This window comes from Myzus persicae, unplaced genomic scaffold, assembly GCF_001856785.1.
Source record: "Myzus persicae strain clone G006 unplaced genomic scaffold, MPER_G0061.0, whole genome shotgun sequence".
Classification (NCBI taxonomy): Eukaryota; Metazoa; Arthropoda; class Insecta; order Hemiptera; family Aphididae; genus Myzus; species Myzus persicae.
This window is the reverse complement of record NW_019102703.1, coordinates 166,835-237,678: the sequence shown is the minus strand read 5'-3', so window position 1 is coordinate 237,678 and position 70,844 is coordinate 166,835. Positions and strand designations below refer to the sequence as shown.

Below are 70,844 nucleotides of genomic sequence, written 5' to 3'. Positions count from 1 at the left end.
TCATAGGTCGTGATAAATTTTACGTTGTCAACCTCCCAACAGAAGAACGTGTAGCATGGATATGGTGTTTGCTGTTGGCATTCATCGTTCCAGAAATTGGAACTTTAATACGATCATTGAGAATTTGTTTCTTCAAGTCGTGTAAAAAACCTCCATTATTTGATTTTGTATTTGTGCTGATTATGGAAACACTTCACGTGTTTGGATTAGTTTTGCTTGTATATGTCGTTCTACCAAATTTAGACGTCGTCAAAGGTGCAATGCTTACTAATTGTCTTTGTTTCATGCCAGCTTTGCTCAGTAAGTTTAATATTTTTTAATCTATTTGTAGAGCGATCGATAAAGAGTGCTGAATTTTACAGATTTATTATCGAGGACAACAAAAGGTTGTAAAACTAATTCGGAAAAATCTGAAGTCTACGCAAAAGTCTTAATGGATCTAATTGCCGTAGGGTCACAAGCCACTGGCTTCTTTTTATGGCCTTTGCTACACCCGGAAAAACAGATGAATAACCTCGCCATCCCGATTTCAGTATTTTGTATTTCTTGTGGTTACTGGGAAAATTATACAACCAAAAATACATTTTTTGGTAGGTCATACTTGAAATAATGTCTATGCAATTTTTTGAGGAGAACGTTAGAGCAAATGTGTTTTGAATTTTTAGGATTTATGAAGTTTGCATATCATATAAAAGACCGAATGAGAAGAACGCGTTATTTCATATACATGCTAATGTCTGTTTGGAAAATGTTGTGTTTCATGTGTTTCATGTTAGTAGTTATGTTCTTTAAGGGAGAAAATGTTACACAAATCTTCTCATTAGTCAACGCTGGATTTTCACAACACAAGATACAAGTTCTCGAGGTAATTTATAATAGTTAAATTATTATTATTATTTTTTTTTTTTATTGTCACAACATCTACTACATGGTTATTAGCTTACAATGTATTATAGTTTAAGTTAAAATGATTATGTACAATCGAGAGATGTTAACAGTTTGCAAATTACAAAGAACTACAATGTATTAATATTATTGTAATTGAAGATTTATTATTATAACATTATTATTTGGTTTTACCCATTTCTCAGGTAAATCAAGTAACCCGAAGTGGAACTATTTTACCAGATCTTGCCGATATAGTTACAACTGGAGATTCGGTTGACATCGATGCAGAATATGTAACTGCAATACATGTACTTCTTTTACAAATTATTTCGGCATATCTTTGTTATATATTCGGTAAATATATTATTTATATTAATAAAATCGATAGTTCCTAACGAGTTCGCCATTAAATTAAATTTACACAATAGATTGTGTGGTACGTGGGGCTACCTTATTGTGAAATTTACTTATTTTTATTAATTTAAATGTATGATATTAAATATTGATAATTATAAATATTTATAATGCATTTTACAATTGATAACACATTAATAACTAACATAATTTGATTTCTTTCACAGGAAAATTTGCTTGCAAAATCATGATTCAAGGATTCAGTTATGCATTCCCAGTAAATCTAACAGTACCAGTCACCATGTCTGTATTGATAATCGCATGTGGTTTGCGTCACGATGATCCTTGTTTTTTCCATAACTCTATTCCAGATTATTTATTTTTCGATACACCCGATGTCAATTTCTTAAATAATTTTATCACTAAAGAAGTGAGTTGCTCGAATCAATATTAACAATGTTATTAGCTCATATTATAACTGTAACGTTTTTTAGCACGTATGGGTGTGGTTACTGTGGCTTCTATCTCAAACTTGGGTAACGTTACATATTTGGACACCTAAGTGTGAACGTCTGGCGACCACTGAAAAGCTTTTTGCTAGACCTATGTACGATTCTTTGCTGATAGATCAATCGCTAGGAATGAACAGGAGATGGGACGATGAAAAAGACGTAAAAACTGAAGTAAGAATTTTTAATTGATTTCAACTTAAAATAATAAAGTAGTTAATCTAACAATATTTATTCGTTAAGGACTTGGCTGATCGAGATAAAGAACCAGACGAATATTATGAAACAATATCTGTGCACACGGATGTTAGCAGTACAGCACCTAAAACTGTGAAGAAATCTGACAGTATTACTAGGATTTACGCTTGTGCGACTATGTGGCACGAAACTCACGAGGAAATGATGGAGATGTTAAAGTCAATCCTCCGAATGGATGAAGATCAATGTGCGCGTCGAGTAGCCCAGAAATATTTGCGAGTGGTTGATCCAGATTATTATGAATTTGAAAGTAAGTCACCGTTTCTGCATATTATGTAAACTGATCTAATTCTAAAATATAATTTATTCAGCTCACATATTCATGGACGACGGATTCGAAATAAGTGATGAAAACGATGATTGGAATCAAGTGAATCGATTCGTAAAGCTTTTAGTAAGTACAATCGACGAAGCAGCAACTCACGTGCACGAAACGAATATACGCATCAAACCACCGACTAAATATCCTTCTCCGTACGGTGGCCGTTTAGTGTGGACGTTACCTGGAAAAACTAAGCTCACTGTACACATCAAAGACAAATCCAAAATCCGACACAGAAAACGATGGAGTCAGGTCATGTACATGTACTACTTACTTGGTCACCGATTAATGGAACTACCGATTTCCGTTGAGCGGAAAGAAGTCATTGCTGAAAATACGTTTTTGTTGACGCTCGATGGTGATATTGATTTCCAGCCACATGCAGTCAGGCTTTTGATAGATTTAATGAAAAAGAATAAAAATTTGGGAGCCGCTTGTGGTAGAATCCATCCAATTGGAGGAGGTAATCCTTGCATATTAAATTTATTATGAACCTGATTTAATGATATTGTATTTATTTATTGTTTAGGTCCATTGGCGTGGTATCAAGTTTTTGAATACGCCATTGGTCATTGGCTCCAAAAAGCTACCGAACACATGATCGGTTGCGTTCTTTGTAGTCCTGGATGTTTCTCACTGTTCAGAGGTAAAGCTCTTATGGACGATAACGTAATGAAAAGATATACATTGAAATCTGACGAAGCCAGACATTACGTACAATATGATCAAGGTAAATAACAATTCCCATTAAAACAATAAAAACAATTTCTCATGAAATTACTTAAAAATCAAGGCGAAGACAGATGGTTGTGTACATTGTTATTACAAAGAGGATATCGAGTAGAATATTCAGCCGCTAGCGACGCGTATACTCACTGTCCGGAAAGCTTTAATGAGTTTTATAATCAGCGAAGAAGATGGGTACCGTCGACAATGGCTAACATCATGGACTTGCTTATGGACTACAAGAAAACGATTAAAATAAACGATAACATTTCAATGCCCTACATCAGCTATCATGTAAATATTTCCGTTGGAAATAGTAGAGTACACCCATCTAATGAGTAATTGTTTTTTGTTACTATAACCTGACATTTGATTACTTTCAGATCATGTTAATGGGAGGTACCATTTTAGGACCCGGAACTATATTCCTTATGTTGGTGGGAGCCTTTGTGGCTGTATTTCATATTGACAATTGGACCAGTTTCTATTACAATATCATACCGATAGTATTGTTTGTTTTCGTATGCTTCACTTGCAAATCAAATATACAGGTAAATTATAATTAGTAGCTTTATATGTATTTTGATAAAACCAACTCATAATTAAATATCAGTATTATTTAAAAATATATACTCGTATAATCGTATGCATTCGAATGATTTATTTTTTGTCCGCAGCTACTATTGGCGCAAATTCTATCGGCTCTATACGCATTGGTTATGATGGCCGTTATTGTCGGTACAGCTCTACAACTGGGGGAGGACGGTATCGGATCGCCATCTGCAATATTTTTAATCGCCATGATGAGTTCGTTTATTATAGCGGCACTTCTCCATCCACAAGAGTTCTCTTGTATTATATACTTCGGTATATATTGGCTGTCTATTCCGTCTATGTATTTGCTTTTAATATTGTACTCCATTATCAATCTAAACATTGTCACGTGGGGTACGAGAGAGGTTCAAGTCAAAAGGACTAAAAAGGAAATGGAAGCGGAAAAGAAAGCCGCCGAAGAGTCGGAAAAAAAGAACAAACAAAAGTCAATGCTAGGGTTCTTGCAAAACTGGGACCCAAACGAGGACAACGAAGAGGGTTCGTTTGAATTGTCATTCGCTGGACTTTTCAAATGTATGTTTTGCACTTACCAGAAACCCGTTAACGAAGGTCAACAGCTGGTGAGGATAGCCGATTCGTTAGAAGGTCTAGGTAAACGGATGGATCACATCGAAAAGTGAGCACTACAGTTTAAAATACAAAATTAAGGAATTTAGATTAATTTGGGAACTTTTATAATAGGACTATTATGGATCCGACATCGGTGAACCGTAAGAGGAATGCTTCGACAAGTAGTGTTCCTCATCAGATAGCTCTGGATCCAGTCCAAGAAGAAAACTCCGAAAACGAGCATTCGGACACAGAGACTGATGATGAATCTTTAGGTAAGCGTTGTTACTCGTTCAATATTATGTACTGTATTATTATATTTGTCTTGATTTTATAAACGTTGAAACCCCAAAAAAAATTCGATTGCAGAACCCAAAGTGGAACGTAACGATGACATAAATCCTTTCTGGATCGAAGACAAATCTCTGCGTAAAGGTCCGGTGGCGTTTTTATCTGCTGCTGAACAACAGTTCTGGCGAGATCTGATCGACAAATACTTATATCCCATCGACGAAGATAAAGACGAAAAGGCTCGAATTGCGTCAGACTTAATCGAATTAAGAAACAAGTCAGTGTTCTCGTTTTTCATGATCAACGCTCTGTTCGTGCTCATTGTTTTCTTGCTCCAATTAAACAAGGATAAGCTTCATCTGGACTGGCCCATAGGTGTCAAGACGAACATCACGACTATAGCAGAGACGTCTGAGGTATAAATTATAATACATTCTTAGATTTTGTATTACGCGCAATATGATTGTATTATATAACGAAACGATTACAGATCATTATTAGCAAAGAGTACTTACACTTGGAACCCATCGGTTTGGTGTTCGTGTTCTTTTTTGCGTTCATCATAGTAGTTCAATTCACCGCCATGTTGTTCCATCGGTTTGGAACGCTGTCTCACATACTTGCCTCGACGGACCTAAACTTGTGTTGGAACAAAAAGGTAATTGCGGGTGACGAGAAAGAGTTTTTTTGTAAAATTATAAACAACCACCGTTTCATGGTTTCAGACTGAAGATTTGACCCACGATGGTCTATTAGACAAACAAGCGGTCGTCATCGTCAAGCACCTCCAACGTTTGAGGGGCATCAATGGCGATTACGACAACGAGTCGGGTTCTAGTGGCGATAACGCCGTGGGCCGCCGGCGAACCATTTACAATCTTGAAAAACAACGGCAAAAGACCAGAACAATTGGCACGCTGGACGTGGCTTTCCGTAAAAGATTTTTGCAGATGAAAATGGGAGAGGACGAAGACGAACCACAAAGTACGATAAAAACTCTCATAATAAGTAAAATATTTTTACGGGCACCATAATGTAACAAATATTTGCGCTGTATCAAAATATTGTAGGCAAATATTAAAGTCAGTGGTGCAACTGCCGAGATGATCCAGTTGTTTAGAGGGACTGCAGTTGTTTTAATATTGTCTAATCGTTTTATCGAATATCCTAAATTAAATTATTTTCCTCAAAAAATTTCTCATTTCTGAAAATGTACATGGAAAATAAACACTTAAGTGAAAAAGTAAATCATCATGAAAAACATTTAAATTATGATTAATCTGCCGTTTGATTGTCTAAGAAATAGAATCAATATAGATTTAAACTACATGTATAGTTGAGTTTCAAGAAATATTTTTAAATTCTGTAATAATGTTACATAACAATAGTATGTTAAATGGATATGGATCGACGTTGGCGAATATACCTATTACGTCCATATGGAAAACACAATTGATAATATATGGTATATAGCTATATCGTGTATATTATTCCTTTAGGCTTTATAGTTACGTCCTACTCGTTAATAAAAAATCATACATTATAGATAATAAGCTATTTAAATCATCCAGTTATATTGTACTGATGTAATTATCAACTCGATTTTTAACTCGAAACCGTTAGGCGCCTATTTTTTTAAACTCGCATTTCTCGCGTGTAAAATATGAAGTAACTACTCACAATTAAATGCAGCACAACATTCGCCGACACTCCGCATATAACGGCCGTTGTTCATTACAGGTGGCACGCCAGTGTTGGGCCGGAAACTGACGATGGGCAAGGAAGTGCGGCAGGCACTCGAGGTGAGGAGAAGATCCATGCAGGCGGAGAGGCGCAAGTCTCAGATGCAGACGCTGGGCGCCAGCCACGCGTTCAACCAGACGCAGCGACAGTCGAACGCGGGCATCAGCGTCAAGGACATATTCAAGGGCAGCCAAAATTTGGCTTACGAGCGCGACGATGGCGACGGAGACGACCGGCTGCCCATGCACGCCATAAACTGAATCGTAAAGCGATCCGAAACAACGGGCGGACGAGAGGGAGAACTAGCTCGACAGACGGGCAAAAAAACGATCCCCCCGACGGAGCGTTTCTAGTCAAAAAAAAAAAAAAAAATCAATTAATCTCAGCACGAAGCTCTGTGTATCGTATACAAAACAATATAATATCCTTTTTTATTATTCCTTTTACCCGTTTGCGGTGTCTCCTATCTCTCCCTCAGTCTCGTTTTCGCTGCAGCCGCTCGAGAGTCGAGACCCACACAGGACGGAAAACCGAAGCCGAAAACGAATTGCGACACCGAACTGTGACTCTAACCTATAATACGTGTTGGCTCTTACACGGCCCGGGCGAGTTTCTCACGAGTACCTACCCACTCGTCGACGTGATGACACACTCACTCGAATACTTATTTTTTCTGTTTTATATAAACTCGTTTTTAGAATACATAAATACTTTACCATGACATGAAAAATATGTACACAATAAACTATTGCTCATTTTGTACGACAGTTTACTTATTGCTTTATTGATACAAATAATATTATCATATGTCACATCGCAGATGAGGAGATCGTAATAATACATTGTGATACATAAGATTTAACCGCTTATTATTTGGTTATTACTTATTCCCAGTGCCGGAATGTCCGGGTGCAAAATAATTTGTGGTAGCCTGTTACGCTGTTGTATAAGAATTAAGAGTACACAGTTTTAGAAATCAACAAAAGTGTCAAGTGATGTAGCATACTACTAAATTAGAGACAATCTTTCAGATATCTACTACACAGTTCTGTTAATCGCAAGTCCACGAATAGATATTTCAGTAGGTAAGCATATTGAATTAATATTATTAATTATAATGTACAGATAACTTACTGAACTGGTACCCAAAAATTAATTATATGCTCTCAAATATTGTCTGCACATATTTACAAAACTTACCAGTATGGTACCCGCAGTTTTTCTCGGATGGTATTTTAACCGAAAATCCAAAAACCCGAAACCTTTTTTCCCGAACGCCTTTATCCCGACGGTTATTGTTCCCAAAATTTAAAATTTAAAACATTTAATTAAATTAAATTTATGAGGAGCTATACTATATGGGCGTCACAGCCAACATTTATAAGCCCACAAACTGAATTCCATATCCAGCATATTAAAAGTTTATGGTGTAGGTATTACAAAACAAAAAAGTTTCAAATCGCGGCATTTACACCTAGGTACCCGTCGACCTATGCTATCCAAATCAATACAATATTAAGAATGGATATTTTACAAGTTAGAAATAAATACCTGACATACGTGTTCTGGTGTTCAGATCAGCTATACATTTAACAAAAAGTAGGTAAAGATAACATTATTAATATTGTGTTAGAGTCACAATAATGTGGAGAACAGGTTTGAGTTCTTGCAGTCTTAAAGTTTTTATTTATTGATTCCAATCAAATCAGTTAACCTAACCTAGGTACCTACCAAGTACCAATAAAATAAAATCTTTTGTCCTAACTATTAATAATATATTTGATGTCGACCTTTGAAACGTTCTACAAAATCTCAAAGTCATCAAATATAGGCGGGTAATTAGGTATATTGGTTTGTGATGTGAGCCGTGAGTTGTCAAAACTCCATATTCTGCATGTGGTAAATGACCATTTACCACAAAATAAATCATTATACCTATTAGCTATATGCAATTTTTTAATTAAGCTCAAGTAATGAGTTGGTACATAAATTGTCTCAAGAAAACACTTATAGAATTAAACGTATTCATTTCTGATGAATTCAGGACAACATTTAGAATGAAACAATTATTTTTATAATGGGTGTGTGATTGTTCAACAATATCAAACAAAGGCAGCATGTAAAAATATTCACTATACCTTCAATCATTTTGTACACAGGTAAATTTATTTGATATTTTTATGCCAAATAAATATAATATACCTACTTAAAAGTATAATAAATATAAATATAATATTACACAATTTTACGGTTACCGAGTATCGGATAATTTCTCTATACTTTGAAGCTAAATGTAACTATGCTCGAATACAATAATATTTTATATAGCAAATTGAATCGAATCAAAAGTCAAACGTGTAGTCCCATTATTGGTACTTATGTTTTCAGTTTTCACACACCACAGGTACCAATGTAAATAAATAAATAGGTATTTATTATTTTATTACTTACCTATACGATTAAGTACCTAAATTATTCAAAATATAAATGACTTATCAGAATATTAGAAGTTTTCTTGTGTTCTTTCCTCAGAATCATATTTTTTGACTGTTCTATTATTGAATTGAAATTTAACACTTCCGTTACTGTGATTTACTCAACGACAAGATACACGTGAAATATACAATACAGAAGAGCTAGTGGTCCTACAGTGTTTTAATTTATTAATATATTTTGAATGATCTACAAGGGTGAGATTATCAATTAAACGATATTCTATACAATCACTGTGAAATATATTCATTAAGATACAACTTATGAATTGATTTAATAATATTACCTAACCTAACTTAGGAAAGGTTATTTTATTTGACGCATACTTTTTTAATCAAAGCCACCAACTAGTTTTACTCATTCAAATATTTATTTGCTTATTAGTTATTATTTAAGTCTCCAATATCAATAATATCATGAACATTTTAGAACTGCCATTTAAATACCTCTTTATGTTTATACTTACTGTTGGAATACAAAAATCATAAACTCAATTGACAATAATAGGTATAATTTCGATAAAGAAAATAATTTGGACAGTGCATGTATTGTCTCCCATTTGAAAATATTACTATTATTTAACTTATTTTCATATAAATATAATATGAAAAATATAGACTATGAAACAATATTGAATATATATAATTTTAACTCACTAATTGTCGCCTTGAAGCACTACCTAAAGCATTCGGCATACGGTTTAAGATGGTATACTACATTATAGCTAAATTATTTAAATAAATAAATACACTTAGTTATGCTTTAATAAGTATATCAGAAATCTTAAACTGTAATTTGCCCAACAATATACACAATTTACATCTGGTGATAGCTCTAACTGACATAACAAAGGGTAATTGATAATAAATAATAACACATAGATATTGCCATTTTATAATTTAAAATATATAATATAATTGTTGTCAAATACATCATACATTTGTGTTGATTGAAATTAATACAAATAGCCAGTTTATTTTCAAAAATGATGTTATAAAAACATAAATATATATTGTACTAAAAAAAGTTCACTCTTTGGCTAATAAATTGACATTTAAAAGAATAAAAGATGACCAGTCATGGAGTTTACTATGGTTTTCTTTTTGTACATAATGAAATCAACAAAAAAGTAGCTATTAATTATAACTACAACAACAATAAACTTAAAAGTAATCAAAATCAACAATCAACTATTATCAGCTATCGCATACAATATAACAAACACAATAAAAAAATGTCCGAATATCATTGGTTATTTTTTTTTTAAAAAATATGAAAACAATATACTTAAGTAAGCTACCTAATGAACACGTCGAAAATTAAAGTTAAAACATTATACAATTATATCAAATATTTTAAAAACAAAACATTGTATATTTCGAGAAAATGATACAATTTTTAAAAGCTTAATATCATATAAATATCATACAAATGAGTAATAAAACAATCAATGTAAAAACTAGTATGGAACAATATTAAAAAAAATTTAAAAAAACCAATATACATCAAATTTTAAGATTCAAGTTAATTAATTTAACTAAATTAGGAAGACCAAATGACTAGAGTTGCATTCCATCCACATATACAAATCAAACTTATGCAACTACTTATATATATTTTTTTGTCATATACATAATGGACTAATTTTACAAATATTAATCTAAATTATACAACTTCATGAAATGTTGGTTCTTCATATATACATATTTTAAACTTCTAGTGGTACTGTAATATTAATAGATAGTAAATTCAATTTTTAATAAAGTGGTATTTAAAAATGGAATTTATAATATCAATTATTAAATATTACAATCAATAATTTATAAAATCAAGTTGGATATTCAGTCATTTAAATTGCTAAAATAATTTGATTTTAAACTTAAAAGATCTTATGGTATATTGCTGCATCAATTACAATTATCACTGTCAATAGGTACTTTCTGATATCAATTAACTTTGAAGTTACAAATTGAATAGAAATTATCAGTCTAATAAGTCCCAAAAGGTTAATAAATCTCAAGTAATCTCTCAAAGATAACCCATTCAAACCTTAATAATTTACTAAAAACTTTATCATAGTAATATTCGTTTTAACAATACTATTGAGGACCTTCCTCAATTACCGTGGAACTACCTTCCTTGATCAGAATGAGGAAAACTTTCATTATTAGATTCTACTTTGACACCATCAGATGCAGAAGTTCTTTGCCGCTTGGCATGCTTATGTTGTCCATTAACCAAATATGGTTTGGTTTTAAGTTCTTCACCAATTCGTTCAGTCTTAATAACATTTATTAACTGATCGCTATTCTTCGAGTATTTAGTAGTTTTAAGATTACTACTTGAAGTATCAGATGAGATACTCACCCTACTATTGTTTATTAAACTACTACTTTTGAAACCATTATTTGGAGATATATCGTCAGATGGCAAAGTTTTAATATTTTTTTTGTTAAGATTCAATTTACGTCTTAGAACATAATTTTTAATAGCCTTATTATTGGTTGATTTTATTAAGCCTGGGGACACTTTATTACCATTGCAAAGTTTTTGTTTTTCAGTAGTTTCTACTGATGTTTTTTTTCCAGTCAATAATGTTTTTTTGCTAATTGATAGACATGAGTTTCCATTTGACAATTTGTCACCCAAACCTTTTTTTAATACAACTTGTTTTAGTTTGTCTTGTATTAATTTTGAACCAATCATTTTTGATGCGCGTTTATCAGTTACCTTTAACAACTGGTCCGATTCACTTGTGGGAGGTTCTTTGTTTTTCACAATACTATCTAAACAAATAGTTTTAGTTTTCCCAAGTAGTTCATTTTTAGGTATGGAAATCATATTTGCCTCTTTGGAATCATTTTTTTGAAGACTGCATACAGTCACTGATGAACATTCACTACTACTGGATGGACTTGAACAGTCAGTGTTTAGTTGTAATGAATTTTTTGCTACAGATAATCTAGTTCTTTGTCGCAACGAGTTACGAACTGTCTTACTGGTCCCATGCACTTCTTGAGTTAACAGTTTATCATCAGGAAGTTTATTTTTTTCTGTTTTACTTTGTTCAGGATTTCCATCTAGCTCTGTCTCTTCATTATCTGAATCATCAATACTAAGGCTTTTAATGGTTTCATCAGAAAAACTACAGTTAGGTGTACCACATTTACATGTGAACAAGCCACCCTTCACTTTCCAGAAAGTTTTACCATAGTCGTAACTAGAATTGTAAAATTCATAATAATATATACATTAATGGTCTATACTAATACATTAAAAAAGAATAAACATTATTTTAAAGCAGTACCTTAGTTGTTCATTTTCTTTTATGTCTTGGACAGCAAAAAATGCTATTCTAGGAAACCTTTTATCGTGGTGGTTGATAAATGATCGAACAGACATAAGATTTGGATCACATGAATGGTTAATGAAACGTGACACATTGCTATAGTTATAGGCATCAATACAATATAATTCAGTTGCTCCCTGAAATAAATTTAAAAAAATATATTTTTTTTAAGGATCCAAAAACTGAGTCAAGTTTTAACTGTTAGGTTAATTTCATCATTTTAACTTACGGGGTTTTCCAAATTAAACAAATAAGAATCTTCTTTTAAATCGTTTGCTTTTTGATCTGTTATTATTTCACCAACATACCTTAAAACATAAGTTATAATTTAAAACTGAAATACATTTGCAATTGCTAATTATATATAGTCAAATAATTAGAATACATACTCGCACACAAATGTCCCTCGAGATATTGGTTGCAGTGCTCTTACCCCCCAACCCATATCTTTATGCTTGAACAGTTCCAATCCTACTTTTATACCTTTTTGTATAACTCTATTGGCACACCGTTGTTTGTGGCATCTACAACGCCAATTGCACTCATATAATATAACACTTGGATCTGATAACAAAAATGTTCTAAGTTAATATGATGTTGACAAACATATTTAGATAATCAGTTGAAATTTATTTCTTGATATTTCTAATAAATAGTATTAAATACTTACTGAAATAATCAAAATCTGAATTCAAGCATCCATTTTCATCGTACAAACAGTCACCGTTAGCTTGTACACATTTACAATCACTTGTGTTACAAGCACCATCACAACTACAGCTCTAAAATAAGATTAATTTTGATTACATGTAATTTCATACATTTTTAACTGTAATACAAATAATAACTCACAGCTATATGGGACATGGCGGAATCAACATAATTTCCTACATCATAACAGTTTTCTTTGATGTACGTGAAATCAACAGGCACTTCATCATCAATTTCATTCACACATCTGATTGGAGTATCTTCACAGCCATGAGTTATATCTCTTTATAAATATAAAGTAGGTATACAGTAAATAATTACATGAGTATTAACAAATAATAAAATAGGTAATAGTTTACTTACTCAGACATAAGAACTGGAGTGGTCTTAACAAAAACAGGAATTTGGGGCTTCTGAAGTTCTGGTTCAGTAAATTCTAATTTAACAGAGGTTAAGGGTGGTATGACAGTAACTGGTTTACGTTGTTCTGGTGAAACATTTTTCAATATATTATAGCATTTTGAATTTGGAAGACAGAGGTCTATAGGTCTTTTTTTTGCTTTATTTTTATGCCAGGCCATAGCTCCTTTATCTAATAGAAAAGTTACTATATCTATAGCATTTTTACGAGCAGCAATATGTCTAAAAGTTATGAACAAAAACAAACAATGCAGTTAATTCAGACAAAATAAAAATTGTATTAATAGGGACTTACAATGCAGTTTCACCAGCCTCATTCAACATGTTTACTTCTGAATCATATTCCACCAAACTTTTAACAACTTCAAGACATCCAGAAATTGCTGCCCAATGCAATGCAACATTATTTTCATCATCTGATATCCTCGTATTTGGTTTATAAGTAATAAAAAACCTAGTTATGCATTACAATTAATATAAAATATAATAATTAAATTAAATTACAATATTTTGTTTATCATACTTCACGACATCGATATGACTATTTTCACAAGCCCACACGAGAGGAGTCCATCCCCCATTATCCTTCCAATTCACCATAGAAGGTTGTTTATTAAGTATAATTTTACAACATTCTAACTTTCCATTCTTAGCAGCCAAATGAAGTGCTGTCATACCCTGTATATCCTAGAACAAAATTTGATAACAAGTAATGATTAACTGCATGACAAAATATTACTATATATTTTATAAATATTTAATTATGTATTACTTTGATTTCAGGGCTACCATTGAAGTTTATAAGACATTGAAGAACTTCACTATGACCACTTTTAGCAGCCATTCTCACGGGAGATTTCATTTTGCTATCAACCACATTTGGATCAACACCAGCTCTTAGTAATATATAAACTATCATTAGGTTTCCTTGTCTACATGCAATATGCAATGCTGTTCGGTTATGGTTACTGGGAAATGTGAACATAAGATTGCATTTTGCCCCTATAATAATTTAATAATTTTTATTCATAAAACTTTACAAAAATAATAATTGCTTATATTAACGTGTAGAAATAAGTTTACCTAAAATTGATAAAACTTTTTTTATATTATTTGATTCACAAGCTTCATAGAGTCCTTGAACTGAATACCTATTTAATCAAATTACAAAAACTAGTTAAAATGTTAATTTCAAATAAAAATGGAAAACCACCGAGCATTAACTTAAATAGATTATTTGGGTAAACTTAATTATAAATTTTCATCATAGATACAAATACAATTATATTTAAGTATTTGACTCTCAATTAGCATACTGAACTATTAAATATTAATTTTTGTCTGTATAATGTTATATTGACATGCAAACCTAATCAGTGATGTATAACTAAGAATATTTATGGGTACACTTTTATTCATGTAGTTAAGTGACCATGGTAAAAATCATTTATCTTATCATAAAGTAAAGAAAAAATTGCTATAGCTTCGCACAAAATAATTATTTTCTTACAGTCCTTATTATAACTATCAGGTAGAACTTAATACTTTTGAAAATAGTCTTTTGTGGATATTTAATAATCATTATAGTACTTTTTCAAACCCACAATAAACCCACTAACAGTATAAAGTAGATAAGGTCATTGGTTCTCAAAATATTTTTTGATAAAATCAACTGATATCTACTAAATTGTAAACCCCATCTGAAAATTGAAAGTTACAAATAATTATAGAATATTTAGTTTTCATTAGTGAAAATTCTAACAGGTGTATTGGGCCATACTGCTGTATGGCAGTATATTATCATATATTTAGAGTAAACGTTTAAACAAAAACTATCAAAGTATATCTCTCTACCCCAACACACCACTGCACTATCTAATTAATAGCTTCCATTGTAAAAAATATTTTAATAACTTACTTAATACGTTTGGTATCAACAATCTCTTCCTTAAGTTCTTGCAAATATTTAGAAAATTCATGTATATCAATTTCTGGCGGACAATCGATAGTACTTAATTTTATATTCCCCACTTCCACAGTAACATGCTGTGTAAACTCTTCATTATGCTGGATTTGTTTCTTACATTTAACTACGATTCTTTTCAGTTCAAAATCATAAACATCAGGGTCACCACAGTGTAAACAGCCCCTATCATTTTGATGGCAACCAATGTGGAAAAAATGTTTATTTTTGCACATCATAAATATGCCCTAAAATAAGTAAAAAAACAACACAAATAATATAAATAAATCTCAATTCATGTTGTTAAAAGTAAATACCAACAGTGATATTTATACATAAATAATGTTATTTCAGGAAATTAATTATCAAAATTATGTTTTACCTCTGAACAAAACCGTCCACACCGTGGGCAACTATGGTGTAAAAAGAACCGCCTCATATGATGTTGACAGTATGTCACATAAGGTAGAACAACATTTGCTCTTAACATGGGCATGTTGCCATATTCATCTAAATGAGAAGCTAAATTCTGACACGCATACACTTTTCCATCTATGCAATCATGCGCTTTACAAGAAATTTTTCCTTCGTCAACCATAACTACTTGAATACGTTCTTGACACAAACATAAATTAATTTCTTGTACATCAAGACTACTGTAATTTATTTTATCTGTAAAAATAAAGTAAAATTCAGGATCTAAAATATAAATAACATTAGTACCACCTATCTACTGAAAATACAACATTTCTAAATATTTTTATTTATTTTTATATAATAGTTAAGAATCACAAAAGTCCCAAGTAGAACCTATCTTAAACTTATAAATGATGATATAATTAAATACCAATAAATAAAAAATCAAGATCATCTTAGACTGAGCTTAGTTCATGATTTATTTTAAGTACCCCATAGATTAAATATATTTATGACAGATAATTATAGTGTATTTATTGACAATATTATTTTATCAACTAAATATGCATAGATCCAGATTTAAAGAAAAATGAAGAATGAATTTGAAGATCTGCATACTATAAAATTGAAACAAATGAGCATCAAATTTCAGTTTAAACCATGATTAGGTAACTGATATATTTTCATCTATAGTTATAGGTATTCAATTGATTGTTAATTAAAATTAATTTATTATACCTTCTATATCAATAGTTGAGATACTCGTATCCATATCATCCTGGTCATTTCTTTCACTAGACATTAGAGTGCCTATATCGCTACAAACTGAAAATAATCATTTCAATGTGGTGGGTTTATCATATAAAATTTTAACTCAATTCAAATAGTATACCTGAGACGGAATGTCTTTCTGAATTAGTTTCTGACGAGTCCACATCAAAATTTACAAGATCAGAGTTTGATTGACTGCAAATAGTTTTCTTAATTTTTTGACGTTCTTTTGGTACAATTTTTTTCTTAAAAATATTATATCTTCCACCTCTAAAGAACTTTTTTTTCTTCTTTTTATTGTCTGTAATAATTTCTTCGTTTATTTCCTCTTTGATTTGTGCATCTTTAATATCCTCATTTTCATTCTCAATAGGGGGTTGTGTACTAACAGGAATAACATTAACTTTATTTGCAACTTCTTCTTGTTCTATTTTTATTTTCTTGGGTAATTTTTTCTTTGAATTTATATCAATACTGAACGTTCTTTCTTTTCGAGCAATAGCAGATTTCAACACTGATTGATTACTATTATTAGATCTCCTTGAAGACCTTTTGAGAGGAACAACTTCAGTGCTGACATCATTGATTTGTTTTTTTCTTTTCGGGCTATTAGAACTGTAATCTGTAAGATTGCTAGAACTCACATAAGAATCAGGCTTATTTTCATTCGGCCTCAATGTCAAGATGATTCTAGGTTTTTCCTGCTCGATTCCATCAGCATTATTAGTAGTTGAAGTACTATCAACTTCAGACTGGTTTTCATACATTTTCTTTCTAGATCTGATACTAGCTACTAATTCTTCGTCTACTTGTCCATTTAACTTGAGCATAAGCTCTGCAATCTCATCGTCAGGGCTTTTTGCTATGGAAAATTCTTCTTTTATAGTACTTTCAACCACACTTGTTGTCACCATATTTTCTTCATTTACTATGTCATCATCATCGGAATGTCCTTCATTACTAAATCGATTTTTCATTCTAGATAATATCTCCTGAATATCAGGCCTACTAGGCTTTTTATCTTTTAAGTGGTTCATAGTTTTGAATTCAGCGATACAACTATTACAAGAATCTCTGAAAAAAATACAAAAAGTTTTTAAGTGAACTATATGAATCGACTATAAACTAATAAACTAATAAACTATACAAATTAATAAGTGCACTAACTATCAGAAATAAAGAAAAAGATATGTTCAATACTATCTACTTTGAAAAACATTTTAACACACAATGACTTAATTAAATAAAATAGATGAGATAACAGTAAAACATTCGCTAAGACAATATGTTATCATTGGAATAGATAGGTACTGATTTGATTTGTTGAATTGGAAACATTTAAATACAGCCAAAATGTTTGTAAAAGTGATATTGTACTACAAGTAACCAATTAATACATAACACATTCTCGATTTTCCTAGCTGGTGTTTCCAGAAATGTACATGAAATGTATAAAACCATTATGTAAACACATAATTTATACTACCTGAATAGTATAACCTTTCATAAGAAACCAAATATGAATGGTAAAAAGATACATTATTGTTTTGTTCCAATTTTTTCAAACATACACCTATTTAAAGTATCAATTAAATACCTAAGGATGTTATTTTGAACTTTATGGCTCAATATGTAAAAAAAAACCAAGTATTCAAACATTTAAATTTTGTTAAAAATAAATTGATTGCTTATATTTTTCTGAAAATGATAAATATTACTGGGTAATTCAGTAATTACTTTTAGTATCAGTGAACTATTACACTTATCTGTTCCGTACCTAACCTTGTAAAATTTAATTGTTTCGGATGAAATCAAAATTGCAACTGAGCACTGAGATGACTAGGTAGGTATGTAAACGGTTGAGACAAAAAGTGAAATTAGACGACTATCAGCAGATCTTATTGTTGTCTTTGCTTACATGAGTTGAATAACGGATCAATAAAGGTTTAATTATTTCTATTGGGAAACCTACAAACAAAAACTGTACGCTGAGCACTGGTCATGCACAATGTATGAACACCAAGGCCAAACCGACCTGCAGATGTAGATCAGATCGAAGAAAGGGACGATTAATCAGTGCGTCATGAGTAACGACAAGAAATCAGAGGAGTGCTAGACAAGTGACGGTCATGTCAAAGATGTGTAAAAGACTGTATGACCAAACAAAGAAAAAATTTGGGCATCTACGGTGTGGTCAACGGCGATGAAAAAATCCATTTGACACTAGTAGGTACTCAGTACACAGTGGAGGGTGAACACAACATGACAACAAGAAGAACAAGAAGAACAATAAAAAAGAACAAGAAGAACACAACACTTACGGTTCTTCAGTGTTCTCAGGCTTCCATGGTTCCTAGACTTCCCGAGTGAATTGGCTGCAATGAGCCAGGGCGACTAAGCCTAGACGTGCCTCAGACATGGAAAACGGAAAAGGCAAAAGCTCGACGACAAGCAAAATCGGTCCGAAGAGCGACGGTGGCACGTACGGGACGGCGCGGCGGGGGCAGCGCTTTCGGCGGCGCTAAGACGTAACGACGCGAACGGCGGCGGCGGCGACTACGACGACGGCGAAGATGTTCTTCGGTGAACGAAAACACGCATGATCACCGATCGGTACATGTAGTATCGGGCCGCACTGTTGCCAACCTCGGCGGGCCTCGGTACCGTGTTTTCCGTATAATAAGTATAATAATATACCAGTACTGTAGCAGCCGGACTACGTCTATATACTTACCACCGTGAATTATTATTGCGGAGCTTTCGCTCGGCGGAACGGAACGGCCCGCGTGGCGGTATAACAAGTGGGCGCGCGCCCGCGGCCAACGTCGGCGGATCGCGGAGTACGGTCGCCGCGCGACGGCCCAGTCCCCACCCCACCCCTTCGGAGAACTTTCACCGGTCCTGCCGTGGCCGGCGATGTCTTCAGCGGATGCTGCTGAACGCTACCGCCTCGTCGATATTATCGAAACTTTATTTATTGTATCGTCATGCCGTGCCCGACAACTGGTGGGCCTATGACTTGCCCATCGATATCTATTGGGCAGGTTCCGTTGCGTTCGGTCGCGATATCCTCATCTGAGGGCCGCCGAAGAACACGCGGAGACTCCGAGCGCCGGTGGTGCGGCTGGTACCTCGACCGTTTTGGAACCACTGCAACTGCGACGTCTGCGTAAATTGTTATATGATAGCGTCATCCGACGCGCGCCGCTCATAATATTATATTATTAATTAACGCGTCGTCGTGAGTCTTAACTTGCACCGTACAATTTGAATGACGACAATACCGTAACGATTGACCGGCAGCAGCTGCCGCTCAGACGTCTATCGTGTCGTATACGGACGGCGTATACCGCGGGTCGGTTAACCTCATGGCTCATGCGATTCCCTTCGCTCGCCGCCTTTCCGTAGTTCGCTCGAGTGCGCATACCGCGATGGCGGCGTGCGCTGCACACAGCCGCCGCCGCCCGGTAAATGGTATGATCATCACAATATTATTTTATACCACAGCCGCCGGCGTCGACCGACACATGATTGCTCACCGCAAATGTTATATTATGTTATCAATTTATCATTGAGTAAACCTCTCAATACCGCAGAATAGATTAGAAATAAATGGTTAATATTAATAGGTAGGCGAGTCGTATCAGTTATGACAAAATAGAATCTATTTTGTCATGGTACCTATCCAATCACGTCTCCATAAGTTTTCAGGGGAGCATTAAATCTATTTAAATCGAACACGATTAAATTTTACTTTAATTCATGAAGTTGATTTTTGCCAAAAATGTAGATACTGCGTGTACCTCGTGTACACGACATGGTATTCGGTTTACCAAACGATATCGCCACGCCATTGTATTGGTACACTAGAAAATTAATGTTGGATTGCAGAATAGATTTGATCCATTCTTGGGTTAGATAATATCTCGATTCGCGGCGGCGTCGTTTTATCTCGTCGATGCAATAATGGATAAGGTCATCAGTTTCGGCTATCGCGATTTGCTGATTTGTTGATCAGTGATTGAAGTTTACGTAAGGGTGGTTACTATTGTTTGTGGATACTTACGACTGGTAACCGTAGGTACCTACCCATCGCAACAATCGTACAGCACATTTTTCTTGCACATTAGACATTACAATACAGTCAAGCTCAGGCCGATTGACCATTAGGCACTAATGCAGAAATGCACTATAGCCAGATAGTTTAGTCAGTTGTAACAATCAAAGCATCGAACTGTTTTTTTATTTTTTGGTTAACTGTAATTTTAACAATAACAATAATAAGACTTAAGTTGAGTGACATCAGTCATCAATTACCTATTTGTCTATGTGGCGTAACATAAAATGGTATTGCTGGTTTATAGGTAATTATAATTATACAATTTTGAAAACCTGCAGCAGTGCAGTTTCTACACTTATTGTCTTATAACTTTTTTATTCCATCATAGCTGATCAAATCATATCTAGTAGGTACCAAAATAAAAAATATATATGTAGGTATACGTATCTTTTACTCTGACAATGTTCGTAAGCAACTTGTAATTGATAAAAAATATAAAACGTATTCTTCAAATTTTTTTTCTACATTTATGAATAATTAATTTGTATCCTATGATACAACTAGACCCACTAAGTAGTGTAAACTGGTGCGTTATATGTCATTATATGCAACACTGGCACTGTGATAGGTGGGCGTTGTCTGGCGTTAATGAACACAAGTGGCCATGTTTAGTATGTGCACGTTTTAAAAAAAAATGTTATTGGCTCTTGGCGGGAATGTGCCACTATGTGGAGATGGTGGCTTCACCAAAAATTAGAGTATACCCAGTGGGTCGCCACTAAAACCAATGACCTTAGGCGTGCATCTCTCTTGATTCAGTCCTGGTAAAGCTATATATTATAGCATATGTGGGGACCAATTATTAAAAAACTGACATTTTTTTGAAAATTTGAACACATTAATACAAGCCGCACATTTTCACACATTAGACAAAGACATTATAGAGATTAAGTGATATGAATGGATGTATAATATTTTGTGGTATCTTTTCAGTGTTCACTACAAGACGTGGCCTTTAGAAGAAAGAATTACTCATTTTTTAATGTTGTACTGCTCTAACAGTTTAACCTATCCTGCACACTAAAATATAGGAGCTAGTGCACACGAATATCGTTCGAGAACAAATGTCCTACTCTGCCCCAAAAAACGTTTCAGACTCCATTTGAAAATCTTAAGTATGCAGTATGATTAGTGGTCGAAGTGGGGGGGGGGGATACGGAGGGATGACATCCCTCTACTTTTTTGTATTTACATTTTTCATCCCTCTATACTTATTTTGTCTAGAATAACGCATTCCTCCAAAGACTTGTGTTTTAAAATGAAATAATTATTATGATTTTTATATTTATACCTATGTATAAGAAAACTTTTTATTTTTCGAATAGGCCTAAATCTGAATTGTAAGGCATCCCTCCACTTATCTTGAGCCATTTCGACCACCGAGTATGATATATCACAAATACCGTTGTACCGATCGTAAGACGTCATCAAAAATCATAATATCGTGTGGTTACAAATAGGGTAGCTATATTTTACCTAGGATCGTCCCGTATTCGAATGTGTCCTGACATAATAGGTACAATTTAACACTTTTGTCCCGTATTTTGGATAATCCATTCCCATACCTACCTTATTTTATAATTGTTTACATTTTACATTTTTCTTATCATATAGAATTTTTAAATTTAAATTATGATTGATAAAGGCTAGATATTGCGTTTATTTTAAAGAAAGACGAAATGTTAATAATATATAATTTTAGTTACCAAATGTTTACTATAAGAGTATGTAAAAGAAATATCAAATATTTAATTTTTTAATATATATTAATTGTTAACCGATATTTCAATATTTTTTCAAGTACGAAAAAACCTGCTACAGTGCTATACCATGCTCTCACCACCTCGGTATAAATTAACATCCGTGTAAATTTATAGACGCATGATTTAAAATGTCTCGTATTTTTAAAAAAGAAATCTGGGATCCTTAAACTTTATACCTATTGGCTATTGCAATACCAATACGTGTGTATATAGTGGCGATTGGCGGTAATTCCATATGCACCATGGTCCATGGACCCAGTGATGTAGATTGTAGGTAATACTAATATCCCGTCATATATCTTCAAATTTGGCTGGTAGAACTGAGTATAGGCCTGCGGAATATATTACTTATATATTGTATAAACAAATAATATGGATTTGTTTTTTTTCACAACTTTTGCAGTTGAAGTGTGCATACAGTAAATAATATATATAATATGTAATTTTATATTTATAAGACACGTCAACACATCAGCTGTTACGGTAATTGAGTGGTTGTATTTTAAATTATAATGTTCATAAATTGTTGTTCAATTGATGTTTAGATATATCGGCCACTAGTCGTATGGATGCTGTAATATACAACCAGAAACTTAAATAATAATATTATATAATATAATTATTTAATAGTTATAGTTAATATATATGATTATAATAAAATTATCTAATTATTATGGTTAATATATTAATGTAATATAATTATTATGTTATAATAATAATTAATAATTAGTAACTAGGTAGACGATATGCGTTCCGGCGACCAACGAAATAACCTATCGCGACGTCGTATTCCGGGAAATTTATCGATTTGTGTACGTGGCGATGGTGTCCGTGAGTCGTGACCCGCGCGCAGGGACCACCGGCTGCGCGGCCAGAAGAATACAATAAAGGGTCCATATTTTTAAATTTCAAATAATTGAAAACGAATAATTGAAAATTGAAACCGTGGTTTCCGTCTAAGCGATTTTTTGAAAAAATTCCAATGTATTTGGGAAATTTAACACAATACGTTTGGGCAAATGACTTTAAAACATTGTAATGATGTGTTTGGGTGACCTTTTTTTTAATCTCCTGCTGATTTTCCATCTCATTTTGACCGACTTGGGACTGTTACTGATAACTTCTTATAACTGTTTACTTGTAACTGTCCGTAAAATCCACGGCTATGAATTATGATTAAAAATGAATAGTTATTTGGGTGTGTGATTAAAAATAGAAATGTCTTAAATAATAATTATAAATCAAGTTAAAATATTATTAAAATTAAAAATATTTATTTGTTTTTTAAACTTTTTTCTTGGACATTTTATCCCCTCGTATTCTGTATACGCAACTACTATATAGCTGGTGGCTGGTGGATTGATGGAAATACCCATTATTTCAAACACTAGTATTATATTACTTAAGGTATAATACCTATGTACTTACCAAGTGTTATCCATTCATAAATTCCTTTGACTTGTGGCACATTTTACATTTACCGAGAATTTCTAAAAAATGTACCAGTGACAAATAATTGTACAAGTAGACCGTTCCTGTCGTACCAGTCGTGGTCAAATTATTTTATCGTGGTGTGAGGGATGACGGGATAGACCGGCGAAGTTATTTTTTTTACATGCATTATAATCATTAAGAAAATGCTGTTAACACGGCAATGTATGCATAGGTATAATACTCTTATATCCACTACATCGACGTAAGCAGGTAAGCTCAATTTATTAGTTTAAATTTTTTAAATATTTAAACCAAAAAAAAGTAGAGTGAATGAAATGTGACTTGATTTAGCGCATGATGGTGACAAAATATATTTATTATACGCTTAATGTATTTTGTGATGGTTTAAGGTTTATCAGATCATCATTGCAAAGAATAGATGTTTTAATGTGATTAATGTGAATTAATTAACTAATGCGACCCCGAGTCCCAGTTTCTGCATTCTGTAAACGGCTGTTACCTAAGACAATGTTTTGTTTATATACGTGCAAGTCGGCGGCAATATGTTTAACTGCAGATATCACCCATATATCGAAGCTATGACTGATATTTGGTTGCACAGTTGTAATTTGTCATAGTCATTATTATTAATAATTAAGCCATATAACACTGCAAAACCTCTAGAATATAATATGAACTTATATTTTATTGATTTGATAAAATTATATTGAACATAATATTTTGAGTTTAATATGTTAATATGTAAAATCTAAAGATATTAGGTACACATTCTGACATTCACATCACATGTGATGAAAATTATATTTTAGCAGGTATAGGCTCGTAAAATTTGTTTTTCATAATTTGAATATTGTCGAAGCTCAGGACCAGCCTTGAGATGGACAACACTTTACCTCGTGACTCGTTCCATGTTTATCTATAAATCACTCGGCGGAATAGATAGATGTATATTAATATAATGTACTAAGGACCTTGATCTGATATTCCGTTATCACTTATCAGACTCCGATAGTCCGATACTATAAAAATGTCAAAAGCACGTATAGGTATGGGTATCTTATCGCACGTTTGAGTACGTGTTTGTGATTTTTCATTATTACTTGTATTATAATCGCGAGAAGCTAAGTTGCACACCAAAGAATTTGTTGTTTTTTTTACCAATCTACAACATTTATTTTTGTTTTCTTGGACCAATAATACTTACGATTTTATTTGTGATAATTAAACTTATTTAGGTATTAGGTACTATTGGCACCAATACTGGCTAGTTTCCGAGTGTCAATCATACCTATATCAGTGGCCCAATAATGGGGGGGGGGGGAAGGGCATTTAAATACTTTATTATTTTATTACCTATACAGGCTATAATCACGATTTAAACATCACCAATAAAAAATTCAAAGAGGGGCATCCACCCAACGCTTCATCAGCTACACCACTGACCTATATATATAGGACACAGACTACAGAATAGTACAGTCTACAACTGTTATTTAATGCATAGATATTAATACATAATTAGGAACCCAGGGACAATATATTGTAGAGCTTGTAATTATTTTTTAGACGTTTTTTAGACCTTGACACATTTTATTATAATTTTTATTTACAGTTTAAATGTAGAGCAAAATAGGCAACCGCTGAGCTGCGGTACAGTATAGATACAAATATTTACATTAAGACATTAATTAAGTTCACTGTAATGAATGTATTAAATTTCAATCAAATAAAAAATAATTCTGAGTGGAGACAGTCAAACTTTTCGGTAACCAAATAATTATTTTAATAAAGATAAATTTAAATTTATTTTTTTTTGGTTTCCCTAAATACTTTTAAAAATGTTTACTTTTTACCCACTTAAGAAGGTACAAACTATACAAGGTTAGGTATGCTGTAGCATTTTTTCCAATAGACGGTGACTATTAATACACAAAATAAAAAATAATATCTATTGTAAAATCAATAGCTCTTATCCATTCATAACTCTATTTAGGGTCTAAAATGTTAAACATAATATATTTTTTCATACAAACTTTAAACTAAAACTAAAGTTGAGGAATTGATGTTATTCCTATTAATATTATTCTACACACCCCGCGAAAAAATCCTGCGCACCGCGCACGTCAATGCGTATACACTATACATACTTGATCTATCTGAGCACGAGCGTTAAAATCTGTTTAATATATAAATTGTGTATTTTTATTATTATTATAAATCAAACGTCTGCGATTAAACCAAACAATAAAATGCATGCACTTTTTCGCTTTCAAATATAATATGTATCGATCATTTTCATATTTATAAAATAATTAACAAAATATGATAAATGTAAAGGGAAACCAATGTGGTGGACGCGAGCGCTGTATTATATAGAACATGGAAGTAATTCCACTGACGTTCCCAGATATTAGTATATTCGACAGAAATCATAATTAAATAACACTTTTTTATGATCATATTAAGTTTTATTTTTGACGTGTGAAGTTACAATTTCGTTCGGTTAAAAATTGTCGCCGTCGGTCGGTACGTGGCTCACTACTCACCAGTACCATAGCCAGGATTTTTTTCAAGGAGGGCTAAAATATTTTATTTCTAGGGCCAGGGTCTTACCGGGTATAGTAAGTCCGATATTTCAGAGGAGGGGGGCTCAAGACCTCATGCCCCTTAGGCCCTAGCTATGGCACTGTGGCTAACTGTTCAAGATTTCTGCACGAAAAGAAGTGGACGTTAGATATTAAGACGAGTTCCAGAAAAGGCGTGCGAACGGTGACGGACCGACTTAGAGTTAGATGTTGAGGCCTCGAGGGTCGAGGGTATCGACAAAAATTTAAAATTATTTATGAATATCAATGAATACTTTAATTTAAAGTAATTGGTATCTACCTGAGCGGAGTGACTGTAAGGGTTGAGAAGTCGAGACTCAGACCAAATGCATTAAAGCTTTAACGATAGACAAATAAGTTAAATACATTTCAAAGTGTTTGTTTAGAGCCGGCTAACTGTTCTACGTACCGCGTCCTACCATAGGTGGAAATCGGGGGGGGGGGGAGGGGAGGGAGGGCAAGCCCAAAATTCCAATAGTTATTGTGACGGGGAAAAGTCCCCAACAATTAAGGTTTATTAGAAAAATGGTAACCCCCAATGTTTTCAACGGATTTCTGCCCAAGTGTCCAAGGTTTATTGTTAATAGCTTGTTAAGATATCGGCCATGATTATAATCTATAAACGTTGAGCAACGCCAGCTTCGACCACGATTAAATATACATATTAGATATTTAAAGACTTGAGCCTAAGGTCTTAATCGTGGCTTTGACGATTCACTCTATCACCTGGCGTGACCAACGGTCCAACGTTCAACAGTAATTAGACTGACGAAGAAGGAATATTGAACAGGACAGGTGAATTAATATTACTACACAACAATTACATACCAATAATCAGTGGTTATGGTTTCAATTGTTTCGAAGTTTAAAAGATCATCAGAGACACGATGTTGAGAAGAATCTTCTGTATATATTCTTGAAGGAAGTTTTTGCTATGGAAGAAGCGAAAACGAAATGTTCGAAACATTCGGACGGATGATATTATAATTTATAACTTCAAATTTGCACTCGGAAGTCGGTACTTTTGTCCCGTGCTTTCGTGTACGTAATCGATGCGACATTGCCAATTATTTAAAATAATAATAAATTAGCTAAATCGCATAAAATATAACATTATATTTTGCTCCAGCTACTACAGCTCTAAAAGCATGTGCCGGTTCAGTTACGTTGGTACTCAGAGCGGGCGGACGATCCGTTATCTCGTGATATCCGAATATTATAGGCTGTTATCACTTATCCGAAACCGTGAGAAGACCAGACAAACGAATACACAGCGCACGTGTTGTTGAATTTTCTTGAAAATGGCGAAGAAAGGTTTGAAGAGGAAGCAAAAAACAGAAGTGGTAAAGAAAGAAGATGAATCGAAGGTGATTTTGCCTCTCGTCCGACGCTCGGACGAACCAGTCACTAAAAAGGTATGATTCTTTAAATTTTACACCTATTTATTCTCTGTTTACGTAGACGCGCAGACCTCTACGTACTGTTCGTGCTATGTTCGTACAGCAATAGTGCTTACAAAACGATCGAATTTGCGAAAGAACAACCTCCAACTCCCATCTTGTCTGTTTTGGTGGACAACCGTGTGTTGTGTCTTCCTCTTACAAAGTATGACAGCAAATTTTGTAATCAGTACCTAGTTCCAATTTTGTGTTGTAACCTTTAATAAAAGTGTGAATTTTACCTATTATCAAACTTAAAGGTAAAAATTGTATCAAGTGTTTCAACATAGGTTTTTCACAATATTTTAATTTTAAGCAAGTTTTGAGTACCTAAGTAATGTATTAAAATAAAAAATTCTCTTAACTTGCTTAAAATATAATAAAACCTGTATGAAAATGTTGGTAATTTTCATACTCTTAAGTTTGATTGTACATCAATTACTTCTCATTATGAAATTATGAACATTTTTAAAAATTGAAACTGCTGAAAACGAATTTAGTATGTTGAATATTTGGTCGTCTTACAAATATGCAGCTATGGTATTCTCTTCATATTTTTCTTTAGAGTGTGTATGAAAAATGCATAATAGGTATATAGTATGTGTCTAATGTGTTTAGTCTTACAAATTAGGGAGTCATAGTTGGCCGAAATGTATTCTTTATGAGGACACTTTCAGCGCAATATCATCATATACCTATTATAACAAAACCCCACTTTGTATTTTCCATTTTTTAGCCAAATTGTTCAAATAAGGGGAAGTAACTCACTGTGGTTTAATGCTAATAAGGGGAGTAATGCTTATGCAGTTCCCTCTCAGTTGCAATACCACATAAAAAAAAAGGCATTACAAAGTGCAAGTACCTAGTTTGAAAAATATATTTTTAACCAATTGAAGTTATTAATAACACTACATGTTTCTCACATAATTTAATTTTTAACCATTTAAGATATTGACATTTAACAGTATTTAAGAAGATATAATATGGTTAGTTAGGAGTTTTTGCACAAAATTAATCATTACTAATGAGTAATGGAGCGATTGGTTTTGCTAAAATGATAGAAGTAGGTATTAAAAAGTCAACTGACATCTTCCATTAATACTTATAAGTTTATTTTTATCATCATACTTCAGTGAAACCAGTAAATAACTAACCTCTCGGTCATTGAAATTTTGTCCCCTAATTGAAGGTACTTAAAGGGTCCAGTTAGTAGACATTTTTTAGTTTGTTACCAAAAAACATCCCCAATAAAAGGTGTCCACTATTGAAGATTTCACTGTATAAAAATATTAAGTACCTAGGTGCTTTATTATTTGATTTCTCAAATGGTCAGATGATAAATATTTCACCATCTGTGGCTGTGTTACGGCAAAACATTATCTAATACAAACAATTACGACTTATATATTTGGTACTATTTTAATTTTTTTTGATTTTAGGCCAAATGGATAAACAGAGAACGAATTTTGGTGTTTGGTACTCGTGGGATTAGTTTCCAACATCGCCATTTGATGAAAGATATTATCAAACTGTTGCCTCATGCAAAATCGGCAAACAAGATGGAGCGTAAAGAAAATTTGTTTGTGGTCAACGAAGTATGTTTAATAATTGAATTTTTTTTAACAATTCTTTGTTACTTTATATTTATGATTAGCGTTTTTTATTTATTAATGACATTTACTTTTTGATAGATGTGTAAAATGTCTCACTGTAACAAATGCATTTTATTTGATGGCAGACTTCAAAGAGATTTGTACATGTGGTTTTCAAATTCGCCAGATGGGCCTAGTATTAAGTTTAATGTGGAAAGTAGTAAGTACCTAAATTGAATATGGTACAAATTTTAACAACATTTATTAAACTAATTATTTGTAATTTTAGTATTTACAAGTGCTGAACTGAAACTAACTGGCAATTGCCTAAAAGGATCACGGCCACTGCTTTCTTTTGACAATTCATTTGATGAGCATCCACAATACTCTTTGTTACGAGAAATGTTCGTACAAATATTTGGTGTGCCAGACCACCATCCTAAAAGTCAACCGTTTGTTGACAATGTTTTGAACTTCTCTGTATTGGATAATAGAATATGGTTTAGGAACTATCAAATATTGGACGAAAATGGTGCAATAGCTGAAATTGGTATAGAAAATTTAAGTTTTTAAACAATCGATTTAAAGTTAAAATTCTAAACTTAAATTTATTTATTTTAACTTTGTTGTAGGACCAAGATTTGTTTTGCAACCGATCCGCATTTTTAAAGGGAGTTTCTGCGGTGAAACTCTTTGGGAAAATCCATTTTATGTTACTCCAGCAAAGGTATTTTTTAAAGATAAATTATAAATATCATTAATGGGTATAAAAACTATTTTTATATATTTTTATAGACAAGACGTTTATTGAAGGACAATAAGAAAGATAAGTATACCAATAATAAAATTCAACGTAAAGCAAAAAAGACAAAGGAACTACTTGCACCATTCCGCGTTAAACCAGAAAATGAAATATTCAGAGACGGAAATGTGAAGGAAAAGGCCAAACATTTAGTCGCCAAAAACAAAAAGGCTTTTTAATGTTAAATTTGTAATAAATATATTAAATTTGTTTTACACACACGTCAATAAAATTTGAAAATAAAAACATTTGAATACCTTATGCACATGACTTAAAAAAAAATATGTATGTATACATAAAAAATTATGTACAAAATTCTCCAACACAAAACAAACAATATAATTAAAATAATAAGCGAGCAATCATACACAAACTAAATTCAATTTAAAATTAAGGTAGACTATACATATATAATTTAAATAATTTTATTTGACTATAAAAAAGATTTTTCAGACGCCAAGTCCATGATTTTTACAAGACATTGTCCAAACTCTTCGATTATTATACGTTGGCATTCCTCAGCACCAGCGTTTAGCTTCTTAGCTTCCATGCCACGAGCTAAAAGGCACCGGCATGTTGCTTGTACTACGTCATTAGTAAAAAATTTGAATGGTTGACTGAAAAATAAGAAAATGGTTTCAAAGTGATGTCAAGTACCCAAAAATAATTAATTGCAACACTTCTAAATTAAATGTGTACATAGTGTATCAATAGTCGTATAACATTTTTTACCTTGGTATAGCATTTGCAGCTTGCATGCTACCAAATGATGTTACAAAATTAGCCGATTTTGCTCTAGATTTTAAATTTTCAACACTTAGAGATCCAGGATGGTCTCCAAATGAGGTATGAGAGTCGTCCTCCATATTACGACATCCAATACATTTACAGTTTTGTGAACATGCTATACGAGCTTCAAAGCATTCACAATAATTTTTCAAACATCCTGATCTCTTACAATTACATCCTTTGGTATGCTGTCGTTCGGCTTGACCAACAAAGCTTTTGATTTTTGGTCTAAATGCATTTGGATTTCTATCTAATACTGAGCGAATTGCCTGTGCTCGATCCTCTTCATGTTCCATGTTGTTGTAACATGAATTACAGTTACACTGGTAACAGAATTCACCATTGGCAAAGCAATCACAGTAACTATAATAATATACAATAATCTGTCAGTAACAATGCTAAAAAAATCTAAAGGAATTTAACATACAGTTTAAGGCATTGTGATCTAGTGCAGTTACAAGGCTTTTTTGTTTTATTCACATCACTCGTTGATTTAGGTTTTGCTTCGGATACCACAAGTGGGGTAGAAGTTGATGGTCTCCCAATCTTTGGTAAAGTTGGGGTAGTCAAGTTTGTTTCTTTTTTATCTTCTTTTCTTACAGGATAACTATCATCAATAAATTCTTCTTTAATGATGACTTTGGAGGGAGTCGAAACCTAAATTATTTAAAAACACAATGTTAGAAAAAGTCATAATAATATTATTTGTTTAAACATACTTGTTTAGAACTTGTTGAGTTTATTGATGGAATACTAGAACTACTAGGTTTTTTTGATTCTACTGATGCACTAGTACTAGGTTTACTCGCAGGTAATATTGGTCTTTGTTGACTAGATGTCACAGTCTATAGAAATTTAATATTATTAAAATGTAATAATTAAAAATAATAAATAATTGAATATCATACATGTGAGGAAGAAGTAAAAACTTTTATCTGATTTGTAACTGGCTGTTGATTGCTGGATGTGGAAGTCTTAGCAACAGTTGTAGTTTTAACGTTTGATTTTGGTGTAGAAGTTGATAATGTGACTATTTGAGGTTGCTTTGGAAGTGCTGTAGCTGTTGTTGTAGTTACAACAGATACAGTAGAAGAACCTAAACTACTTGTGGCTGTTGTGGGTACTAGTCTTATGTATTGAACCTAATACAATTAAAAATACAGTTTTATTATAATAACAATAAACTGTTGCTGATTGGTATTACTTGTTTATTGGGTAGCACTTGTTGTATTCCAGAGCTTACTACTGGCATTCTAACTTGTTGTAGACCTGCAACAGTTGAAGCATTAACTGTTGGTAGTCGTATATGTTGAATAGTTGATGCTGGTGATGATGACTGGCTAACAATAGATGGTAATCTTATAACCTGATTTGTACCATTGCTAGTTGACACTAGTGTGCCTTGCTTGAAAACACTACCCTAAAAGTATAAATAAATGTAAAATTATTAGAGTTGGGTAAGTATTGCTTTTTTAATTTGAATTAAGTTAAGTACTCGGAATTGTTAAAGTATTTTAAATTGTACGAGTACTAGAATGTTAAAATGTACATTAAAACACTTTTTTCAATACAAAAAATTCAACAATAAAAAATTTTTATCAACAGAACAGTAGAGTCAAGGTAAGTAATCAATAAAAAATATCTGCTCAAAATTTTTTTCAAAATCTAGTACTTTTTTAATTCTAAAAAATATATTGATGTATTAAAATAATTGTTAATTATTATTTTTTATTACTTGTCGTATATAAATCTTTTGCTGTTGCATCATTGGACTTTTAGTTGTTATTAGGGTTGGTGCTGGCAAGATTTTGGTTGGCCCAGATGACTTCAAGGTACTAGTTGACCCTTTCTTCATTGTCCCCGAAATTTTATTTACTACCATATTCTATATTTCATAATAAAAAATAAAATATATCTTAACTAAAGTGAAAAAAGAAACATGGTATGTGTGACTTCCTAGTATCTTGGAATGAATGCTGGTTTAGTAAGAAAATATTTTAAGAAATAACACAAATTCAAAGATAAAAATAAGAGAAATTGAGAATTGCGAATATCACCACAAATATCTCATCTAATATGAATTCAAATTAAAAATTAATTGTAACATACTTTATTTTGTGTTGTGCTTGAATTTGAAGTTACAGTTTGGAGTCGACAACCTGGAGTAAGTAAACCCATTTGACGAGCTTGTGTAAGTGTTATGGTCCTAGTTGAACCTAATTGTGGACGTTGTCCAATTGGAACGTTTAATAAAATCTGCTGAGTATTTCTTCCAGTACTTGTACTTGGTAATGTATTAACCATTACTTTTGTGAGCAACTAAAATAAAATAAAATAATGATCTAAATGTTTTTAAATATTTTTTAATTCAAGATCTATCATACAGGTTTTTTTGGTTGTTGATTTCCATGCATATTTTGTGGTGCACTTCTTTTTATGCCGCTTGAACTACCAACAGACAACATCTCCGACTGAGAATGTGATTGGGATTGTTTTAAAGTTACAATTTCATCTTCATCTAAATCTATAGTCTCTAACTTAATTTGTGATTCAGTTAACTGAGGTTGATTATTAGCTTCATTTATAAGATTTTCTAATGCTATTTCTTCTTTAATTCTTATCTCATCTTCGGTAAAACTACAAACTTCTTCTTCAATCAAATCTAGATGATTTTCAACAGCCATTTGTTCCACGACTTCTTCAGTCCTATTTGGATCATCAAATAAATCTAGTTCAGCCTGCAGTCGCTCAATAGCTTCATATTCACCCGACATTAACTTGTCGGACGAACTTAACATGGTTAAGTAATCACCATCCAACACACTTGGACCACTCAAGTCTTGACTATCAAAATCTAAAAAAAAAAGAAAACTTGTTATATAATTTAGTTACTTCCAAACAGATACTTTATAAAAAGTATAGAAATATATAAATATATTATAATTACAGGAGTAAGATATATTATGTAAGTGATGATAATTATAATAGGTTAAACCGAGGGTTAAACGCATTTTCAAAACTGTGATCTAAATTAAAAATAAATATCAGCATTATTCGCAAGGTATAAAATTGTTTCAAAGGATGATTATGTCTGTGGGAGGTAAAATGAATACATGAAACATAAGAATATTATATATTTATGCCTACTGTACCTAACTTTGGTTAACAAGACATGTATATAATACACTTCATAAATTATACAACAAAGTAACATTATTGATGACCTAAGTACCTATATTTAAGTTTAGATGAATTGTACAACTTTTTTAAATAAAATAGATGGGTACTTTGGATAGGTATATCCTTATTCTCATTAAATATTTGTTTTATCAACCATGTCTAAAGATTTTTAAATATTTGAATTTTGTGTACCTACTCATATATATATATTACTGATTAAGGTGAATGACCTCTGGATTCTAAAAAGGGAAATATGAATAATTTTGAGGTCGAAACAATTCAATACTGACATAAAAAAATTAATTTTGAAGTATACAAAATTAGGCATTTGATACAGTTAAATTTATGATAATTTAAAATGTATAAAAATAATATAGGTACTCTAATGATTTGAAATTCAGTAAATGGATTTTTAAATTGTTTTTGTTACAATATGTAGATTGTAGCCTTGTAGGTACACTGAAAAGATAGTGATTAGGTTAACACAATTTTAATCGAAAATCTAACATTAAAACAAGCATATATGTACTTAAGTATACAATCATGAAAACCAATTTTTAGACTGGTGAAAACTAGTATAAATATTGCTAAGTATTGTATAATAGAAAACTAGTTATTAGGTACAAATACAACTATTATCATTGTTTTTGTTGACTTTGTATTGTTATATTGATAATTTTAAAAATATCAGCATCCATTACATATTGCAGATATTATTGTCTAAATTGCATACACTACCAAGGGATATTTCTACTTTTTGCAAAAATGATTTTATGATTTAATTATATCAATTATTTTTAAAATCAGATTTAAAGATAAAATATAGAATATAAGGTAAATACAGTTGAAATACTTTAACAAAGATAAAAAAGGCACTGGGTTCAGTTAGGTTCACAGTTTACAAGCACCAGAATTTAAATGACGAACCACAACGTTCAAGACGTCTCAGTTGAAAGCTTGAGACGGGATGAAAACAACTTAAAAGAAAGAAAAAATGGTTCGGAGGAAAGTTAAAAGCATAAAAATGTCTGTCATTAGCGGTTCACACCGTTAGTACCCACCTGCGTTAGACATTGTCGAGCTGTGGTCGGAGAAACTGAACGGATCAGGAAAGCTCAGTCGATCTGTGCTGCCTCGAAGTCGCGTCCCGTAGGATCCTTTGGTCGTCGTCCGCGTCTTTCGGAGGACTCTATGATCGTCTGTCGGGAACGGATCGGGACTTCGTAGTTGGTCACGCCCCGGTCCAACTGATGCTGTCCGCTGGTCAGCAGCAAGTGGATGTCATACCAGGACACCCTAAAACAGTTCGCGGCGAGCGTAAAGTCCGTGTTCGACGGTCATCGATTGTGAAAAAGTGCGCGTTTTTGGAGCGTTGCAACACCATATTTGATTTTCAAAAAATTTTTACCACCGACCAATCGCGTTCGTCCGATACGTAGGCACATTCGATAACAACAACAATACGCGAAAATGGGCGCCCGATTCACTGTCTGTGAAATCACGGACCGTGGACACCGAACTAATTACTCGCGGCGGAAGCCAATTCCGCGGTAAGATGTTCGAAAACAAAAACCAGACGCACCTGAAAAGCTCCGAAATCTACGGTTTATGATAACCGTCGACAGCCCGTCGTAACTTGTAGGGCAAGCGGCAAGCGCGTTCAAAGTGGGCTTTATTTCAAAAATTCAAAAGTCAACTTGGCTTGCGGTTAATGGTCACTGGTTAAGTGATTGTACGGTATTTCACCTCCACCCAGGTTGTGGTTGCACTACAATAGAAACCACGCTGATTGCAGCAGCTGCAGCAGCTGCCGACACCGCCCTACGACAACCATGATAAGTTATCAGATGTCAATTGATAACCAAATTCATATTGACGTTCAGTATTATAGTACCCATCGTCCACCAACCATAATATAAATATATATATAATTCATAATTGCGATGGGCGATACAAATGATTTTCATTCCACTTAATCGTTTTAGTTGAACTTTTAAGTTTTAACTTCTACCTTTTGTATTCTTTCTGACTTGTAGTTGCTCTAGTTGTTATGTTATGATTATTATAATATATTTTGATATTTGTATCAATCATATTAAGTCCTTCCAAGTCTAAATTTTCGTCTGATATTTTTCCTAATGCTCAAGTAAAAAAAATCATCATGTCTTTTTTAGAAGTGAGTTTAAATTTTTTTGTTTTGAATTTGATATCCATGGTGCTTTTTATTAAAATAAATAAACCAAAATACATTATCTGATCAGTGGTCAGGACTGCAATAATGCCATTCCAAAAAATGTATTCACCCCTTTTATTTTTTGTTATTATGTTCTAGTGGCGAAAATTCAATTTCTTCGACATCATTCACAATGCAGATTCAAAAAAAATATCCCAGACTATTGGCGTACGTAATTTTGTTAATGTCTTACTGTATTTCTCCATCAAATTTTATGAAAAAATAAAATCTTATAATTTTGAACTATAGTTTTTGCAGGGCTTTTAAATAATACTCTTTTTATTTTATTATGGCATTAAAATTATTTTTAAATTGTTAATAACAGCTGATACTGGAATTTGTTCACTCTTGAAGAAAGTATAATATTTGCATTTATCTCATAGATCATAGAATTCTATTATATCTATTATTAATCTAAACTCAGAATTCAATAATCTTAATAATTCATTGAAATGATTCTGTGGATAGCTCAATTTCTCAAAATGTGAATATCAAAATTTAGTTAGCTTTTTTTTTGTTTAAATGTCTTTACTACTATTCTAATGTTTTTCAAGAAGAATAAAACATATCTCAAAAATTATAAGAAAATAATGTATTAACTCATGTATGTTCTATTAGTGTCCATTTAAAATCTGTTTAGAGACTACCTAAAATTATTAAAATTGAATAAGTATTAAGCGAGGTATTAAGTGACAATAAAAGAAAGTACAATTTTTTGATTGATTAATTTAGGAACTTTCTTGTTCACCTCTAAATTTAAACATAATTAAATTTAAAATGTTGAAGTGCTGATAAATTCTATATTTAAAAGAATCTACAAATCTTTCCTTTTTAAAATTTCTAAAATTATGAATGTCTAATGCTTTGTTTCATTTATTTAGAGCTCTAAAATAACTTCAACAAGTAGTGGACATGGTCACTTGGTAACATGTGACGATGATGGTCTAGTGCATTTAATTACACGTACATTTCAAGTCACTTCATTTCGAGCCTATCAGTCTGTCGTTCTTCTTTCTACACAACTACAGTATAGTAGTTTTCTAGTTACAATTGGGGTAAGTATTTTTTATATGTTATAATATTATTTATATTATTTATTTTATACATAAACTTTTACATTTAGGAAGATGAACCCGATACTAATACCATTCTCAAAGTTTGGGATTTAGAACGAAGAGATCGTCAAAGCACTCCAATATGTATACGTTCTACAAAATTACCAAAATGTGAAAAACCTACTACATTATGTGCAACTGACAATCGTTTGTTGATGGCTGTTGGATTTGTAGATGGATGTATAGCTCTGTTTAAAGGAGATTTGTCTAGAGATCGGAATTCTAAGCCTAAGATGTTAAAAGAGTTGGGTCAAGGAATAACTGGAATGGCATTTAAATGTGTTAGCAAAGATCAATGGTACCTTTTTGTGTCTACTGCCTCATCTGTGCAACAATTTAATGTTACTTCCAAAGATTATTGTCCTATGGTATATTTATTAGTAATTATTACTCTTATTATATTTTATGTGACGTTGAGAGATTAACATTTTTAAATGCTTTGTTGTAGACTGTTTTAGATGCAGTTGGATGTGATTTCAAGTGTTCGGTGTTAGTGAATGGACCTGATAGTCATTTTATGATTGCAAAAGAAGATGTAAGTCTTTAAAAGATATACATTATAAAATCTTTGTATTCTAGGTTGCAGTTTTTTTATTTTTATTTTAGGCCATTTATTGTTACACGGTTGACAGTCGTGGACCTTGCTATGTTGTTGGAGGTCAAAAAATTATTCTTCAATGGTTTCGAAATTATTTAATTATAGTATCCAGAGAAAGAGGAAAACCCTTAAATGCTATTACTGTCTCTACTACAACAAAACATTCGTAAGATTTATTTAACAACTTCCCTTATTTATAGCTTTTGATTTACTGTTATTTTAAATTATTTTTTCAGTGATGAAATTGAGTCTATTTCAATAACTGTGTTAGATATTCAAAATAAGTTTATAATTTATACTACTACCATGCAAGACATTTTATCAGTTTTACCAGAGTGGGGATCATTGTATATTTTAACCTCCAAAGGATGTTTATCACAGTTGATAGAAAAAGATCTACAATCAAAATTGACTGTATTATTTAAGAAAAACTTGTACGATGTTGCAGTACGTATGGCCAAGTGTCAGCAATATGATTCTCAAGCTCTGATTGATATATTTCGTCAATATGGTGACCATTTGTATACCAAAGGGGATCACAGTGGTGCTGTAGAACAATATATAAAAACAATTGGAAAACTTGAACCATCTTATGTCATTAAAAAAGTAAATATTTTAATATGAAAACTATACAAAAATTTAAACTGAATATAAATGCACTTTATTTTTTTAGTTTTTGGATTCTCAATATATAGACAGCTTAACCACATATTTGCATGCTTTACATAAATCAGGCAATGCAACTAAAGACCATACAACATTGTTGTTCAACTGCTATTCAAAATTAAACAGTCTAGACAAACTTCAAGAATTTATTGTAGTAATTATAACACTTTTGAACAGTAAAAGTAAGATGTTAAATTTAATAACTTTAATTTGTGTTTGTTATAGATAAAAGACGAAAACATTGATTTTGATGTGGATGTGGCAATAAAAGTTTGTAGACAGTCATCACCTGAAAATGCACTTGCATTAGCTGAAAAACACAATCGACATTCGTTGTACATAAAAATACTTCTGGAAGATCGTCATGAATATACATCTGCTTTAGAATATATTGAAAAGCTTTCCATTGAACAGGTACCATATTGTTACTTTTATATTAAGTAACTACTGATGGCAATTAATATAATTCTTGATATTTCAGTCAGTGCAAACAATTAAACAATATAGTAATGTATTCATGGAGAATGTTCCTAAAGACACAGTCAGTTTTTTGAAGAAATTATGTTCCACCTGTTATACTACAACCAATGTAAATACTTTATTTATTCTAAGATAATAAGTTTGTATTAAATATAAATTGAATTATCATTTTTTAAGGTAGACCTGTCTGGAAATTTAGCTCACCCTGAAGATTTTATTTATTTGTTGCTTGATGACTCTGAATGTTTAGTGGATTTTTTGGAATATTTTGATAATGTAAGTTATTTAAAAAGTAATAACTAATATTTAATGGAAGTCAGGATGATTTAATTAATGTATTTATTTAAGTTTTTAGATAAATGGTCTACATCACTACTGAATACATACATCGAACATTGCTTGATTGTGTGGAAAAATGAAAACAATCAAGAGAAACGTAGCACAATTGAAAAGAAAATTGTTAATATTCTACAATCTACTGATATTAAGACATGTGACCATTATCAAGTGTTAATCTTGGCTACGTCTTTTGAATTTAAGCCAGCCATAGTCTACATTTTTGAACATAACAAACAGTTTAGTATAAAAACTCAAAAATATTTGATTTTTAATTTTAATTAATTTATAATATATTAACATTATAACCACTAAAATTTTTCTTTTCAGATACTCTAAGTTAATTCGCTATTACTTGACTCTATATGATTACAATGGTGCTATAGAATGTTGTAGGAGATATGGACATATAGAATCAAAATTATGGATATTATTGTTTAACACAGCAATGGTAGATGATATGTTTCCACCTTCTATGTTGGAAGAAATATTAAACGAAATTGGTATGTACTATATAGTGTTTATTTTATTAACCTGTAATTGTACTTGTAAACCAGTATTATTATTTTTTTAAATAATGATCAAGTATTTTCTAACAGCGTTTCCGATCTTATCAAGTTATTTTTAACTAAAATAATATGTGTTTAATGTTAAAATGAATGAATTTCATCATAATTTTTAAATATAATATTCCTCTAAGTCTTTATTATCTGAACATGATTTTATTTTAACTATCAAACATTTATTTCATATCATTGAAAATTTGAAAATATATACAATATACATATTATATTAAATTTAAATCTTGGTCAGAATATTGATTATAATCAATAGGTTATCTTTTGATATCTATTCCAAGTTAAATAAACTGTAGACAAAAAATAAACGAATATACCCATTTAGTGGATTTCTGTTGTATTTACACTTTTTAAACTTGAAAATTGTAATTGCTCACTGTATAGGTATAATGAATACAAATCAAACACAATATTGTACAAACAAATTTAATTTTGTGATTTGATAAATTTGTATTTTTATCCAGGATTTCTCATACATATAATAATTAGGTATCAGAGCTACTAACCTATTTCATAAATATTTCAATCAACTCAAATACATGTCAATCAATATGTTCTTTATAACATTGTAAATTATTAATAATAATTAACCGTTTTAATAGAAAGAAAATCTCTCCTGTCATCTCATTTTACTATTACATCATTGGCCAAATCTAAAACCATTAATATTGGTCATGTTCGTGCTTATCTAACAAGTTTGTTTGGTGCTGAAAAAAAAACCCTCGAAAAGGATAAAGAAATGGTTGATAAATATCAAAAAGATACAGAAACCCTGAAACAAACCATAGAAAAATTAAAAAATTGGTAAATACAAAATCATACTAATAATGACAATATAATATAATATTCAATTCAAAAACTAACATTTATTTTTCAGTGCGGTAGTCTTTCAAGGTTTGCGCTGTAGTGCTTGCAATAACCAATTAGAACTTCCCAGTGTACATTTTATGTGTCAACATTCATACCATCAACAGTTAGTGAACATTTCAATTTCTACATTTTTTATATTTTAATATTTCACTATCATGATATGACAGTCTTCAACTTAAATCAGTTTTTTTTTAAATTTATTATAATTGTTTGTTACATTTATTTTATTGTAGCTGTTTCCAAGCTTTTTCAGAAAGCGATGACGATTGTCCAGCTTGTACTCCTAACAATAAACAAATAATGGATATCATACGGGCTCAGGTAAATCTTGATTAAATACGGTTTTTGTCTTGTAACTTGGTAGGCCAAGTAATAAGGCTGTTGCTTATCTATCAATAATTATTGTTCTCAAACTAGTTTTTCTACTATCTATTTGGACTTACCCATCAGCCAACAACTGGTATAAAAATAAATTATCTGTCCAAAATTGTAGTATATGAAATAAATATTGACATTACTAACTGTTTTCAGTTTTCTCTATGCCAGGGGTCCCCAGTTAATATAAATTTTGAGGGACACTAAAAGACACATTAAAGAATTACGAAATTTTCGGGTATTGCCTTGATATTACCTATACTCTGTCCAGAGAGAGAACGTGCCGGTTTTGCGCATCCCTCTGCGTCATCAGTCCAATAAAACCGGTTCACCATGGTAGGGTGACACGTGGGGGGACCAGATTTGGTCAGTGCGCAGCACATTCCCTTGATGGACAGAGTATAGGTATTACCCAAGAAATTATATGCCAAATAAAAAAAAATATTTTAAATACAATCATAGTTAATCCCCTTTAAAATAAATGTCTTGCCTGGAGGCTGCCAATTGGGAATCCATCTCTAGGTCATTATAAGTTACATTCACATACAAAGGTCTTTAAAGTTCTATAGCAGGTTAAAATCTTGAGAACCATTATTATGTGCTGTGCAGCCAGCCAAGTTATCTGACATTGACTGTAGTAATACAAATGTTATTATGTATGTACAAATAATTTTTAATTAGGGGCAGGTAAAAGATTATAACGAAGCATTCCATAGTCAACTAGAACGAGCCACGGATAGTTTTTCACTAATATCTGAATACTTTGGACGATGTCTATTTGATGATCTATCTACAGTTGAAAACCAACAAGCTAAATCAAAACTGGTTTTATCTCCTGTCGTATTAACACCTAAACCTGTTGCTTCAGTGGTACAAACACCGCCTAGACTGAGTCCAATATTATCTGTACTAACTACACAGCAACAAAACACAAATCCATTTGATGAAGATGGCGATATGGAATACGATGATAATAAAAATCCTTTCAAAGATGAATATGATGAAAGTAAAAATCCTTTTGCAGATGACAGTTAATTGTTAATTAAAGTCTAATTAATAACAGCTTATAAATAAATAAATAATTTATTATTGTAATTTAAATTAATATAAATGCAATACTATTGTTCCAATTAAATAAATGATATATATAATATATATAATAATAATAATAAAATTTAAAAAAAAAAAATTAAAAGATGAATACACAACTTTATTTTTACTATTTATAAATTTAAAACAATGGTTAGTTATATTAGCTAACAATATTTATACATACTAGACTAAAAACCAATGTTGTTAACATTAATTTAAGATAAATTCAATATTTTCATTATTTATTATTAATTATACAATATTTGAAAAGGTAAAATATTTTTTCAGTCCTTTCGAATGAATGATCTGCCACTGAAACATTAACAATTACAAAGTCATTATATTTATATATTTTAATAATAAATTTAATTTACTTAAAAAAAACTATTTATTATAGCTAATATTATTATTCATTAAAGGATATAGTGGAATCTAAAATTACACATTTATTTTTGATGTGTGAAATTGTTTACCAGTTAATACATGCATACTGATTGGTGGCAATTGTTTCTGTACCAATACTAATTTACTAGGTACATAAATAACATACTTAATAAGTACATACATTAAAATGATCATTTACATTTTCAAGCATAGCATAATAGAATGGTACATCATATCAAAATAACAGGGGATTATATTTTCCACCCTCATTTCAATATATTACCAAACCTCTTTCTCTAAATTATTAAGGTTCCATATAATATATATTATTGTATTATTAATTTATAATATGTATAATTATACGGTGAAACTTCCATTTAAAGTCTTATTGGGAATAGAAAAAAATTGTAATATAGAGAAATTCATTAAATAGAAGTTATGAATGATTAAACAATGAAGGTCGTGGTACTCAAAAATAAATCATTGGACAGAAAATTTTGTTGAATGGAAGTTTCACTGTATATACAATAAAATACATCAATAAACTAGGCAATTTAATTGGTCAACTGGTCTCATAATAAGTAATAAAGTAAACTATAATTATATATTTTTTTTTTTTGAATAATTTATGTTATAATTTGTGTACATTCTCTTAAAATATTTTTCAACCATTAATTTTGGCGTATAACCAATAAATACCATTACTTTTAATTATAATTATTTATACTTGTTATTGTATATTCAGGTAATTTTTTTTTTTTTTTAAGGTTGTTTTAAAAATTTTTGATTGTTTAATTATTTATATTATCAAACGGCTAATTTATCTTTAATACTCTGTTCAAGTTAAGAAATGTAGTCGGCAGCCGACTTATGTGCAGGGGCATGGCAATATTGCACAGATAATTGTCTGGCTGAGGATGACAAACGAGTGTTGCCTGACTGAGGCCCAACAAAAACTGGTCCCCGCCAACTACATTTCTTAATTATGTGTTTCTATATTGTCGAATATACATTTTTTATAAGTGATGTTAAAATAAATGTTAACTTTGTTGTTTAACCATATCTACTTTGGTTGTATTATTTTTTATAAAAATAAATTTAACACCTTTTTATCACAAATTAATGATACAAAATTGGTTGTTTTGAAATGCCAATTTCAGATTTGTGAGAAAAGAAGCAAAGACAAACTTAATTTTAAGCACTAAACACATAATAATACAAAATTTAATTATAAAATATGTAAGAAATCAGTAAAAAATTATTATTAAATTTCACTTACCTAATAGTTTTCTTTTCGTTAGATTTTTTAGATTCTGGTCTAGCTCTATTGAGCACTTTAATGAAGTCAGTTGTTTTTGCTCGCATACAGGAATGTATATATGCTTTTGTGCACTTAATGTGGTAATGTAGATAGTCACGGAACATATGAATCAAATCAATAGTATTTTCACGAGCTGCACGATTAGTGTGTCTCGGGAACAACACTAAAATTATTAAAGGTAAATTAGTTATGCTTTATTTTAAAAAATGTGCTCTTTTGATTTACCATACTTAAATTAAATTAATTTCTAAAAAAAATGTTCATAGTCTTCCAATAGCACAATTATTTTCTATTATATATTATATTGTTTTTAGAAGGAAAATTCAAATGTTTATCACTTCTTACCAAATGTTATATATCCTACTTCATCACCAACACGAGCATTAGTATCTTGCAGTTCAAGTGGTGGTTCTTTGTGTGAAAACAATACTTGAGGTGAAGTTTGACTAGCTCGTCTGCCTTCTCTCAGTTCTTGCATAAAGACTTTACCTAAAACTATGTCATCACTATCCCTGAATACTGTACTGAATACAACAGTTACACGATCTGCTTTTGCTTCCACATACCTAGTACAAAAGAATTGTTAAATAAATATTTTAAATATAAAATCAATTTTCCACTCACATAGTCTCATCTTCTCGGTAATTAATCACAGCTCTTTTATGGCCTTCTTCACCTTTTTCTTGAAAGTCAAAATATTTTTCAAATACTGAAGCAAAACAATTACGTTTGAACTGACCAATTTTTTTCACTAATAATTCCCAATCATCAGGAATTTTTTCTAGGTCAACTAGCAAAGAAAAATTAAAACCCGATTCTGGTTCTGTGACATATGACCCATACACACGGTTTAATAATTCTGTTGCCCCATGTTGTTGTAGTTCGGCATAGAATTTCAAAGCTATGCTCACCTGTTACATTTTATATATTTACTTAACAAACCGATTTCTAATGAGAGTGCTAAACATCAAACTCACCCTAAGCTGATTTTTTTGGCCTTCTAAATTTGAAATGTGGAACAATACTCCCGCATAATCCGAAATGTATATATTTGTGTTTTCCGGCTTGTTTCTACAACGGAAATGCAATAAATTAATTATCAACAGTTGACATAACATATAGCTCAGAAGAGAGACATACCCTGCCAAAGCATTTTTTATTCTCACACTGATGGATTCTTCAACAACGCGGTTATTTGTTTCTAACAATATCATGATTTTACTGGCAAACAAACGATAATACAAAGACTAAATAGACATTTAACAGTAAATAATTGAATTGAGTAAAAAACTATATTGAAGTATACATGGGCGAAATTTTTTTTTTATATAATTTATGGATAAATTGTTAAATATGACGAATCTTCACGGATGTTTATCAAATGTTTTCATTTTAGATAACGCGGCCGGATCAGCAGTATGGCCGGTAGTAAAAAAATCAAATATTCCGTTTGAATAATTTGCGCGAGCTAACTTGTATTGGTTACCATGTACTCGCACGTGAATGATAACCATAGAGTAATTCATGATGATAACGCCCACAATCGTGGTTCCCACCACGACCAGACCCGCGGTCTTCCAATATTCCTATCACCGCCTCGCATCATCACTTATCAGATGTAATCAGAATAAGTCAACTGTTACACTCGTGTCTTGCACTTTTGCGTCTTAAAGCCGCGCTTCCAATTTTATTAAATTCATTTCTCGAGGCTCGTGGCTTATGCTATCCTGCTGATGACCGATTGGCAGTCATTATCTCAGTATTATCCGCCCCCGAGTGTTCACGAAGTTTTTCGATTATGAAAGTGAAGGTGTTGAGCCGGAATCCGGATGATTATTTGAGAGAGACGAAACGAGACATCCAGAAAGGTGAATTGAACATGTATAGTTTTGGGCCTATATCTGTATTTTTCCATTATGAATTGGTACATCTAAGTAAATATTGTTTTCAATTTAACATTATATAGAAACATCGAACAAATAATTTCCATTTTTTTCTAAGTAATTGGCAGAATAAACTGTATTTACAATTTACATATTATGTAAATGTGTTCAGACCTATACACAATAATAATTGATTTTTTGTTTCCAATTTATTATGATCGCGTATTTATAAAGCTCTTGGGAAAATTATTCCACCTAATAAATCATAAATATTTTGAACGGGTATGTGAACATCAATTATTATATTATCTAAATTGCAATCGTAGATACCTATGTATAAAATACAAATAATATAATAATATATAATTATAAAATAAATATAGTAGCCTATGTTATCATGAAATGTATTTTGGGTACCTAAATATTTTTCGATTACTAATTTTATTTATTTACCTACCTAAATGATAAATTCCACACTGAATAGAAAATTGCTTTATTTATTTTATTTTTTATTTTTACTAGATTTTTTAAATTAAAACTTCAATTAACTTTTATTACCAAAATACAAGATTAGCTTTCTTGTCTGTCTACTTGTCGTAGCTGTATGGAAAAATGTGCATAATTTTGCATTCACACTATGTAGAATCTAATATCCAACTTTAATTATTTGAAAATTAATCAGTATTTTTTCAACTTCAAACAAATACTGATTATGAATAGACACCAATAAATGATTGTCTATCCCTATTCCCTTTTATTAATTGATCTTATAACTAACATTTTTAATTATTTTTCAGTTCCTCGGAATTATGACCCAAATCTTCACCCTTTTCAATCATCACGTGAATATGTTCGTGCTCTTAACGCAGTGAAATTGGAACGAGTTTTTGCTAAGCCATTTATTGGTAACTTGGATGGGCATCGCGATGGTATCTTCTGTATGGCTAAACATCCTAAATCGTTATCAACATTAGCCAGTGGTTCTTATGATGGTGAAGTACGACTTTGGAATTTAACAAAAAAAAAATGTATTAGTAGTGTCAATGGCCATGACCGGTTTGTTCGTGGATTATGTTTCAACCCTGATGGCACAAGATTGTTCAGTGTCGGAGATGATTCTACCATTAAAGTTTGGAATACTGAAGAACTGGATACACCATCTCATACATTCATATCTCAAGTATGTACAGTTAATGTAGAATAAATTTCATTTATGACAATATTGTTTAAACTATGTTTATATTAGTCTGTTTTGTATGGCATCAGTTGTCAATGGTTAAATGATAAAGTATTTGCTACTTGCGGTGATGCAGTACAACTATGGGACATTACTCGAAGTCAACCAACATCAACACTAAAATGGGGCGTTGATAGTTTACATCATATAGCTTTTAATCAAATTGACACTAATGTTTTAGGTAGTATATTTTTATTTAATACATTAAAATAGTAACAATATAATTTTATAATAAACATTCATAGCATCATGTGCAAGTGACCGTAGTATAATTCTCTATGACACCAGAGAAGTGAAACCAATGCGAAAAATAATAATGAAACTCAAAACCAATCAATTAGCCTGGAATCCAATGGAAGCATATGTGTTTACTGCTGCCAATGAAGATTATAAGTAATTGCTGATTTTATAATACAGTCTATTTCACACGAAAATTACCAGTTTTTGCATATCACTAATGATGCGATTGGCATGTCGATAATTATGTGAACACTTGATCTCGCTAACACCAAGAAGTTGATGGTAGATGCTTAGCACTGGCGAAAATCAGTTAGTGTGCTGATAATTCTGTTGTGGAATAGACTTGGTACAGAATTTTACTTACCTAATTGTTGTTAATTAATTATTTTATACATTTAGTTGTTATTCTTATGATACACGGAAATTAGAATCTCCAATAAATGTCCATAAGGATCATGTGGCAGCTGTTACTTGTATAGATTATGCACCAACTGGTTTAGAATTTGTCACTGGAAGCTATGATAAAACTATAAGAATTTTTGAAAGCCATCAGGTATTTATTTTTTTTTTTTGATAGTTATCGTTCATTTTAAAATAACAATTTTTTATTTGTCAAAAAATTTAGGGACATTCGAGAGAAATCTACCATACTAAACGTATGCAACATTTGACCAGTGTAATTTGGTCATTAGACAACAAATTTGTTTTAAGTGCATCTGACGAAATGAATATTAGAATTTGGAAAGCAAATGCTTCAGAAAAATTAGGAACAGTAAGTGTCTATTTTTATAACTTAAAATAGATATTATATACAAATAACAATTTTCTTATGAGAAAACCAAAAGTTCTAAATAATTGCCAAATCTATTAGGCCAATGGAAGTAGGTCAAAGCGTCTCATGTAAATGTTTATTTTATTTATTTGTTTATTTAACGCCAATCGGCAATTCAAGAGATTTACAATAAAAGTTATGTACAGAAAAGATTATAGTAATAATAGTGATAAAGTAATCTTATAGAAAAAACAAGGTGAAACATAGTAATTTACAGTGCAATCAATTAAATATTTAGTACAAATAAAAACATAACATTATAATACAACTAAAAATTAATTAACTTAAGTAATATATACATTTAAAATATTAAAGTTATAAGTTATTGAGCAGACGAAGCATTCTGTGCAAAGGATGGTTATGAGAGTAGTTGAAACGGTGAGAAGGGACAAGGTAAAGAGAGTGTTTTCTAGTGTTATGTACAGGAACGCGTAAAGAAATAGAGGAAAGAAGGTCAGGGGCATCAACAGTGCCATTAAGATGAGAGGTGTAAAGGGATATTCAAGAAGGATCTAATGGATGAATAGTCATGGGGTGGGTGAACAATCTTGAGCAGAAAAGCAGCGTATGAGAGGAATCGGTTTTGAACTCGCTCTAGGCGTAATTGTTCTTTAGCCAAATATGGATGCCATACAACAATTCCATATACCAAAATAGAGCGGACAAGAGAGAAATAGAGGAAAGAAGACAAGTGGAGGACGTAAAAAGGCTAGTGTTGCGCTTTATGAAACCCAGGACTTTTAAGGCTCTACCAACTGTTATATTAATATGCCGTTCGAAAGAAAGAGATGGAGTTAGGTGAATACCAAGGTCTTTGACAGAAGAAACACGTTCGGGTAGGGAGCCATTGAGGGAATAAGGGAAGATTATATGTATACGCTTTCTGTGGAATGTCATACTATGGCACTTGCTGAGATTGAGCGTAAGGCCTATACGCTGAGTCCAGAGACAGAAGGAGTTGAGATCTGACTGAAGTTGACGGCAGTCGGAGATAGAAGTAACTTTAGAATAAATTTTAATGTCATCCGCAAATAGAAGGACTTTGGAGAATGAAAGGTAATTGTTAATTGGGTTAATAAAAATTATGAACAGAAGAGGACTAAGATGTCCTCCTTGAGGGACTCCATAAGGAGTTATAGACAAGTCAGAGGTAGCACCATGGATTTTCACAAATTGCATTCTTGGACTAAGATAAGATTGGAGCCATGATAGTAAAGGGTTCCCAATACCGAGTGATTCTAGTTCGGTGATAAAATGGCTATGGATAACCGAGTCAAAAGCTTTTATTTTGTTATGTTGATCTTTATAAAATAAATTAAATATAAATACGAAACAATTATTTACTAAAATATTGTTTTAGTTAAGACCACGTGAAAGAACAGCTTTAGAATATAATGCAACATTGAAAGAGAAGTTTGCTGCTCATCCACAAGTAAAAAGGATTGCTAGACATAGACAAGTACCCAAACATATCTATCATGAACGTAATCAACAATTGGAATCTAGGAAGAAACTTAAAAGAAAGTGAGTTGTCTTTATTTTAAATAAATAATAAATAAATGTATGTTGGTGTATACATAATTCTTTTTATGTATATTTTCAGGGAAGAAAATGTGCGCAAACATTCAAAGAAAAATAGTATTCCATTCGTCTCCGAAAAAAAGAAAAATGTTGTTTCGGAAGTTGTTTAAACTATTATTTTTCTTGTTTATTTTAAGGTTTTCATCAAATATAAATATTATTTTCAATAAAATATTACATCTTCAATAACAAAACCATTTCAAAATTGTTTGTAATATTACAGTGTGCTCGATTATCCACAGACTAGGGTGGCACTCAAACACCGATACACAAATACCGCAGTTAAACCACAAAATACAATATTATATCAAATAGCATTTTAAGACAATGTAGTACACATTGTATTTTTATTTAAACATTCTTTTAGATAATTCCTCGGAAGACCAGTAGACCATGGATAATCTGCAAAGAAAATAATTAAGAGTTTACTGTAAAATAATTTCACTATAATATGTTTATTAGATGATGCCACTTAAATGTTTAATATTTTGGTCTTATCATTTGTATAATATTATTGTGATAAAATAACTTATTTTAAAAATATGATTTACTCACAATTTTGGAGTATAAGTAGAGCTTGGATGTTCTAGGCTTTTTCTTTTCAATTGGTCAAATATGAAGATAGACCAGCTGAACATTTGCTTCATATTAAGTTGCAAGTTTGAAATACACATTTTGGATTCTGAGAGGAGCGATGAATGTATTGATTTTACAATAGTCTGTGTTTTTATATTTATTTATTTTTGTGTCTGTCATCACGGTTTCTTGCAGTAAAAGTGCTTCAATTTTCTTCACATCAACTTTCTGGTAGGAAAGTGAATCTGGTTGGTGCAATCGGGAGGTCAAAATTTAAAATTCCCCATTGTTTTCTTAAGCAACAGAAAAAATTAAGGAAAAACGGGAATTTTTACGCTAAACCATTTTTTGAAAAAATCAATTTTGGTTTTTAGTCCAACAAAAATGATCGTAGATACCTGACATTTTCACTAAATATTTGTGTAAGCATTTTCTATACACCATACAATTTTCAAAATATTTTGATTTGCGTTGAGTTATTTATAGGCATATTAATTTAATAGACAGTTCAATTAATTTAAAATTTGTTTTTTTTAACTCAAGTCGATTTTCGCTCTGTCAACAAATTTGAAAATGTAAAACAAGGTTCCTTGAGAGTTGCTGTTACTAAAAATTTTAAAAAAAAGTTGAGCGTAAATCCACAATAATTATATATTATGAGCGCTTAAACTTAGAATTTTGACAAAATTCGTAAAAATAACGAAAATTAGCAATATATATTAAACATTTAAAATTGAATACAAGATTCCTTACAAGTTTGTCTACATCTATCAAAAAAAAAAAATGTCTACCGGAAAGTCAAGTTAAAAGTAAATTTTTAAGAGCGTTTAAAGTTGAAATTTTTACAACACTCGATTTATCTTGTAGCGATTTTCTTATTTTGTTGTAATTAAAACACGAATTACTGTAGACACTTGAAATTTATACCAAATGTTTATTTCATGAATTCATATACTTGATACAATTTTCAAAATATTTTGACTAGTTTTAAGCTGTTGACGGACATTTTCAATTTTCATTTTTTTCTATAAATGTCAATAAAATTGTATTGATTGGGTCAAAAAGCATGAATATTCAATACAAGACTCTTGATAACTTGTTATAATAGCAGTTGAAAAATATTTAAAAAATACATAGGCACGTGCAAACATTTCTTTTTATAAGCATTTAAAGTTTGAAAGTTGACAATATTTATGAAATTGAAAATGATTTTGTCGTTAAAAATGTATAAAATTTTCAATTTTTATAGGTAAGGATAGAAAAATGTAAAACAAGGCTCTACTTAAGCAGGGTTTTTCCGTAAATGAAAAAAAAATCTAAAAAATGTATAAATAAAGTTATTTTTACGGATATTTTAAGTTCGAATTTGGATAATATTGTATACCAATACAAAGAATAACGTTTATCATTTTGTTTTAATTCGGTTCCAAAGCACCTCAATTTTACATTATTATATTTAATATTTTTCCAGCATCACTTATAATTTAAGAGTATTATTAATTGAACTTACCGACTACCATATTAATAATAAGTGATTGTAATAACAATATATAATACCCTAGACTGACATACAGTCTCCGCTCAGAATCGTTTTTCTTATACAATGATATGATATAAATGAATTCAAATTTAATACCATATCCATTACAGCCACCTCCTAGATACCAAATGTACAGCAGAGTGACTTATCAGCTTTCTTACCTTATAAATCAACAAAATTGATTTTCATGTAACGAGTTAATTTTTTTGTAGATAATTTTACACAGCATCATTGGGTGTAACTATCAAATTATACGCTATATCTGATTTTCTGTCAAAGTATTAGAATTTCCAATTAATTAATTTTTTTTTTTTATATTATTAAAATCAAAATTAAATTAAAGACGGTCTGTTAGCAATCAGCATATACCTAGCTTTAAACCTAGCTTAAGTAGGTACTGAGTATCTATATATTTGATGATATTATGGCTATTAAAGTTAAATTAATCTAGCTAAGCAGTAGGGTTAGTAAGAATTGTATTTTAAAATGATTATATAACAGCGTTAAAAATTAAAATATACTTAATTTGAAAATATCCTCAAGACCTCAAACAATGTTTTTAAATTACAATCCACCTTCCACATATCATCACGTACACTTCCTGACAATCCCCCTCGCCGCCTTAAAAGACGCTGGTGTCGTGAACTTCTATGATTCAATAAAAAATCAATAAATTATGTTTGATTTAAATCTGAAGGGTTCTATCATAGGATGGCCTCCCTTATCCTGTCATTATATTATATTGTTTGTTGTACATATTATCACATTTACTTATTGTGTTTTTGTTAATACAGATTGTAAATTGTCTAAAGTAAAAAATAAAATTACAATCCGCCTTGATATGTTTGAAGGAGGGTGTTACGTATAATCGGCGTCGAATGATGATGAAGTGGAGAAATGAATAACGCACGAGAGGAATAATTGGTTATTTAATTAACCATTAACCAATAGGTTAAATTACAATTGATTTATTTTACAGTCACGCTAATGACATGACTGTAGTCTATAATTACGAATTCGCATATAGCAATATGAAATACCAAAATGCCTGATACACACAGAGCCTGATATTCACAGCTTAACGAACAAATACAATAATCTATAAATCTATATAATATATGATATATCTTTCCCTGCTACCCCGCACTACCGTTATTATAGTAATCGACTAATGTAAAAAGTAAAAACGCCCTGTATGGCTGTATGTCGTACACTCAATTGTATAACGGCGTACGTAGGATTTTTTAAGGAGGGGTGTCATACTTCATAATAATATACACGAATTTACCTTTATTTTGTTTTTTTGCCCGTCACTAAAAAATCATTTACCACTGTGTTATGATAGAATAATCAATACAAATAAAATAAAATAAAACATTTACACATAGTATATATATATATATATATAGGTATATATTATGAATATATAATCACGGTTACAAAATACTTATTTATAAAATAAAGTTAGTACGACGGTTTTGTTTTGGCAATACTTTGATTACTTCCTCAACTTCAACATTAACTTCGCTGTGAATATTAAAAGCTGCTAAACCATTCAGTCTTAACTGACCAACAGAATTTCGAATATATGTAATTCACATACAGAGATATTTTCATTTAATAAGTGGCATAGTGTCTACATTTAGTTATACTGACAGTGCAGCTGCAACCGAGCTTAACTCACAAAAAAACAATTCTAAATTCTGGGTCTCATATCATGTAAATTTATATAAATTACATTTATTATTCATCAACTGAGCTATTTCTATCCCATCAACTGATTATTTTTATTTGATAAGTTAAACTAACATTATAACTAGACATTACTAGACGTACACACATTTCTGTTGTTTGAATTTACTCAAAAATAGTACATAATAAATAGGAACTGTTAAATTTTTATTTTAGACTGACTGACGTATATTGTAAGTCCAGGATAATATTATAGATTTGAGCATTGTTGAACACAAATATTATACCGGATTTTATTTTAATGAGCAATGTTCAATTGTTTTTATATTGTTTGATGTGTGCACTGTTACATGGTACATTAATACTTAAATTAACATAAGTAAGACAATATCCACATAATAATATAGATAATGGGCTCTTATTTACTATACTTCATAGTTGATTATATTGTGTCTATGTGTTTTATATATATATATATATATTAAATATTAACACATACCTGATACCTATCATAAAAATCTTTAATTTTTTAACAAGATATACCAGACATTGCTGTGTATTCGCATCGTGTTTGCTACTGACATGTCGAAGGTTACAATGTACTTAATTATCAAATTAATTAACAGAAAGTTGACAAACAAAGCTATTTTTTCTCAAAATTGTTTATTTTCATTTTCATTTAATAAGTTATACTAACGTTGACACCTCTATATTGATTGACCTACCTAACACACAATTCTGTTGTTTGATATAATAGGTAATTGAATTTCCATTTAATGTTTACTGTATTAAGTGATTCATTGATACGAAAATCAAATAGATATCAAATTCATAAATAAATATAGTTTAACAAATTAATTTTTTAATATATAGTTGTTATAGTAATTTGTTATACATAGTTTTATTTAATACAGCACGGTAAACTATCGTGGCATTTACTGTTACAAAGTATTCCCCCGTTCTAACAATGCTCTTGGTTTAGAATACGCGACGTCTGGCGACGATACTCTCGAGGGCTTATATTATATTATCTAGCAAACTATTGACAATCGGATTTTCTCATACGATAACATTACTAACGTCCAAACGTCTTGAATGCATATTGTGACCGGGCGATAACGTCAAATCTAATCGAAAATGTTATCGATCCTACACAATAATACAAAAATACCTTTTACATACATCGTGCTTCAAGTGTTAGTAAATGTCAACAATCGCCGGTGTATGGACGCGTTAAGACCATTTTGGCAACATTCACTTCGATTTTTGGTGACTGTCAACGTTCGCCTACTGCGGTCATCATACGCTTTAACACATATACCAGTACCTAGTAATAATCTTTTATTTTTTAACAAAATATACCTGAAAAGGCAGTGTTATCATATTAAATTAGTAAACTATTTATATTATGCATACATACATGTTTCTTCTTTTTTCAACACATAACATTATATTACTTTGAATTTTTGGTTTTATACTCGAGAGTCACAAGGTTATCCTATAGAATAACTACTCGGTCTCATCAATGGTTGCTGGTTGCTCATGTTTGTAGTTAGATATTCGATTGTAGAATAGAAGTGAAGTTCAACGTTTGTCAACGTCGTTCGAATCAGACTGTAGTTATAGCCACTGATACTAAACTACCAAAGTAATCACCCAATTACATGTCAATGTATATAAGGGCAAAAAAAGGAAGTAGGTCAGTCAATATTGTTAACTCATAATATAATAGTATATTGATGTTGTATACATTAAACACAATATAAAGGTAATAAATTAGTCAGTTAAGCTTACAAAATGTGAAATCAGAATTAATAAGTATCGTTAATTCGAGGCCTAGCCTAGAAGATAGGTTGTTTTGAATTTTAATTGTAGGAACCAGTGCAGCAATAATAAATATTGAAAAAAATCTTGAAAAAAAAAATTTAAGTTTTAAATTATGTTATGATGTTGAGTTAGCTAATGAGTTTGTGAACAGCTTGTAATAATAGTAATAACTAATAATAATATTTATCATCAAATAAAATATTAAACAAAAGGAAAAACAACAGAATGTTTAGATGATACACCCCCCCCCCCCATAAGCGTATATTGTGATGTTTGGAGTGAGTCAGTTTAAATTAAACAAATTATTACATTATGTATGATTTAAAAGGAAATCAAAATAAAATATACCTATGTATAAAAAGGTAAAAACCAATAAAAAATTTTTTTTTAAATATAATAATAACAATTTATAGGCTACATCAATAGGTACATATACTAGTATATTATAAAAGTCTAAATTCAAAGTGTACCTTAACAAACATTTTCTCATCATTTCAAATTCATATTAGATTTCCTACATGGAGTTATTCCAACATTTGTTGGGTTCATTTTACCAAATTGTTTATTAACATTCATTAAATTTAAATTGCTACTAGATTTTAAACGTGTGTTATATTCATGTTGTGGCATGCATTGACTAATATTACTAACTACTTTTTACAGCAATACAATACAAGAAGGTAGGTAAAAATAAGAAAAAAAAAATTAATTTATTAAAATGGCATAAGTTAAATTATATAGAGTCACAGACAAGTAGAAAACATACCTCTTGTAGTTAATGCACTCAAGAATTATCAACCTAACATACTATTTAAGCGTACTCTTGCCGTCGGGCATACACAGTAACGTGATTGAGAGCGTGTGTGAGAGACAAGCATGGGCGTGATGATCAACTGTTCTCTTCCCTAAGTCTTTAGTTGATTATACGGAGTGATTTACCAAGCATGCTCACCCCTAATATATGTTCGTTCAATAATGAATTTATTTAAATTCAAATTTTTAGAATTTTTAAATATACTCAGACCATTTTTTCAAATTCATGAATTTTTTGTAGGTACCAGAGGTACCTACTTAATTAGTGTCTTATGGTGATACAAAGTATAAACTTAAGTATTTTAAATGAAAATCCACTTTTTTACTTAAACTCGTGTAATGGATAAATATTTATTTAATTTCGATGTGCTTAATTCAAAATTCGAAAGAGTAGTTTCTCAGTTATTATAATGTGTATCCTTAGGATAATAATTCTTAAAAATATAAAATATACAATGAATTTGGATAAAGTATTTAATATTTATAATGTTTGGACCATTTTTACAAATATTATTAGCGTTGTTAGATTAATACTAGTCACTAGGTAATTACTACAATTTTCAAATCACCATATCCCCCATAGCTCATATTTTCTAAACCCACTATCACTGTCATATTATATCTGTAATACACAAAGTTAGGTAACTTAAAAACTATTCGTTCGAAATTTTGTCTCGGATACGATAACATTTTCGAAATAAATATTAGCTAAATATTTTTCGGTAGAAAATGAGAGTTCTCATTCAAAGAGCAGAAATTTATATCTCAACGTGACACTCTTTATAAGTAGTAGGTACGAATAACCTCAACAAAACCTCAACAAAATATTGTCTTTAAGTGTATTTTTAATAATTCCAAAAATAAGATTTTGAATAACAGTGTTGTTGAAGAAAAATAAGTGACATGCTATGTGAATCATCGTGTATATGTTTGTTAAAATGTTGACATGTAGTATCTTTAGTGTTTCGATTGTATGATAAGTGTTTAAGTCCTCAACCAGGTACCATAATAAATACACATAAAATATATAGCCATATAGCACCTAAATCTAATATTTAAGTACTTATTTATTTTTATTTTTTTAATTTTAATTATGACACATTGACTAAGTATAATATTAATCCTTTTGGCGTTCACGCTTACATAGTAACAGTTCAATATGCCTGCGTGGCTGCATGTCCGATTTGTATTATAAGCATCAACCTACAGTCCTACCTAATTTTGCCATTTTTTAAATTGCACACTAGTATAGCGCTTAGACTACACGTGTGGGGGACTTCGACAGTTCGACCATTTTCAGGCGCGTATACAAGGGGGGGTTCTAGGGATTCAACCCCCCCCCCCTCCCGAAATTTCAGGAAATAAGTTTTATTATTTGTTAGTTTGGTTTTATTTAATTTCCCGCATTGCCTATTCGTAATATGAATTACATTCTCGTTTAGTGCTCGATCTTTATCTACAATCGTTAATCGGACCACTACAGTGGCAAAATGTATCTGATGATGATCGCCCAAAATGTTCATTAACTACCTTAAGTCAAATTTCCAGTGATTTCTATCCGAATATAAAGTGCCTTTTAACAATATTAGCTACTTTGCCTGTAACGACTGTTACTGCAGAGCGTTCATTTTCAACATTGCGGAGACTGAAAACCTATTTGAGAAATAATATTGGACAAGACCGGCTGACAGGATTAGCGCTCATGAATATTTATAGAAACGATAACATTGATATTGACGAAGTCATTAACAGATTTGCAAGACTACCTCGAAAATTAGATTTTATATTATAAAAATACATGTTTTTAACAATTATTAAATTTTTTTTTTAAGTAAGACGTTTTTTATAAGAAATAAATAGTACTATATAATTGAAATTGTGTAAACTCCTTGTTAGGTTATAGGTTAAGTTAGATTATATAAGTATGAAAATTTACAAGCAAAACCCCCCCTAAAATTTTTTTTGTGTACGCGCCTGACCATTTTACATATATTCGTGTTCCTCCAGGAGACAGGATTGGACAAACTTATTTAACCATCTGAACAACAGAACCTTAAAATTGAATCTCATACAATTTGGTTTAGACATTTATTGTTATTAAACCTTTTTTAAATATTATTATGTAATACCTAATTGCGAAAAAAAAAATATCTTATCCCAATGGCCAAGTTGCCGAGGGTTATTTCTTTAATAAAAAAAATAGTAAAATTCTGTCACAAATTATAAATACTTTCGTTATTCTTTAAACAGTTAATATATTAAATATTTTCGTAGTTGGTAGTAGATACTCGTACATCGGCTGTACCACTGCAGACTATGAAAGTTTTTTCATGATAGTTGCCAGTTGGTAACCAATATTTTATGAATTCCGTATTACGTATAGGTTCGCTGTGTGTCTGAATAAAATAGGCCTTGACCTATAATCTTCTTAAATAACTAGCCTAACCAAATTAAATGTACCTTCATATTCTGATTTAATACCCTAAATAAAAATATTTTTATATTCAGATATTATTTTGAAATTTTAATTATTAAAAGTTTGTACATACCGTTGGGCGTCAATTAAAATAAATAAATAAATATAAAAACAGGTAGTACCCTTTTTTAAAGAAAACCATTTATTTATAAATAACTAATTTAATTGCATGAAAGTATAAAATAGTACGTATAGAAATTATATAGCAGGGTATAGGTAACATTTTTTTATTGGTTATTTTATTTCTCAATAAGCATTTAGGTCATTGACAAATACGGAGTTAATTACTAACGAGCTCCCCCAGGGCCTGATTAACCAATAGGCTGAGTAGGGCACCAATCGGCCAATATTAAATTGGGGAGCCATCAAGGGGCGCCAAATCAACCCTAGCGTACTAGCGACCAACTCCTTAATCAGACACCTCTTAATAAGATCCTGGGCTTCACATAGGTACGAAATCAAACTAAACTTTTATTCATCTTCGGAAATTGGATTTTACCAACAGTCGAAAAAAAATGTAAAACTTTATAAAGTTGTAATTTACGTACTACAATATAGAGTATATAATAATTTTCTACTATTGACAAGGGAAATCGAAATGAATTACTCATTGAAATCCATAGTATGTTACTTGATTAAGTTAGCTATACTATAGCTGTGAGTCTGTGACCTTACCTTGTGTGTTGTAACTTTGTAAAAGCTAAGTTAAAACGAATTTATTCCAATAATTGAGCAACATATTGAGATATTTGGACTAGAGGGTATAAAAATCATATTCTGTGTTAACAGGCACCTATCTAGTTTATATATAGGTACTAAATCTATGTAGATTTCCACCCAAATCAATGAACCAATTATTATTACCTAAAATCTAAATAAATGAAATAGGTAATTCAGAAAGTGTGAAAACATATATTAAATCCTAACAATGCTCCTCCCTCTGGAAAAATATCTGTGGACGCCTATGGTATAGAACGCTGTCAATAGGTTTGTGAACCGTGCTATAAATATCTTAAAATTAGTCAAAATATTTTGAAAACTATATTGTGTGTAAACAATTATAAAAGTATAAAATTGGAATGTTTTAAATTCTTAATTTTGAATATAATTAAATTTGATAGAGGATAATAAATCATTATTAGATGTTTGGATATCAATGTCATCAAAATTTGACCTCCAATAACGTAAAAAAACGCACGCCACTAAATGTTTTTTTTTTTAAATTTTAGTTTAAAAAAAAACTTATGAGATAGGTACTAGTTTCTAGTAGGTACCTCGCAATAAATTTCTTTCCATGCATTAGGTGTTAAAATTAAAATAATGTTATGAATTTTTAACTATAAAATATAATTTATAAATGTGAGAGAATTTGATAAAATATAAACTTTTTTAAGCTCTTATAAAAATACTGTAGCTGTGTAGACATTTTGGATATTTTTTGTTTGGCTTATAGACAATAGTTATGAGGAACCTTAAAATTACAGTTAAGATTTTTTAGTCTAAAACACAAATGTTATACTATTATCTATTAGGGAGAGTAGAAAATTTAAAATGCCTATGATAGAAAAAATGAATTGATAATTATTGAATTATATCATATCCGGAAAATGATAAGCTGCTATAATGATAGTCTAATATAAATCTCTGATTAAAAATTCAAATGTCTATAGCTAGACATTTTTTAAGTACAATTAGAAACAAAACCAATGATCGTATTTACCGGTTATTTTGAAAATGACTGGGAAATTTTTACTTTTGACCTACCAAAGAACTTACACTACTAGATTGCATTTTACACTAGAAATTCTAAATAAAACACCATCGTAAAAACTATATACCTACCTACGTTTCTCCATCCGGAATCTAATAACTCCTATTCGGCTATTCCTATAGACAAAATAGAAACTCATGGCGCCACTGATTGTGCATAATTTATAAATATTTAAAAAAGATATTTCATGCAATTAAATATTTCTGATACAAAGTTTTCACCATCATTATATGAATACGATATACATATACCTACATAATGTATGTATTTGATATTTTAATAGGTCTAAAAGTAATTACAAACTAAGAATAATGTAGTAATATGGTCTATATTATTATTAGTTGGAAGATTACCTATACAGCGAAATCATTAGAACTCGAAAGTTCAAATAATGTGTGGCAATACATACGCGCAATTACAATATTAAAATATTATCTACTGATATTCTCATTTAAAATTCAACTTATAATTTTATTTACCCATATTTATCATAGTAGATAAATAATAAGTATATTATTTACCTGCCTACTTTATGCATTGTCTATATATATATATAGTACGATTAAACTATTTTTTTCTAGACAATAGTGTTCAGGTCGTTAAAAGCCGAGTCTGGAAAAATCTTATCGTCAACGTTTAATCGTCTTAAGTTCTTATTACACGAGTTTAACACGACGTATGACTGCAGGTCTAAGTATTATAAGTGCGCGCCTTAAACCGGTTTTCCACGGGAGGATTTTTTATTATATACCACAGCAAATAATAGTTTCACTGTTTAATGCCTACAGGTACAGAAATTCAAGACTATTAAAATTATTTACTTATTTTGAATAGCTTAGATAAGAATTTAATAATTTTAGGTGATTAGGTAATTAAATCCCTTGCATGTGTTGTTATTATCTTTAAATGAATGTTTTGAGATTGGTCCATCCCATGCTCGGATGCTCCTACATATATTACAATTCACAAGTGGATAATGTGAACAGATATATGATCTTGTGTTGTTTATGGAAATATTGTAATAAATAACAAGTGTGTAGACTATTATCTCATATATAAAGAATTCAAACATAGGTACGGTCAATTTAGGTGGGAATGGTGGGATCAAGGTTAATTGACTTCCTTAAACGTAAAACATTAATAATATGGTATATGCCAGATGATGGGTGATTGCTATTATTTTATTCAAGGACAATAAACCAAAAATACAATATTATAATATTATTGTTCATTTATTCAAAATATCTTAACAAATATTGAAACATTCAATTTCATTTATCTTATTAAACTACAATATTTTACTCTAATGAAAGTATGTTATTAGGTACATATTTTAAAAATCATTAATTTATATATACATTGCTTAAGTGAATTACAAAAAAATAAAAAAATATAAACATTATTAAAAATTTATCTTTCCTTACTCCTATTTATTTATATATCAATAATTATTAGTTTATTAAGCTATAGCTCAATTGTTCTTCCTTTTGTCATAATTGCTCTTAAAGTTTCGACTTTGCTTTTTACTAAATTTACTTGAAGTTGTAATGTATCAGTGAATGCATTTTGTTGATTTTTATGTTCGGTCACCAATAATATTATTTCATTATATTTACGGCATGTTTCTTCTAAATTGGCCATCATGGACATCATTTTACACTAAATTTTAAATAAAATAATAATAATACCATACATTAAGATACATTTGACCTAATTTTTAATTGAACATGTTATCCAATTGATAACTTTAGTTTCAAGTGTCATTTTTTTAATTTATCTGTATTAATAAATAATTCCACAACCAGTTAATTATCAGCTCTAGTGTATAAATATTTAAAGCTGCACAGTCAAAACATAATTTTAAATAATCAGGTTGATTGGTAATAAAAAGTAAAAACACATTTTAACACAATTGAACACTTATATCATACCTACAATATTATGTCAGTAGATTAAATTATTAAAATCAAAACAATCACAGTGGTATTACTTAATATTTTTTATTGGTGCTAATTGGCTTCTTAGTACTAAACTACTTCTAAGAATCCCTGGTAGTTCGGTCACTGTTATTAAGTACAGTAATGTGCAAATGAAAAATTACTTAAATGTAAAGAAACATGAATTTTGGTTTAACGCTATTCATGTCAGTTTGTAATAATTTAATTTCAAAAACTAACAATATTTTAAACATTACTTAGAAGATTTACAATTTAAGTTAACTGAATTATTTACTGACGTAATCCTAAATGTTTAAAAAAAATCAAATTTTATTAGTAATTACTTAATTATTGTGGTTTTATAATTATAAATATCATTAAATAATATATTGTACTATATCTGCTAGTTTTACTACTTGAAATCCTTATAAGCTATAAATTGAGTATAAAAAAAAATATTTATTCAATAAACAACATTCATAGGAGTTACCTAGGTACACAAACATTTTTTCTTGTACTGTTATCCAAGTACAAATTGTAATAAATCAGCTACATGATATATAAAAAAAAAACAATTAGTTTTAAGTACCTAGTAAGTACTTATAAACTATTCAAACTATACACTGAAACCTCCTTATAAGTTATAACAAAATCTCTTGGTACCAACTGATTTTTTTTGTTATTCAGAATTTTCTGTAGTAGGGAGGCTAAAATATAGGGAACATATGTTATGCAAGACTTGTTATTTTCCATTTTATAGGGGGTCCAACATAAGGAAGTTATTCTGTAGGTATATAAAATTAATTTTAGAAACTAACTTCCAGTTAGTTAGCAATTTACTTTACACTTATTGACAAAATTAAAACGGTTTTTTTATTAAAATGAATACTTTGAGAATAAATATTAACCTAAGGCTGGGGTCACACAAGCGTTTTATTAACATAATATGTTACATTACATCCATTGTTGAATTTTATGATGACTAATGCTGATGGTCTTATACTTGAAGTCCATCAGATTTGACGTAGTCTACATCAGATACTCACTTAGATGGACTTTACATTTAATGTCTGATGACATATGACACTCGTGTGACCCCAGCCTAAACGTTTATCAACCTATTAAATAAGGATGTTTTTACTTCAACTAGTATTTTTTTTTAAATTGTATTTTTAACAATTTGATTTTATTGTTTGACAACTTCAAGTAGTGTTTTGAATAGTATACTATGCAATATTATCATTAAATTAAAATATTATCGTAAGTAATTAAAATTCAACTGTAATCAAAGGCAGGTTAATGAATACAAAACAAATCGTCTCAATTTGAATTACAAAACAATATGAATGATAAATTAAAATATATGTATAAGTTACTTACATAATAGTTAACATAATCATACTAACCGAGTGGGATGTTTCGTTTTCTGAAAATAGAACCCGTTCGAATTTTTTTATTTTCCAACTTAAAGTGTCTATTCTTTTTTCGATGTTAGTCACCTACACACGAGCAGTGTTAACCATAAAAACATTTACAAATGGACAGCGCTGAAGGAACCTTAGTGATTCATTTGGTACTTACGACTTGTTCCAAGTGCTGTATGGCATCGTCCATAGTGTTCAATATGGTACATCAAATAATAATTAAAAACAATTTTCTCAGTCACTATAACCTAACCTTTTTTTTTATAGTCGTCGATTTTATTATTGTCGAACGTTGTGGTTAGAAGTCAGTACTCAGTAGTTCCGTCGTCAGTTCATAGACTAAAGATCTTGACATGACGTCACTAAACTATAGAATTATTACTGCAGGTTCCGACGGTTCCGCAGTTCCGGATGTCCGTTTCGCAGTGTCTCTATGATAAGACGATACCGTTCCCGCCAAAAATCAAAAACGCCCGACGAATATACCATAAATTCCGTATCATCGCGGTATCCCGTCGACGACATTGACGACCGCGGTTAGGTTGCCCACGACTTCGCGGAATTATAATATTTATTATACAACATCACCGGCTTGCGGACTACACGCAAGCGCCAGATTTTCGTATCCGATTCCACACGAAATAATAATCTCGATCCCCTCCCGTTGCAGCCGTATTTAATTGTATTTTTTTTGCAATATTGCCAGACCGAATCGCGACGTCCGATCGCCGTATACAGCCTAACATTATTGCCGACCTGTCGTCTTCGCCGTCTAGCAGGCACCGTCCGATAACTATTACACAATAATACAATATCTGCCGGCATATCGATTCGTCCGTCGTCGTCGTTAGTTGTACGCCAGCAGTTGCCAAGTATGTGCCAGCCGTCTCCTCCCGTTCCCCACTGATTGCCTGTTATTTCATTATTTTATTTTAGGTGCGCCGCCCGGTTTTCTGGTCATTTTCTATTTTTTTTCGTTTATTTCATCAACCACACTCCTGTCGCCATGTACAACCTCAGCCGACTAGGACGTAACGTTTCGGAGAGTGTCCTGAGGACGGCGTCCATGTCCTCTGCTCGTGGACTTCACGAGATGCCAGATCACCTTAAGGATGTGCCCACAGCCGAGAACCCGCGGTTCTTTGACATGGTGGAATACTTCTTCCACCGTGCCTGCCAGGTAGCTGAGGATAAGCTTGTCGAAGACATCAAAGCCAAGATGTCCGTGGAAGACAAGAGGAAAAAAGTCAAGGGAATATTGTTGGGTATGCAGCCGTGCGATCACATACTGGAGACATCTTTCCCAGTTCGTAGGGACAGTGGTGACTATGAGATGATCACAGGTTACCGTGCACAACATAGTACACATAGAACACCATGTAAAGGAGGTGAGTAATGGACTTAAATATAAAATCGTTTTAGTATTATAATAATGTTTTAATTTTACATGATACTTACCCATCTAATATTGAAAAATATAAAAGTACATTAGGTTGGTGTTAAATAAAGTATATTTAGATGTAGCTGATTTAAATACCTATCTAACATTAAATAAATTTAAATATAAAAATAGTTTCTAAAAAAAAATATTGTACAGTTTAAAAAAAATTATTTTTTTCCAATAACACTTGAAATGATTAGCAAGTCCTTAAAATAAGTTTGAATATAAATGAAACTACCTATTGTTAGGCACAAAAAAAGTTTAAAATACATAGGTAGGTACTTATTGAAACGTATATTATGTTTAAATAGTAATTACTTATTGTTTTAACATTACCTGTACTTAAAGAATATACAATACCTACACATTTAGAATTATTATAAACATAAAATGTCTTAAATTGGTTCTTAAACTAATAGGTAGTTGGTACAATTATTGTAAGTGTATTATTTTTAAATACTTACACACTGTTTAAATTTAAAAATTAAGACCACTTAACAAATGCTAAAAATTAAATATGCAGGTTGCAAGGTCTTTAAATGTCCATAATAATGTATTTGTACGGTTTTTTTTAGAGGATAATTATAAAGTTAAGGATGAGTCATCAAAAACATTGACAATAATTGATAGATTCTACCTTAGTCACTTATGTTAATTATTAATGTATGAAACCTATCTAAATAACTATTTTATAAAATCAAAATCTTGTTAACAACTTTTTCTTATTTTTGATCAGTATTATGTTTCCAGTTTTTATGTGAATATTTTACAAGTAGTGTTATACTTGAGAATATAATTGAATAATATTAAAAAATATCAAATTTTAAATTAACATACAAATATTAGATAAATAAGTAGTTAAATAAAATAATTGTACAGAAATGATAAAATTTCATATTGGAAGATTACTTGGTAGATTATAATATTTAAATGATTTATTCTTCCGCTTTAATTATATTTATGTACTATACATAACTGAATATCTACATAAATATACAGTGTATTATCCAAATTAAAAACAGTACAAAGTATGTACATTAATTAGTAATAGTTTAGATTAGATAGGTACTCATAATAATCTATTTGTTTCATTTTGAACAGTTAATAATTTTATATTATGTACTTCTTTTGATGTATAAGCTTTTGACACGTTGATTCATGTTGATGAACAAGATATCTATAATTCTTATATTATGATAATCTAGATTAAAATAAAATCTAAAAATTTAAAAGTAGAAACAATAATAATAATTTGAAAATTGTAATTGATATCCTCTTTAAAAATTAGTTTTATTTAAGATTGATATATGATTGATTAATTTACTGTAGGTAATATACTGTACCTAATGCTAATAATGAATAAAAATGTTATTAATTTTAAACCTGAATAAATAACAATTATTAAATATATGCAGGCATGTAATGCGGAATAATATTTAGTTTATTGGTATTATTAATTTGAAACAAAAATAATGTTCTGGAAAATAAAAAACTGGCATCTACATCAAAAAATAATAAAAACAACTTCTTCAAAGACATATTTACTAATATACATTAACTTTATTACAGGTATTCGATTTTCATTGGATGTTTCCCGTGATGAAGTGAAAGCTTTAGCCGCTTTGATGACGTTCAAGTGTGCATGTGTTGATGTACCATTTGGAGGTGCAAAAGCTGGCATTAAAATAAATCCAAAATTGTATTCAGAAAATGAATTAGAGCAAATTACCAGGCGGTTCACATTGGAATTGGCTAAAAAAGGATTTATTGGTTAGTAGATAAACCAACATATTTTAATTTTGAATTGTCTTTATTTTAAGTGATCAAATAATTTGTTATTCAAAATAAAGTTTTATTCATCATGACCTCAAATAAAAATTATGTCAAACACGGCGTGAGAAATATTGTCGGAAACACCATAGCATTAATAATAGGGTTAAGCTCAATTGATGATGATAATAGGGTCATTGAAAAAATGTAGGGTTCTAATAGGAATCAAATTAGTTGTAAATTAAGTCTTCTAGCAGATCATTTATTTTATTTATTTATGCCGCATGTTATGTTAATACCAATTATTATATATTAGTTAAATATAATTTAATTATATTTTAAAATAAATTAAAATATATTATCTATAATATTAAAATTATTTTTATTATAATCTCATAAATTTTTTTTTTTTTTAGGACCTGGTGTAGATGTACCTGCACCAGATATGGGAACCGGTGAACGTGAAATGTCATGGATAGCTGATACATATGCTAAAACTATTGGTTATTATATTTATAATTATATAACAAATGTTCTTGTTTTATTATTATTTTTTAATCATATATTATCAATTAACATTCAAAGTTTATAAAGAGTTCAACTTTTTCTATTATATTTCTTGAATTGAAAAGTATGATAACCTTAACGAAAAAAAAAACAAATATGTCGAACCATCTATTAATTATTATATTATTGTAAATATTATGTACTGATTTTATCTTTTTATCAAATAGGGCATTTGGACATTAATGCTCATGCTTGTGTAACTGGTAAACCAATTAATCAAGGTGGAATTCATGGTCGTGTATCAGCAACTGGTAGAGGTGTTTTCCACGGATTAGAAAATTTCATCATGGAGGCCAATTATATGAGTTTAATTGGTACCACGCCTGGATGGGGTGGAAAAACTTTTATTGTTCAAGTTAGCTTACATTGTTATTATATTGTCTAATTATATACTTATTAATTAAATTTTTATCATTTAAGGGTTTTGGTAATGTTGGATTACATTCAATGCGTTACTTACATAGAGCAGGTGCTACATGCATTGGTGTAATTGAACATGACGGTTCTATTTGCAACCCAGATGGGATTGATCCCAAAGTAATTACCTTTTATTTATAAAAATTAAATATATAAGCTTAACAAAGATTTACTATTTCAGGCATTGGAAGATTGGAGAATTGACAATGGCACTATTTTAGGATTCCCAGGTGCTCAGCCATACACAGGTGAAAACCTTATGTATGAACCTTGTGATATATTAGTTCCAGCTGCTACTGAAAAAGTCATAACTTCCGCTAATGCTCATAAGATCCAAGCAAAAGTAAATAAAATATTAAAAATAGTTAAATAAAATAAGCATTTTAAATCAATATTATAAACAACTATTTTTAGATTATTGGTGAAGCTGCTAATGGCCCAACAACCCCTGCTGCAGATAAAATTCTTATAGAAAGAAATATTTTAATTGTGCCAGATCTATATATAAATGCTGGTGGTGTAACTGTGTCATTTTTTGAATGGTTAAAGAATTTGAATCATGTTTCTTATGGCCGCTTAACATTCAAATATGAGCGTGAATCAAACTACCATTTATTAGGTATAATATATTGACATAAAGTACATATAGTTAAAATATTATATGTATTAATTTTTTGTAGAATCTGTGCAAGAGTCATTGGAACGTCGTTTTGGTCGTGTGGGAGGAAGAATTCCTGTCACTCCTTCTGAATCTTTCCAAAAACGTATTTCGGGAGCATCTGAAAAAGATATAGTGCATTCTGGATTAGATTATACAATGGAACGTTCAGCTCGAGCTATTATGAAAACTGCCATGAAATATAACTTGGGTCTTGATCTTCGTACTGCCGCTTATATTAACTCAATCGAGAAAATTTTCACTACTTATAAAGAGGCTGGACAAACTTTCTAATTTTTTTGTTTCTACTGTTTTGGTGGGAGCTTAGGAGTTTATTTGTTGACAAACAAGCCAAATTCATATTTTTAACCACAATACAATTTTAATTATTATTACCAAATTTATATAAAATTAATCATTAATAATTCTAATAAAAAGGTATAAATAACTTTCCGTGTGAACAAAATTAATCTTTTAATCAAAACATGCTTTTAAAAAGTTCCTTTATAGTAACAAATCAATGTCCTTATTTTGTAAAATTTACATACATGAGTCTTCATTTGAGTTCTTATGAATATCAAATTCTACATATTTCACAATATTGAATTTGTACTTAAAAATAATTTTACAGTATCAGTATTTTTTGATAATAATAATTAAACTTTGCATTATTAAAAACACAGCTACAGTTGTAGTTGTATTGTGTAGTCCTAAATTTAATGAAATTATCATTTTATGAATTTGGCTAGTTGTTTTCTTTATATAAAAATAACGAAAACACCATTTAACTATATTGACTTATTTTGAAGTTTATAAAAAATTCCAAACCATTTTTTTTCCTTTTTACTTTTAAGAAAAGAAGTATACGTGTTTATTCAGTATTGTATAATAAATTATTAAATATTTAATTTTATATTCTTCAAGTAAATGTAAAATCTAATTAATACAGAAATTGATTTAATTAAATATACGAGTACAAATTGCTAATTCATGCTCATAATATATCACAATAATTTTAATACTCGTGTAACTGAAAATGTGAGTAAATTAATGTTATTCTCTATTTTATAAGAAATATTAAAACCATAACTTTCAATTTCTTAATTTATATAATTTAAAATACTGTAAAATAACAGTCATCTCATGAAATTGTAGAGAAATAATAAGTTTAAAATTGTTAATATTGTTTTGGAATTTGTTTTATGTTTTTAGTTGACAATATTAAAAACTAAAGAGTATTAAAAATATTTGTTAGAAATTGTAATAAAATTATTATTTATTTATAACCAATTCTTATTATGGAAACTATGATAATACATTCATGTTGTTAATATTGCATGTATTTTTATTTTAAAGTAATAAGTATGATCATAATCGTTCAATATTCTTAATCTTAAGTTTAAATTATATTTATTAATATTTGTTACTGTTGTCAAATACTTGAATGTTAATGGGTTATTAGCAATGAATTGTGTTTTAGTTGAATTGTTAGTCTTGTTGAATCATTTAACTGTACTTATATGGGCAATTAAAAGACTAAACATAAAGTTCAAAGTTAGAAATCTGTAGGAGTAATTACTACGGACAACAAATTAAAAAGAGAATAAAAACAAGTAATACAATTTTTGTGTTAAGAGTTGTAGATTAGCTATATGGTTAAATTGTATGGTTTGCCATGGGTCCAAAAATGGTTCTTCTACATCTACACAGTACTGATTTTTTCTGTTATTTACTACAGTGTAATGTTCAATATAATTTTTTAGTTACTAGTATTAATTACATAGACTAATTGTTTTAAAAACAATTTATAATATGCTTTTACATCATTTGATTTTTTCTTCATTAATTAATTGTTTTATTTATCAACTAATGTCATTGAAAGACTTAATTGTTATACATTTTAAGTAAGTGTATACAAAGAAGAAGAATAAAACACTTCTTCGGACTCCTTATGTGTTGTCTTCGTCTTACCAATGTATAAAATAGTAA

The 70,844-nt window shown here is 30.6% G+C and overlaps 9 protein-coding genes across 12 annotated transcripts in view; 5 read left to right on the top strand and 4 right to left on the bottom strand.

Annotated features, from left to right (window-relative positions):
• Positions 1–7,022, top strand: part of LOC111032968 — a 12,123-nt gene extending 5,101 nt beyond the window's left edge. The window contains exons 3-19 of one of the 2 annotated variants that reach the window (XM_022313475.1): positions 7–300; positions 363–590; positions 666–865; positions 1,092–1,242; positions 1,470–1,672; positions 1,737–1,925; positions 1,995–2,259; positions 2,321–2,794; positions 2,861–3,061; positions 3,125–3,351; positions 3,441–3,608; positions 3,735–4,288; positions 4,354–4,496; positions 4,591–4,928; positions 5,003–5,170; positions 5,238–5,496; positions 6,253–7,022. In XM_022313475.1, the coding sequence (XP_022169167.1) occupies positions 7–300; positions 363–590; positions 666–865; positions 1,092–1,242; positions 1,470–1,672; positions 1,737–1,925; positions 1,995–2,259; positions 2,321–2,794; positions 2,861–3,061; positions 3,125–3,351; positions 3,441–3,608; positions 3,735–4,288; positions 4,354–4,496; positions 4,591–4,928; positions 5,003–5,170; positions 5,238–5,496; positions 6,253–6,515 (4,325 nt within the window). In that variant the 3' untranslated portion in view covers positions 6,516–7,022. The remainder of the gene's footprint in view (positions 1–6; positions 301–362; positions 591–665; positions 866–1,091; positions 1,243–1,469; positions 1,673–1,736; positions 1,926–1,994; positions 2,260–2,320; positions 2,795–2,860; positions 3,062–3,124; positions 3,352–3,440; positions 3,609–3,734; positions 4,289–4,353; positions 4,497–4,590; positions 4,929–5,002; positions 5,171–5,237; positions 5,497–6,252) is intronic. The other variant, XM_022313474.1, reaches the window with a different exon arrangement.
• Positions 7,023–9,658: 2,636 nt separating this feature from the next.
• On the bottom strand, positions 9,659–19,168 carry LOC111032971 (histone-lysine N-methyltransferase EHMT1). Of its 2 annotated transcripts, none has more exons than XM_022313479.1 (16): positions 18,701–19,168; positions 16,501–17,453; positions 16,347–16,433; positions 15,574–15,863; positions 15,147–15,439; positions 14,312–14,379; positions 14,001–14,230; positions 13,752–13,915; positions 13,524–13,682; positions 13,172–13,450; positions 12,950–13,091; positions 12,768–12,879; positions 12,487–12,661; positions 12,327–12,405; positions 12,056–12,234; positions 9,659–11,968 (listed from the first exon to the last, which is right to left on the bottom strand). In XM_022313479.1, exons 2-16 carry the CDS (start codon positions 17,414–17,416, stop codon positions 10,879–10,881), a joined length of 4,263 nt encoding a protein of 1,420 aa, XP_022169171.1. In that variant the 5' UTR covers positions 17,417–17,453; positions 18,701–19,168; the 3' UTR covers positions 9,659–10,878. The 2 variants fall into 2 exon arrangements, with proteins under 2 accessions (XP_022169171.1, XP_022169172.1); XM_022313480.1 differs by lacking the exon at positions 18,701–19,168 and adding an exon at positions 17,547–17,650.
• Positions 19,169–27,568: 8,400 nt separating this feature from the next.
• LOC111032978 (ribosome biogenesis protein BRX1 homolog) lies at positions 27,569–30,404 on the top strand. Its single transcript, XM_022313492.1, has 6 exons — positions 27,569–27,738; positions 29,202–29,357; positions 29,454–29,574; positions 29,644–29,904; positions 29,987–30,081; positions 30,150–30,404. Exons 1-6 carry the CDS (start codon positions 27,625–27,627, stop codon positions 30,333–30,335), a joined length of 933 nt encoding a protein of 310 aa, XP_022169184.1. The 5' UTR covers positions 27,569–27,624; the 3' UTR covers positions 30,336–30,404.
• Positions 30,405–30,510: 106 nt separating this feature from the next.
• On the bottom strand, positions 30,511–35,199 carry LOC111032970 (protein lin-54 homolog). Its single transcript, XM_022313477.1, has 10 exons — positions 35,187–35,199; positions 33,330–33,799; positions 33,055–33,264; positions 32,681–32,830; positions 32,150–32,365; positions 31,854–32,087; positions 31,665–31,790; positions 31,373–31,602; positions 30,889–31,308; positions 30,511–30,773 (listed from the first exon to the last, which is right to left on the bottom strand). Exons 1-10 carry the CDS (start codon positions 35,197–35,199, stop codon positions 30,590–30,592), a joined length of 2,253 nt encoding a protein of 750 aa, XP_022169169.1. The 3' UTR covers positions 30,511–30,589.
• Positions 35,200–36,002: 803 nt separating this feature from the next.
• Positions 36,003–42,497, top strand: LOC111032969 (vacuolar protein sorting-associated protein 11 homolog). The gene is made up of 17 exons (XM_022313476.1): positions 36,003–36,301; positions 36,458–36,526; positions 37,240–37,413; positions 37,482–37,841; positions 37,922–38,008; positions 38,080–38,237; positions 38,308–38,677; positions 38,745–38,891; positions 38,963–39,151; positions 39,219–39,326; positions 39,395–39,493; positions 39,566–39,792; positions 39,884–40,056; positions 40,734–40,935; positions 41,009–41,104; positions 41,235–41,322; positions 42,058–42,497. Exons 1-17 carry the CDS (start codon positions 36,287–36,289, stop codon positions 42,409–42,411), a joined length of 2,916 nt encoding a protein of 971 aa, XP_022169168.1. The 5' UTR covers positions 36,003–36,286; the 3' UTR covers positions 42,412–42,497.
• Positions 42,498–42,657: 160 nt separating this feature from the next.
• Positions 42,658–45,562, bottom strand: LOC111032973 (probable actin-related protein 2/3 complex subunit 2). Its single transcript, XM_022313482.1, has 6 exons — positions 45,314–45,562; positions 45,151–45,244; positions 44,798–45,084; positions 44,519–44,739; positions 44,132–44,336; positions 42,658–42,780 (listed from the first exon to the last, which is right to left on the bottom strand). Exons 1-6 carry the CDS (start codon positions 45,385–45,387, stop codon positions 42,753–42,755), a joined length of 909 nt encoding a protein of 302 aa, XP_022169174.1. The 5' UTR covers positions 45,388–45,562; the 3' UTR covers positions 42,658–42,752.
• A 227-nt stretch (positions 45,563–45,789) lies between these two features.
• LOC111032972 (DDB1- and CUL4-associated factor 13) lies at positions 45,790–50,101 on the top strand. The gene is made up of 8 exons (XM_022313481.1): positions 45,790–46,041; positions 46,854–47,236; positions 47,303–47,474; positions 47,539–47,686; positions 47,933–48,086; positions 48,159–48,305; positions 49,726–49,889; positions 49,969–50,101. The coding sequence occupies exons 1-8, from the start codon at positions 45,972–45,974 to the stop codon at positions 50,054–50,056; spliced, it is 1,326 nt and encodes a 441-aa protein (XP_022169173.1). The 5' UTR covers positions 45,790–45,971; the 3' UTR covers positions 50,057–50,101.
• An 11,913-nt stretch (positions 50,102–62,014) lies between these two features.
• LOC111032967 lies at positions 62,015–64,387 on the bottom strand. Its single transcript, XM_022313473.1, has 3 exons — positions 64,160–64,387; positions 63,985–64,077; positions 62,015–62,300 (listed from the first exon to the last, which is right to left on the bottom strand). The coding sequence occupies exons 1-3, from the start codon at positions 64,190–64,192 to the stop codon at positions 62,106–62,108; spliced, it is 321 nt and encodes a 106-aa protein (XP_022169165.1). The 5' UTR covers positions 64,193–64,387; the 3' UTR covers positions 62,015–62,105.
• Positions 64,388–64,717: 330 nt separating this feature from the next.
• On the top strand, positions 64,718–70,477 carry LOC111032965 (glutamate dehydrogenase, mitochondrial). 2 transcript variants are annotated; one of them, XM_022313467.1, is made up of 9 exons: positions 64,718–64,874; positions 64,939–65,390; positions 67,013–67,213; positions 67,630–67,716; positions 67,948–68,135; positions 68,201–68,317; positions 68,379–68,540; positions 68,612–68,816; positions 68,878–70,477. In XM_022313467.1, the coding sequence occupies exons 2-9, from the start codon at positions 65,009–65,011 to the stop codon at positions 69,147–69,149; spliced, it is 1,614 nt and encodes a 537-aa protein (XP_022169159.1). In that variant the 5' UTR covers positions 64,718–64,874; positions 64,939–65,008; the 3' UTR covers positions 69,150–70,477. The 2 variants fall into 2 exon arrangements, with proteins under 2 accessions (XP_022169159.1, XP_022169160.1); XM_022313468.1 differs by lacking the exon at positions 64,718–64,874 and having other exon boundaries at positions 64,881–65,390.
• The last annotated feature ends 367 nt before the right edge of the window (positions 70,478–70,844 follow it).

Coding starts and splice junctions, on each gene's coding strand:
- LOC111032971 (XM_022313479.1), bottom strand. CDS start 17,416: ATGAACCACTTAAAAGATAAAAAGCCTAGTAGGCCTGATATTCAGGAG. Junction 13,916..14,000: donor ATGGTAGCCCTGAAATCAAA/GTAATACATAAT, acceptor ATTTTGTTCTAG/GATATACAGGGTATGACAGC. Junction 12,662..12,767: donor TTCAGATTTTGATTATTTCA/GTAAGTATTTAA, acceptor TTTTGTTATCAG/ATCCAAGTGTTATATTATAT.
- LOC111032978 (XM_022313492.1), top strand. CDS start 27,625: ATGGCGAAGAAAGGTTTGAAGAGGAAGCAAAAAACAGAAGTGGTAAAG. Junction 27,739..29,201: donor ACGAACCAGTCACTAAAAAG/GTATGATTCTTT, acceptor TTTTGATTTTAG/GCCAAATGGATAAACAGAGA. Junction 29,358..29,453: donor ATTTGTTTGTGGTCAACGAA/GTATGTTTAATA, acceptor ACTTTTTGATAG/ATGTGTAAAATGTCTCACTG.
- LOC111032970 (XM_022313477.1), bottom strand. Junction 31,791..31,853: donor TTTTTACTTCTTCCTCACAT/GTATGATATTCA, acceptor AAATTTCTATAG/ACTGTGACATCTAGTCAACA. Junction 31,309..31,372: donor AGATCACAATGCCTTAAACT/GTATGTTAAATT, acceptor ATATTATTATAG/TTACTGTGATTGCTTTGCCA.
- LOC111032969 (XM_022313476.1), top strand. Junction 38,238..38,307: donor TCTACTACAACAAAACATTC/GTAAGATTTATT, acceptor TTATTTTTTCAG/TGATGAAATTGAGTCTATTT. Junction 38,678..38,744: donor CATCTTATGTCATTAAAAAA/GTAAATATTTTA, acceptor TTATTTTTTTAG/TTTTTGGATTCTCAATATAT.
- LOC111032973 (XM_022313482.1), bottom strand. CDS start 45,387: ATGATATTGTTAGAAACAAATAACCGCGTTGTTGAAGAATCCATCAGT. Junction 44,740..44,797: donor TACCGAGAAGATGAGACTAT/GTGAGTGGAAAA, acceptor CTTTTGTACTAG/GTATGTGGAAGCAAAAGCAG. Junction 42,781..44,131: donor AACGAAAAGAAAACTATTAG/GTAAGTGAAATT, acceptor TTAATGTTTCAG/TGGCAGATCATTCATTCGAA.
- LOC111032972 (XM_022313481.1), top strand. CDS start 45,972: ATGAAAGTGAAGGTGTTGAGCCGGAATCCGGATGATTATTTGAGAGAG. Junction 46,042..46,853: donor GAAACGAGACATCCAGAAAG/GTGAATTGAACA, acceptor ATTATTTTTCAG/TTCCTCGGAATTATGACCCA. Junction 49,890..49,968: donor AGGAAGAAACTTAAAAGAAA/GTGAGTTGTCTT, acceptor GTATATTTTCAG/GGAAGAAAATGTGCGCAAAC.
- LOC111032967 (XM_022313473.1), bottom strand. CDS start 64,192: ATGGACGATGCCATACAGCACTTGGAACAAGTC. Junction 64,078..64,159: donor TACAGCACTTGGAACAAGTC/GTAAGTACCAAA, acceptor GCTCGTGTGTAG/GTGACTAACATCGAAAAAAG. Junction 62,301..63,984: donor AAAACGAAACATCCCACTCG/GTTAGTATGATT, acceptor TTTAAAATTTAG/TGTAAAATGATGTCCATGAT.
- LOC111032965 (XM_022313467.1), top strand. CDS start 65,009: ATGTACAACCTCAGCCGACTAGGACGTAACGTTTCGGAGAGTGTCCTG. Junction 68,318..68,378: donor CAGATGGGATTGATCCCAAA/GTAATTACCTTT, acceptor TTACTATTTCAG/GCATTGGAAGATTGGAGAAT. Junction 68,817..68,877: donor ATCAAACTACCATTTATTAG/GTATAATATATT, acceptor AATTTTTTGTAG/AATCTGTGCAAGAGTCATTG.